Raw genomic sequence first — 70,899 nt, 5'->3', positions numbered from 1 at the left:
AGCCCCCGAAGCAGTTTGTGCAGGTTCCAATAGCTTATAAATAAAAAAAAAAATCTTTTTTTATGGGAAGCTTTCGAATACTTATTGCGGGTATTGTGGTTTTCAGAAAGGTTCGTAGCCTGCAGACCTACTGTAGTTGAATTGTTACTTAAACAGGGACGTTCGGTTGATGAGTGATGAATGACACTTGATCAACCACTGATACTTCACGATTAACATTCATGGGGCTTCATTGCCGAAGATTGATAGGACCTGTGTTTGCATGTTAAAATAATGATGACCTGGAAGTGCAACCAAGCACGCAACAAAACAGGGTGTGGCAAACCCACGTGAAGATTGAGTACAGTTAAGGTTAGATGTGTCTAGAACATTCCCGAGTCACTGTTGAGTCATACTTCTGAGAATGTGTTGTCTTTCTTTGTGCACAAATGTTAAAAAACGAGCCTTTTTTTTTTTGTTCAGCTTTCTCACGACTTCTCGGTAAAACTCCTACCGCAGAGTATAGCTTATGTTGGGCGCTAGTATATGTTGACTTAACAATTAATGCGCAACTGGTCAAAGTTCAACAAAGTGTTGCCACTGCATTCTTTTCTAATTTTGTTTATTAAACATATTATACACCAGAATTTTAAGTGTTCATCTATATACAGTAAATAAGTGATTGCATCAAATGGTGTAAAGCGATGCCACTCCAAAAACCTCAACACTACAGAACCTCAAAACCTTGAGAGGCCTGCCTATAAAAAGCGGATTATAAATGTTGTGATTTAATTTTATCCTTGTTTTAATTCTTTTTCCTTTATTTTAACCTTCGTTATCATACATAGCTATATGCAATAGAGATATGAATAGAATTTAAACCAATGATAAAATTGAACCACAACATAAACATTCCGGCAGATTCTGGAACACTGGGCATTTCTTGTCTACAGACAAAAATTGGTTAACAAGAATAATCTCTCTTGAGGTAAAAATTTGGCTAAAATAGAAAGAGGCTGCTGATTGCAAGACTAGGACAGAAAATTAAGTTTGAACAAAAAGGCAGACTGTAATATTCCAAATTCAGCGCATATACAAAATAAGAACTTTTTGGTCAGAAGGAATACGGTTTGTTTAGATTTTTTGGAGATTTTGAAATTTCTTTCTAAAAAATTTGCTCAGCCGTTGAAATAGCTGTAATATGTCGCCATATTCAGATGACACTGATTGCACTATTTCGGCCGCTAAGTGATCGCCTTTTCCGTTTCTTCCTCTGCTTCTTCAACAGGGTGTTTCTTCCAGAAGTCTTCAACTTTAAGAAAAATGTCGACAGCTTCCTACAATCCCAGAATCATAAAAGGCAGTTTCAATAGAGCAGTAATCGTAATTATTTTAGGACTGGGAACAAAAAAACTAAATCAGTAGATAGTAAACATAGAAATAATAAGAAAACCTGATTTTCAAGAAAGTCATGTAGAAGGAGAACTAAAAACTCATGGGAGGCGTTTGAACTGTGATCTAAATTCATCAAGAGTACTGGTAGTTTATATTAGTTTTACTGGTAGTTTACATTAGTTTTTATTTGTAGTTTTAGCTTCTATTATCACCTTGTATTTTTTTAGTGTTTTAGAGTTGGCGTAATGTCGCTAGTGGATGTTGCCGACAAACCATATTTAGATTTAGATTTAGAAGAGATATGGCGACTGTATGATATCTAGCGGTAAGCTGTTCTAACGCACTGGGCTCTGCTACCGTAAAATGTGCACTTCATTTACAATCATCAGTACAAAGATGTGGAAAGGCAAGCGTACAATCGTGTTCTCACATATCTAGAATATCATACATCATAACTGCTGTAGTAGCTAGGTGTTGGTGGACGAGTTTCACGCAGTACTACTTCTGCAATTTTATGAAGCGCGTGACACGATCCTTCAAATTTTGAAGAAAGTGCCGTCAGACCCAGTCCATACGAGTCCCGCGTTGTTGAAACCGTAGTTTTTTCGTACCCACATTCGCCTGGACCGAGCCTTAAACCACCGAGGTTTAAAAAAGATGCTTTTTTGGTCAGCGGGTTCACGTTAGAAGGCCGATTCGTGTAAAAAAAAATGTTATAGGTTTCAAAGGTGGATGGGCCACTCAGGGAAAAATCCCCAGGGAGAAATCGGCAAACCAGGCATGAAAGAACGCGATGGACGTGATTTTCCCTTTCACCCTCCCTTTCCAACACCTGTCACGACGGCTAGGGCGTGTAAAAATATAAACAGATACACTTACATTTCTCATTTCTCTCTGGTATTCCCTTAATTCTTGAACTTCAGGCTGTTTGCGAACCTGTTATCAAAATGAGGACATTTTGATCCGGTTTGGGTACATAGAATGTATTTTAAAGGGCCTGACATGGAGATGGGGTAACTCAGGTAGGAGCGAAGGGAGACCCTCCTGTTTATGTATAATCTTTCAATTGATTTCAAACACGTTAACGTGATAGTTGAGGCAACACACTGGGGCAGGTTGCCCACTCTGCTGGGACAGGGTCTGGGACAGGGTAATTAACCCTCCCAGCCGGGAGCTAGTTATGTTTCAGTTGCTGTAACCCGAATTTAAAGTTTGCCGTTTGCCATAAATTTGAGTGTCCCAAAATTATCTGGATGTACGTAGGAGGTCTGGACCTCTACGACTTCACCCTGGACCTGTCACTAGTGCTAGAGTATGTTTTCGCATCTGTAATCAACAAGAGACCTTTTCACTAAAATATGAAGTTAAAAATTCTCCATGGGGGAAGAAAAGACATTTACTGGCACAAAAGAAATCCAACTTGAATTAACTTTAATTTGTTAAGCTGCTAGTTATTCACATACCAGATAGCCTCTGTAAAATGACTGAATGATGATAGCCGCTTCTTCATCGCTGAGTAACAATGAGAGTGGCAGTGGGGGACGAGGACTAAGACAGGAAAAAATAAACATATACACTAAGGATCAATTTTAACAAAGATATTTTTCGTTCAGGTGTAAGTACAATTTTTTATAATTACAACATGAACCTCCACTAAATGGCGAACCTCCCATAACAGCCTGTTCTTCCCCAGCAGAATTTCCACACATTTCCTCTTATATTAACCTTTCCTTAGTACACTTATGTTCAGATGCAAGAAAACTCGGAATATCAAATCAGACATAAATATTTCATATTTCTATGACTTGCGTTTAAGTGAGGATAAGGGCTAGGGATACTTAGTGATGTCTATTTATACAGGGCATTAACTTGCCATCCTGGCCCCAGTTATTTAAAAGCTGGATAGCGCCAGAAATCACTACCTAGTAAATAAGTATTAGGGAAAGCCAATTGCACTATCTGTACAGATTTATTTTGCGGATAGCACTACCCACTTTTTGAACAACTGGGGCCAGATCGGCCTTAGAGGCCACATCTCGAAAATGATCATTTAACAGGAAATGATGTAGAAACTGGTGCACAAGATCTCTGCACATATTACTATCTTGGAGCCTGGAACAGGCTGTTCTTGCTAGTACCACTTGGTGTCTGTTTTACTGACACATTTTGATTGTGTTGCACATTAATACCAGCTATCATAAGCATCTTTTTCTTTAAGTATTTTACCCTTTCCCACCCCTTCCCACCCCTCTGCAATAGCATCCACTTACCCCTCTCCCCAAAGTGGCCGTTATAAAGAGTTTTCATATTAGAATATTTTCCCAGTTTATTTGAAATAAGCATGAATAAACCAATTATTGAAATCAAGTGTACCATAATTTCTGGGCATAAGTACTTACAGTCACTTCAGAGAACTTACTTTTCTGCAAGTATTGCTCGCACAAAAGGAATGTCTTCAAGCACCACATTTGTTCTATCCTTGTATCTGGGGTTATTTCTGAGAAGAGAATAATGTAAACCAATATGTTCCATAGATTAGAGCTGTTTGATGATTTGTCATCTAATATGGCAAATTAAGGAGAAATGAGAATTTCAACACCTACATAAATTAAAATCATGCATTTTACCAAAACAATTTCCCTTGTCTTGTTACAAGATTTCACAATGATGGTGTTCAAAAACTCTAAAAGTGATAACAAACCTGAATAAGTACTCTGTAAGGAAGTCACATGCATTGAATTTTGTTCTTCTTCTCTATAGTGGAAAAACAGGTGGATAAATTATTAAAATGCATGTATATGCATTTCATGACAAAGTGTGAGGTACAGATGGCTGGAATGACTAAGAAGAGGTCAAAGAGAATTCCAAAAAGATGGGACTCTCAGAACTGTAAATAATATTATATTTAAGTGCTTTCAGTGTAAAACTATCTTTCAATCAAAATAATGCAATGCAGTCCACTGTGGACTGGCAATTCTACAATTTGATTGGAAAAGTTAAAAACTACTGACTTAACAGCGTGCAAAGAAAGTCATGTCCGATAGCCCAGGGCTAGTGGATTTTGCAATCAGTTGGGTTAACATTTCAAAATGGGTAACTTTGCTCCCAAATTTCTCCTCTAATACAGTTTGAGTCCTACTAAGGTGGCAACTTCAGGTGAATCAATCCCCATTCTATCTATTTGCTCTGACATCAAAGGGATCTGCTAGCACTCAATTAAATTTAACTCAGTTGGTAAAACCAAATTAAGCTTTCTTTTGCTCTACCGCCACTGCAGGGCCACAGCTCTTAAATCCTCAGCACAAATTCTGTTGGGCATCATGGATAGATCTACTGTGCAAAGTAAGAGCAGGTGAAAAAGCCAAAAGATCTCCTACCACCTAATTGAATAATAATGCTAACTCTCCTTTTTTAAATGGATTTACCCCAATTATTATAAATAGTTGAGTGCAGAAGATTGTGGCACCCAGTTCCCTTACTACAAACTAAACAAATGGTAATTTGTCTGTTATTGTATTTCCCTTTTATGTGGGTTCACAAATAAAAGTGTGCTGCATTTTCAGCTGATATTGGCTCTTCTATGCTTTGTGCAAGTGCACACTGGGACAAGTCACATGATTTACTCTCTGACTGCTTTGACATGAGCCGGCCTTAACAGTAACAGTACATGTAATTCTAGTGTAACAGACAAACCTCAAAGACTTTGTTTTCTTTAGCAGCCTTCAGCATTTGCTCAATTGCTGGTAAAAGAACTGGAAACAGGTAAGCCTCAAGATATTCTCTTGGGCTACCTGTTATCAAAAGAAAACGAAACAAAAATGTTAATAAAAATACATTACGAATTCTTTATACTTTTGATACTTGTTGACAGAGCAGAAAGCACAATCTTACAATTTGCTTTTCTTGCTCACTAATTTATAATTTCTGTTTTAAAATAATTAAAATAAGCAGGATAAGTAAAATATTAAAATATACGAGCCAGGGAAACTCTTTCAAGCTGTCCAGCAATTACATGTATGTCCATGAAACACTTTTGGTGTACTATCAGCCTGCAAGCAAGCTCCATCTCTCTTTCAAGTCACAAGAGTCAAAAGTCATGCTCACGTGAGCAACAAAAGATCAGTGCAAATGAAAAAGGAAAGCTTGCAACCATCAATGAAGGATTTTCATTGCACTGTTTTGACTGAAAAAAGGGTGAAAAATAATTTACATCCAGGTTATAAGCAATTCTTAGAAGTAACTGTCAAACAAATAGTAGGTCGAACATTCCCTTGAAAAGTAAAATTTCTGGAAATTTTAAAACCAGAGTAAATGGAACAGAAATTTCCTAGGAAACGCTTCCTAAAAATCCAAGAACTGGAAAAACTCTAAAAGCAAAACAGTCAAGAGAAAAGTCAGGTAAACAGAATCAAATGGAACAGAAATTATTGGAGGAACGTTAAGGGTCTACCTTGAATAATACTGTTCACAGTATTATTCGAATGTTAAACCAGAATGTACGATTTTCTGTATTTGGAAAACAACTGGCTTCCATGTAGACCTTGTCATGGTTTTCGACGCCATCTTGACGAGTAGGCAAACCCGTGAAGAAATTACAGTGTTTGTATGAGAATCTAATGTCGAATAATTTCCGTAAAACGGCTGTTTTAAAATTAATATATATGAACTGTAAAGTAAAGCTTCACTCTTAAGGATTCTACTGAAAAAATTTGAGGGCGTTACATGCGCTAGAAAACCTAAAACCTTTTTTCAAAATTTTCTATACATTTGTCTGTAAAAATTTCCCAGGAAAAATTGCAGACAAATATATGGAAAATCTAAAGCAAGCTTGTGGAGCAATTTAAGCACAGTGACGGTTGCCAAAATTTGTTGGTAAAATCCTTTGCTGTGTAGCTTTAATTTACAGTTCATATTTTTTTTCCAAAACAGCCGTTTTACGGAAATTATTCGACATTGGATTCTCATACAAACACTGTAATTTCTCACGCGTTTGCCTACTCGTCAAGATTGCGTCGAAAACCGTGACAAGGTCTATTCAACCTGTTTTCTGTTATTTTTAGCACCGATAAGTTTAAACACGACATTCATCCGTTATTATTGTTTTGATCTAAGATCCGTTCGCTTAAGGCTTTTTCACAATCTTCCTCTTGTAGCTATTAGACAGCCTCTCCACAGTGACCGCAAGATTTTAGGAAATAGGAATCATGCATGTCAGAAGGTGCCAATAGAGAAAGGAGTAAAGGACTGTGAAATGAAACGAATCGAATAAGTGGATATTTGTCCATGTTCGGCTCCTGCTTCTATTGTACCTGGTGGCGATGAATAAATGACGTCGAACACCTATGTTATAAAAGATTTTAGCTTTGTTGTCTTACTCTCTCTCGGGTCAGGTAAAGGAGGCGATTCTTGCTTTGGTGGAACCGGTTTCCTGTCCAGTAAAACATAACCAAAGGCCGCTGGATGGCTAAAAGAAGGATCGAACTCTGGAAACATGGAAGATCTCGTTGATGCACCATCATCCCCTTCACGAATTTCAGCGACAGATTCGGAGAGTTTATGCCCATAACGGCCAAAAAACACGGGCGAACTCTTCGCAGCATCGTAACTTCCTATTGACAACTGTTCCTCTTCCGAATAGTCCCTTTTGCTGCTAACTCTCGTTGCATTTAGTTCGAGCATCTCGCTAAAGATGGAGGAAGACGGACTACAGGGTGCCGCATACATTTTAGCGAAGAAAACTTGATTATTTTATAATTGACAAAATTTGAGTTTATCTTTCGTCCGCCATTTTGTCTAGGTTGCCAATGGTAACTCCCGCTGGCCAAAGTTGCAGTAGCCTGTGTACAGACCCCCTCCCCGCAGGAAAAATCGGAGGGGGAGTCTGTACACAGGCGAAGGTCAGGATGAAAAGGCAATATATTTGGGTTATACCAAGACAAATATCTAAATAAAAACATGAAATGCCGAAGGAGTATGCTCTACTTTGATGCCTCCCGGGCATTAGCATTTTTTTGTTGTTGTTTCCTCAGATGGGGACAGGAGCTCCTGATGGGGACACTTGAGCTGCCAAATGCCCCCCGTGGAGACGAAAAAGGGGCAAATGCCCCGTCCTCAATCAGCACTGCAGCTCTTTCTCCATAATCTCAGAGTTGAGTAATGCCACTTCAAACGTTTTAATCTGCGATTTTTTGCTTCCCTCGACGTTTGCCTTTGTATTAGTGTTAACTTTGGACATGGACAAGTTGGAGGAAATCCGTAGATACCACTCAAAAGAGCGCCTTAAAATTAGTAGCGTTTCTAAATTTGAACGCAGGGGGGGGGGGGGGGGGTTACGCTGGATTTTATCACACGGATGATCGAATGGGGGTAAAAATCAAAACCCCAAAAAATCCCTAAACCAAAAATTTAACCCCCCCAAAATCCCAATGATTAAATGATATAACACAAAAAATAGAAACATTCTAAATTATGGCCGGTTTTTGTTATTTATTCATCACACCATCTGGAGTAACAACCTTTTTCGCATCTGGTGGTCATGTTAACAATGCTCGAAACACCCAAGAACATATTAACACAGAAGAAAAACAAGTTTGCTTTTAATTTATTCCAGCGAACCTACAAAGCCAGAATACGTGGGAACTATCACCAATCTTCAGATAATTTTGAAGACCCAAACAAATCCCTACTTAAATCAAGCTCCCAAAACCCCAAAATGAAACATTTAAACCCCACACAACCGCAAAAAAAATAATAAAGCTTTAAATTGAATTTAAAATTTTCTAGAAAATAATTACTGAAACTCTTGTAATTTCGAAACTCCAATAAAGATCCCTTACGATGACCCAACAGATAAAAATTTCAGCCCTGATTTCTCCATCTTCAATTCTAAAAAAAACAGTGACTAAACTAACCTGAAATCAATTCCTAATTATTTCAACCTAGTCTAGTCTTAGTCCCCTGGGCGCTCCCCCTGGGCGGGTCTAGTCTTAGTCCCCTGGGCGCTCCCCCTGGGCGGGTCTAGTCTTAGTCCCCTGGGCGCTCCCCCTGGGCGGGTCTAGTCTTAGTCCCCTGGGCGCTCCCCCTGGGCGGGTCTAGTCTTAGTCCCCTGGGCGCTCCCCCTGGGCGGGTCTAGTCTTAGTCCCCTGGGCGCTCCCCCTGGGCGGGTCTAGTCTTAGTCCCCTGGGCGCTCCCCCTGGGCGGGTCTAGTCTTAGTCCCCTGGGCGCTCCCCCTGGGCGGGTCTAGTCTTAGTCCCCTGGGCGCTCCCCCTGGGCGGGTCTAGTCTTAGTCCCCTGGGCGCTCCCCCTGGGCGGGTCTAGTCTTAGTCCCCTGGGCGCTCCCCCTGGGCGGGTCTAGTCTTAGTCCCCTGGGCGCTCCCCCTGGGCGGGTCTAGTCTTAGTCCCCTGGGCGCTCCCCCTGGGCGGGTCTAGTCTTAGTCCCCTGGGCGCTCCCCCTGGGCGGGTCTAGTCTTAGTCCCCTGGGCGCTCCCCCTGGGCGGGTCTAGTCTTAGTCCCCTGGGCGCTCCCCCTGGGCGGGTCTAGTCTTAGTCCCCTGGGCGCTCCCCCTGGGCGGGTCTAGTCTTAGTCCCCTGGGCGCTCCCCCTGGGCGGGTCTAGTCTTAGTCCCCTGGGCGCTCCCCCTGGGCGGGTCTAGTCTTAGTCCCCTGGGCGCTCCCCCTGGGCGGGTCTAGTCTTAGTCCCCTGGGCGCTCCCCCTGGGCGGGTCTAGTCTTAGTCCCCTGGGCGCTCCCCCTGGGCGGGTCTAGTCTTAGTCCCCTGGGCGCTCCCCCTGGGCGGGTCTAGTCTTAGTCCCCTGGGCGCTCCCCCTGGGCGGGTCTAGTCTTAGTCCCCTGGGCGCTCCCCCTGGGCGGGTCTAGTCTTAGTCCCCTGGGCGCTCCCCCTGGGCGGGTCTAGTCTTAGTCCCCTGGGCGCTCCCCCTGGGCGGGTCTAGTCTTAGTCCCCTGGGCGCTCCCCCTGGGCGGGTCTAGTCTTAGTCCCCTGGGCGCTCCCCCTGGGCGGGTCTAGTCTTAGTCCCCTGGGCGCTCCCCCTGGGCGGGTCTAGTCTTAGTCCCCTGGGCGCTCCCCCTGGGCGGGTCTAGTCTTAGTCCCCTGGGCGCTCCCCCTGGGCGGGTCTAGTCTTAGTCCCCTGGGCGCTCCCCCTGGGCGGGTCTAGTCTTAGTCCCCTGGGCGCTCCCCCTGGGCGGGTCTAGTCTTAGTCCCCTGGGCGCTCCCCCTGGGCGGGTCTAGTCTTAGTCCCCTGGGCTTAATAGTTTTAGTAATATAAAAAGACACTTACCTTGTTTAAACTTACCTTGTTTAAACTTACCTTGTTTAAACTTACCTTGTTTAAACTTACCTTTTTTTACTTACCTTACTCGTTTGCTGTCTTCTTCTTGGTTTTTTTTTTTGGAATGTTTTAGGGGTATCTTTATGTAGGATATTTTTTCTAAAGTGTAGATCTTTTGTTTGTTGTTCGCATTTATGAATTTATTTTACGTATTAATTTTCAACGTGAATTTTGACCTAGCGCGCATACAACTTTCCATTGTATAAGCTAAATTTATAAATGCGAACCACGAACAATGTACGGAAATAGTCAATGACATGCACACACTAGTGAGTTGGCTGCATATCCTTTTTAAGGAAGATCGCAGTTCATTTTATTATAATATTCAAAGCTTTCCTTCTTGGCGAATTGTTCTGCTCTTCACTATTGGGATACCTGTCCAAAAAATAGAAAGTTTTATTTGTCGTTGTAATTACTAGCATTAATTCCTGCAGTTTTAAGAAATGGTTTCTCGCTACCATGTTTTTCACACCTATCCTACTGCCCCTCTGTTGACTAATTTTCTTTTCTGAACCGTCCCGAAGCAGTGTTAATTCTCCTCTGGTGCAAGCCAAGCCCTTTACGCTCTTTCCGCTAAGCAAGACACACTGCAAAATCTAAAGTACGTGGAAAGTCTTATCTAGAGTTTTTGAACATGTTGTCGAATTAATCTTTCTCGCGAATCACATTTATAAAACGAAATTTCTTGTGAATTAAACTAAAAATTACTTTTAGGAGACCACAAGAGATGTAGAAAGACTATATTAAAAGCAAACATTAACAGTGAACATGGACCGGGGATAAAACTGAAATAAAACAAACCTACTTCAGGCAACAACCAAAGATATATGCCTATACATGTTGTCCTAGTTTTGGTAGATTTTAGGTACCATGACGATTCCCAATCGAACTGAAACTTAGTGAAATCAGACAAGTATTAAATACATTCGCAAATCGGATCAGCACTTTTCTTATCGCCTGGGAGTCGTTTATTGGCATCGCATGCCATCAAAGGATAATTTATACTGAAACCGGATGCATGTATCTTATACGCGTTTAGTCCGTACAAAGGAACACTTCTTTTAAAGATTAAACTTGTAGACATTAACAAAAAAGGCCGACCCTAATCATCGCAACCGGAGTTTATCTTGTTGATGACACGTATAAAAGTTACAGTTTGTCGTTCCTGTTCAACATCCATCGAAGGAACATAGCAAAAGGACAGAAAATCAGTCGTCTTGATTTAATAAAAGAATAATTTCTTTCATCAACAAAAATTAACCAATGAGAATCGTTAAAGAAATTGCTGCTCTTAGCACCTTTTCGTCTACTTGATTTATTTTCAGCAGTTAACGTACAAGACAGCATAACGAACAAAACGCGAGACAACGGTTGAACTACGAACAAACCTGGCATTTTCGAGGAGGCAGAAGTGAATCTTGACTATCATTCCAGACCAGAGATCATCTAGCTGAGTTTGGTCTTCACTGCACCAGGGTAAGGAGGTTTCTTGCTTTACACAATTAAATCAAGAAGAAATTGTCACTCCTTTTATACACTCGCTAGATTAAAATTCAAACCAGCATGAGAAATGTTTTTGATAACTCTTTTCTTGGAGCTGTATGTGAGAAAAGCACGTACTCTTTGTTCAACGATGGTTAATCAACGAATAGATTGGTCACATTCAAAGAGTATGGTTCCTGGCGAAAATAAGGATACACATGGGATTTCGGGAAGATGTAATTTTAAATTCGATGTAAACTGCAAAAAGCATAAGCGTTGATTAGGCAGCCTGATTAGGCTTCACAAAGCATTGAGAAAAGCACGCACTCTGTTCATCAATGAAAAAATAACGCTTGAGTCGGACTCATCAGTGACTCATTCAGAGGGAAAGTTAGCCGACTCGAAGGAAATTTGACAAATTGATGACAAAACTAGCTTCGGAATGAATAGACTTCAAACTTGATGACTACCGTATTTTCACCAGCCCTGAGTAAATGAAAAAGTACTACGAAAGTAAAAGTAAGCATATAAACTTTCAAAACTTCCTGACAAAAATTGCTTGTCGAGAAAATCAAAGTCACTTTTATAATTTATCGCTGACCGCAAAAAAATTATTTTGACTCTCAACATTTGATTGCTCAGGGATAATTACCAATTTACAATCGATACAAACATCTTTTGAAAATCACTGCCGGAACAGAAACCAATCAGCAGTGGTAACGAAAACCGCCACCGATAAAACGCCTCTTGAACTCATTATCAGTATTTATCGCCAAATAAACAAACATCACAAAGGCACCTTACTGACATCACACACTCAAAATATGCCCCTATCATGCTAAATTCTCCATTATAATTAACATAAAACTGCACCTTTGGCCTTCCTTTGGCATAAGGACGTGATTGTGACGTAGAACTGGAACTTCTGTAACCAGGCGTGGTTGCAGAATGTGATCGTCGGGCTGGTTTGTGTCACATCCTTCGGGTTCGGCAAAGTTTTTATAAAACACAAAAAGTTATAGAAATCAGTTATACTATTATTTCCAATAGCCCCGCATTTTCTTTAACGGTATCAGATCGTTCGCCCAGACTAAGTAAATATTAGTCAGGGGCACCCAACGACTGTTTTCTGTAAAATATCTGTTCAGAGAAGCAATTTTGTATTACTCGAGGTCGGCTAAAAATTTCTGGATGACCGTTTCATTCATGTACAATTTTCGAAGCTTCTCTTATAAATTCCCTCCGATTTTCTTAAGTTTAATTTCAGTGTTCTCTGTTCTGAATGGTTTAATAATGTGAAATAGAAATGACATTGCAGCCTACAGACTGATCGTTCCACATTTTCAGCGTAAAACTCGATGTAAAGCACGCTTTGTGGCTTTTTGACCTAAAGAACGAGGTATACACATGAGTAAAGCTCTTGTTTCTACTCGTGGCCGTTAAAGACTCTTAACTAAAAAGTTTTAAATAGATCGTGGAACGATCTGACTATCAAGTGGAACGTTCTGGCTTGGAACGATCTGACTATGGAACGAAGGGACCGGATACCCCTTTAAAGTGTCAAATAAAGCCTTGCTTGAACAAGATCTCCGTTTGGAGGAAGGACCGCTAAGAAAACGCGAGGAGACGGTGAGAGGAAGACATGAAAAGAGGAAAATGGGGGAACGGGGGCCCGCTGCCTTTTCGCCCTCCTTAGTGCCTTGTTCGGATCGCCTCGCTCGCCGAGGTTTTTCTGTTCAGCTCAACTAGGGATACCAAGTACACTGAGAAAAAATAAATAAAAATAGAAAATTATTTGGTTAAGTGTATTTGCCCAATATTTCGGTTGGCAACACAAACCTTCAACGGGGGCTTAAAGAAAACATGAATGTAGATACCAGATGAGAGTTCCTAATTTAGCAAAAAGAAAATGATAAATTCATTTTTCATTTTTTTTTTTTAGCCCCCTTTGAAGGTCTGTGTTGCAAACCGAAATGTCAGGGCAAAAATAATTCACCGTTTTAGTTTTGCTTTCCTTCTTTCTTTTTCTATCACTCTTCCTGCCGTAAGAATCAGTTTACTGTTTTAAATTTAAAATTTGGCACTGAAGATGTTACTGATCCTGGTGCCCGTTTCTCGAAAGTCCCGACAACTTTTCGGGCCCGAAAAGCTGTTTAGTGTTTACAATGTTTGCATTCAAGATCAAAGTTTCCATAATTTTGAAAATGATACAATGAAATTATTAATTAACAAATCAAAACTGACCTGTTTGTGAGCTAGGAACTGTGTTACTATTCAACAGGTTTTGATTTCAGTAAAGATTTACTTCGGGCCCGAAAAGTTATCGAGACTTTTGAGAAACGGGCCCCAGGTCTACTAAAGATCCGACTGACCGTCACTGATTTGTCGCTGTGGTTTTGCCTTCACAAGCTTTTCTGATAGAAAATGATAAGCTAGTGAAAAAATGTCATTAATAAATTTAATCACATCTATTTATACCATGAGGTTCCAGTGTCATTGCTTTCTTAATAGACAGGCTGATTTAGAAACAGAATTGGAACGTCATTTGATGACTGGAAAGCCTGCGGATAGGGCTAAACTCAACTTCCGGTGCCCAGTTTGTCGCTCTTAGTCAAGCCAGTTGTTTGATTTGCGCGCGCCGTCGTCAACTGACGTTCCCGTTCGTCGCGCGCAACCTAGTCCCGAGGTCTTTACTTAAAGCCCTCGGGACGAGGTGCCTCTCGCGCCTTTCTAAGAGAGCCACGGTTTCCAAGGTTTTGTTCTAAAAGAAAACGGGGAACGTCGTTGATGGAATAATCGAGTTGGCTAAAATGTTCTGAAAGGTTAGATGCTCATACTATTGAACCTAGAGCGGCGGCGTTCACCAAAGCATCCATATTATGAGTTTCTTTTTAGTAGGAACACTTTCAATAACAATTCAAAAGTTTTCTGAGTGTTCTAAAAATAACATCCCTTAGTCACAATGAGGAAAATTGCGTTTAAGCCCCACCTACAAGGCGCCCAGTAGCTCTCGAAAAAATTCGGCTGCTTTGAATCAAACTGACGATAACTTCTTCTTTCACTAATTGTTTTATTCATGTCACAGCATGGAAATCAGATCAAATGAATTCGACAATAACAAATATTATAGTACCATAAACAGACCGTTGTAACGGCAAGAACAAGTAGTACGAGGGTAGGGTTACAATAATATGAATTGGGCAAAAACCTTCTTAAAGAGCAAAGTGTGACCATTTCTTATCAAATAAATAGAAAAATACGTTTCACTTCCTTTTGTACAAGAATCGCGCGTAATGATTTTCGAATTACAAGGTGAAATAAGTCTACCTAGTTGATAAGCATCCATGAACCATTCCAAATAAGAAAAAATAAGGCTATATACAAGCGGATACAATCGTTACATTAGTATGTACATAACAGATTAGATCACTACCACAGAGTCTCAAACTCATTAATAATTCACAAAGAGAAAACAAAGGGACGGTGGTTTAGGTATCGGATCTTATCTTTGCATCTCTCCCAAAATTATTGTTCATTTGAGAGCTATATCAAAAGTTCCCCTCAATGTCTTAAGGGGACATAAAATTCTCTTGCGTGTCGTTTTGAAGCAACTCTCACAGTCGGTGTCTGAAAATTGTACGAAACACTGTGTGTTTAGTTTGATTTATTACTTTCAATAGTAAAAAAATGCTATGTGCCTGCTACTGTGAGCATATGATTGCCATATTTCTTGACCTGTCTTTTACCACTGTTCTCGGCGAAGCATTTCCTACGATATTTTCGGGAAAACTGCACAAAAGAAAGTCGTGCAACTAATTGATGCCGTTAACGGAAAGAGCTCAACTATTAATATTTGTTGATTCTGAAGCAACAATAATTTGAAGCTCAAAGTTGCATTAAAGACGTCGCCCTAAAGCTAAAGCTAACCTGGACAAAATAATACTGAATTTAAGTCTATTTCCTAGGCTCAAGCCACCGTCTCGAGCTAGAGTTGGAATACTTTTGTAAATACTATATTCAGTTGATATTTTGAGTACGAACCAAAATGGGGCCTATCGCTTAACGTCCCCCTTTTTATTTTTGTTTTCCACCGTAGCTGTCATTCGCGGGCTGAAGAAAAAGTCTTTAATAAAATTCGATTGCTAAATATGTAATCTGGTTCATAAAGACCCAGGGGCAGTCAGTCGGGTCGAGAGAAACGGCACCACTGTCCGAGGATGTGAGCTGTTAAGAGGAATCTAACTCTGGAGTCTGTGGAAGAGAACATAATCGTGTAGTAGTGTTTCTTTTGCGATAGAAGGTTGTTTGCCAGTGAGTCATGATCACTGGATGAAAGTTTAAAGGCTGGCCATACAAATGACAGCTACTGGGCAGTACTTTTCTGTGGTACGGATGATTATACTGTACACGGTGGTTCTGACTTTCCGGTCTGTGGACAATAACCTATCCTAGGGTAGTGTTTATCGTGCTGTACAAGGTTGTTGTGATGTTTGCCAGTGAGTCTGTGGATGAAAGCTCAAAGTCTGGCCATTCAAGTGAGCTACTGAGTAGTACTCTCCAGTGGTACTTTCTATTATGCTGTACAAGGTTGTTCTGACTTTAGTATGACTTTGAGTCTGTGGATGAAATTTTAAAGTGTAACCATTCAAACAAAAGTTACTGAGCCGAAATACAACAAACTGTTTCCAACGTATTCCAAGTATGGTTTTATAATGGTGTTTGTTATGGCTAAATAATATTCTAGACGCAAACGTTTTTTCATTATTTAGCAAATCGAACTTTCTTCACTTTTAAATGAACGAATTTTGTTCAAGGCATACAGTAACACGAGAAATTACTGTCGTAACAGTCTACAAAGCTAAAACTGACCAAATATTTCAGCTTCTGGTGACTTCTAAACACTGAAACTCGGTTTCTTATGAAATCGCTTGCAAGGATCAGCTAGTCGAGGGAGCCCGCCCTTTCCAGCTTTCTCTTAACTTTGCAGTTATTTCCTCGATCTGAGAAGAAGTTATCAAATTAAAGTCGTGCAGATTCACCAGATGAAGCAAAAAATTCCTTTCCAGATTTTTTTCCTTGAGTCTCTGGCTGTAGTTATCGATAAATGAACGGCATGCCTCTATAACTTGGAAGTCTGCAATGTAACTGAAAAAGAAAATGAACGTATGTTAAGACTTTATACGTACGAAGTTAGCACATAAACATTGACCATTTGAGCTCAAGCATTTACACGGGAGATAACAAGCGCAGCGGCCAATGGCGTAAAATTTCGCCGCTAATAATAAACAATTATTGGATGAGGTTTTTGTGATATCCGGAATAATCAAGGTCGAGGTAAGTGTTATCAGCCTCAGCCTTCGGCTTCGGCTGATAACACTTACCTCGACCTTGATTATTCCGGATATCACAAAAACCGAATCTAATAATTGTTTTCTTATAATTTATCTTCAAGTAATTTCTCAATTTCTTGCTGGGTCGATGAAGCGAATCGAGAAGCCATTCTTACTTCGCTGTCCGCGAACTTGACATTGTTCTTGGAAATCATGCATTGCGCGCGCAACCTACAGATTATTCACTAATCTGTGGGTACAGATAAATGAATAATCTGTAGGTTGTGCTGTTTCCCAGAATTAACTGTAGGTTTTTAGCCAATGAGAAGACAGATGGTGACTACAATGTATAATAATGTTGGTTATCATTTCAAATTTGAATTCAACATGTCGGGAAAGGAGGTGAATGTACTTATGCTTGCGTTTTCCTAGTTTACGTACGAACTTTACGCTTTTGTTTGCTATTTTAATATAATTACAGTTGAACCCCATTAAGCAGCCACCCTCAAGTAAGCGGCCAGTAATCAAAGACCCGAAATAATTGAAGACTGAAAGAATGGGCCTCTATTTAGCGGCCACCTCAATTAAGCGGGCGGCCGCAGCCACCTTTTCACCGTGCCAACGAGAGTTCTCCAATTGTAGTCATCTCTGTTAAGCGGCCATCAAACATTTTATACAGTTAGTTTGGTATCATTTAAGATTACAATGAAGGAAAATAAAGTCCGAGATAGGTGACGACCGATTGTGGACCAGTAATGCTCCCCCCGTCGCGTGTTTGAGTGAAAACAAAGCGATGTTTCCGCCAAAGATTATGCTGATGTATGACGAACCTCTATTGAGCGGCCACTTTCCGGTACCTCAAGGTTGAACGCCTAATGGAGATTCAACTGTATTATTGATAAAGAACATTTTTCCAACCTGTTTTTCATCATATGAAGATTCCAAAGTTTCATCAGCTCTTTCTCTCCGTCGTTGACGTCTGTAAATTCATCTATCAACTGAAGTTAACAAATCAAATCTTAACAAGAAACTTAGAAAAAAAAATCATTGTCAAGATTTTGTTGGTTAAGCAGTGAAATAAACAAACAAAGATACGATCATTTACTACAAATACGACAACATTCAGAGAAATAATTTTAAGACTATATGTCGCAAGAGGGTACGTTTTATTTGCTCCAAATGAAGCGGTTTCCGGATGACTCACGAAAATAATTTCACTATAGCTTAACTTGCATTGTATCTCTCTGTGATTGGCTAAAAGAATCTCGCGCTATTTTGTCTGCCAATGAGAAAGAAAACCAAAACAAATCATCAAAATGCGCGATCACATTTTCCCGCCCTTTGAGTGGGCGACTTAAACCGTATACAGGATGGTTAGTGCTCGTCTGCCGCGTTGTGAGCAGTTACTAGAATCTTTTAGGGCGCTTTCCATTTTTCAGAACTGACTGGCTAAACCATTCCCGCTGTAACAAGGATCTCGCTTTTAATCATAACTATCGCAAAATTCTCAAACCTGATTGGCTATCAACTGTCCTGATTTCAGCACTACTAGGACAGTGTAATAGGACAGTACGCGCCATCGTTCACGCGCACTTAATGGCTTTTTGGGGGCCCCTTTTTTAACTGTTGGGAAAAAACTCTCAGAATTTCTTGTGTTTTAATTTTAAAAAAGCCTAAAATATCACAAATTTTGTTATAGGTATGATTAATTAGTAACAGAACTTCGTGTTGTCCAATTTGGTCTATAATCATACTCGTAATTAAACAAATCGGATTTGGTAATAATCACTCGTATGATTACAGACCGAACTGGACTCCACTTAGTCCTATCAGTACCATTATTAATCAAAACTATCCAGCCAGAAAAAAAGCCTATTTCATTTTCAAAACGACTGGTCCGGCCATAGTCCGGCTGGCCAGTTCTGACCTTAAGAATGCGCCCTTAGATTCGAGGAGGACTACGATGACCAGAATTAACTAAAACTTTGTTCGCGTATTCTCAAAAAATATACACCCCGGAAAGCTTTATCGTACTTTTTCACCAGAAGGGTTAGCAAGGTTATTTTTATAAAACGAGGTTAGCCCTCTTCCAATCACAAAATGATAAAACGTCTGACATTCGATGACTTCTTTCCACCACTACGATATTCTTGCTAAATCCCGTAGTAGAATAACGACGACTGTCACGTTTACCCGCCAAATTACGCTGGTTCACGCGCGCGCACTACTTCTAAACACTCACCCTCGTGGTTGTCCTCGCCTTAGAATCTAAAGGTATCTACTGTGGTTTTGGCTAAAAAACGCTCATTGATATCGATCTTACAAGGTAAATGAAATCACATAAACACCTGAATAGTCTTGACTCTCATCCATTCAGGAATTGTTTCGTCTTCGCTATCATTTTCTTTCTCTGCAGTTCTAATGGGAAGGGTTGTCTCTGAATGAAAGTACATTCTACAGAAAAAATACACAATTGTCAATACACGAATAAGATGAATGTAATTAAGTATCAAGAAAACCGCAAACACACCTCATGGGAACATGCAATTAAGTTAAGAGCGGTTATACTCAAGCCTGTTTCCCGCCGTACTTACCGCGTGTGGATCATTATCACGCGGGAAATTAAAAAACAGCCCACTGATTGGTTGTCTCTTTGCAGGACTTTAATGAAGCCCAGACAAACATCTCCTGAACTTTTTGTCGTTTCCATTTATACAGTGGAACCTCTCCAAAACGGCCTTATTGGGGACAGAAGAAACTGGCCGTTGTGGAGAGGTGGCCGCTATGGGGAAAAAAGGGTGTAATATGACAATTTTTTTTTAGGGGAGTACTGTAACCCATAATGATAATCCAATCATTTAAATGATATACATGCAGTTGGGGACGCGCTGCAGTGGCCGTTGCCGTTGTAGAGAGGTTTAAATAAGAGCTAATGTATGGACTGTCTACCGGGACAAAAATAGTGACCGTTGTGGAGAGGTGGCCGTTAGTGGAGGTTCGACTGTATGCTGCACACAGGAACCCATAGAGCTACTGTCCCACGGTAATACTGCTACGGTAAGAAGCGGTCACGAAGTAAAAAGCCTTTTGCCGCAGGAAAACGGTCGGATAAAAGTAACCGCAATTTAAAATATTTCTATCACTAGTCTGCATGACAAGCGTTTAAAGAGGAAAGGAAAAAGGGATTTAATAAGACGCGCGCGAGTACATAAAAAGTGTGAGTGGGAGGCCGTTCCATTTCCTCTTTCCTCGTACGGCAACGTTTTCGCTCGCATTAATTATTCCCCTATGCCTTTCCCGCCACGCACGCTAGGCTGTGACGAGCAGTGAGTAAAACGTACCTATGATGTCCATTGTAGAATGGTCTACTGCCATCTAACTCGCCGTCGTCTGGCTCTAGGAATTCTGAAAGACTTTCTCTTCGACGTGGGGGTCTAATAAGGTACATAAACAGAAAAACAGTTTGGTATCAAAAGGGAAAACTATATCAAATTAGTAGAAACCAAATAGCACACTATAACATGCGGAGGGAAGAGAGAACAATCATTTTCACGCACGCATTTCAGCAAAGGAGCTAGAGCTTTTTAAATCTAGTGTGCATGACCAAAACACAAATTAACGTTTTGAGTTACCTCCAAACCATCACGTGAGTAGTTGGTAATCTCCTGGACGGTCCTTCACGACTAAGAGCGTAGCCCAGCAGGTCGTTCATGTCCTCGGGTTTACCATCATAGGATCCATCGTAATTCTCATTGACGCTAACATCTATTCTCTCACCCTTACTGTGAGGCTAGAACATAAACAGACCAGACATAAGCTGATAAAATCTTACTGCAGATTGCCCATTTCGAGGTTACGTCGGTGAGTCGGTGTCATGACGAACTGCATTATGGGACTATCTTGAGGAAGCGTTGCCATGGTTATTACGATGTTGCGCGGGAAACTGGGTGTAAATTCATCCCCCAAAGTAAAGATCCAGTCTCATTCGCAAAACAATTAAAAAACAGTTCTGATGTTCATGTTTACATACTAACAGAAAAGAAAAAGCGCTTCAACTTAAAGTTTGAACAGCCATTTATTTAAACTGCTGAGATATCAGTACCACATTCAAAAATTAACCGAACGGCTACCAGACTTAATTTGACGTAAACCACCCTTTTTTTCTTGGCAAGAGTTTTGTTCCTTGATTTCACCCGAGGAATAAAACTGCAAGCAGTCTCCTATTTTAGCGAAGCAAACGAAACGATTAGGGGCGCGGGAAATCGCGGTGTTTGAAAGGAAACGCTTTCTCTAGACCTGGCGATTCGTGTCTTTTCGTGGGAAACGCCATTGAACGCGCTTGCGTATTTCGTTCACTTCGCCATCCTTAAGCAAAATAAAAGGCTACTCGCAGACTAATCTCCGTACTTACAGCGTAAGTGAAGATGAAGCGCCTGTGACAAAGCTTCAAATGTTTGAGTAAACTGTATAGCTTACGACAGTCAATAGAACACCAAGGACAGTAAAGATCTTCTCTGGCCTCAGTTTGTTGACGCGTGTTGTTATTATAAATGAACTGGTAAAATATTCGCTGTTTCTTTCGATTTTCTTTGTTCCCGTCGGCCTCCTCAGCGGGAGATCGAGCGTCGTTTGTGGAAGAAGCGTTTTGCGTGGTCAGCGATGAACGCAGCGGAAGTGACGAGGGACGCCTTGGAGGCCTGGCTACTGGAGTACCTGACCATGAGAGCTTGAACTTTAGGGTGGGGCCGTAAGCAAATACTTCAAAAGGACCCATCTACAAGAAAAAAGAAAACAACTGTTCCATTAAAACAGGCAAGCCAACAAGAACATGGCGAGCGAGGAGAAAAGAATGAAAGATTAGCTAATTTAGTACTGCCTTCTAAATTAGCCAAAGTCAATCAGATCAATTTTATGACGTCACGATAACCCTCGATCTAAAACTTTCTTAGTTATGCTCCACTGCACAATAATCTGGTACTGAATGACAGACGTTCACACCAAGAAAATACAATTGAAATGATCAAACTACTCCTTAAAATAAGACTACGAACTGGAGTCTCTCTCTTTTCTAGGTCAGTCGTGCGAAACGTGCGAGACACGAAAATGATCACGCACGTGACTGATGGCGCCAGACGGGGGAGGGGGGAAAAAGAGCAATGTCTCTTTTTTCTTCTGGTGCTGCCGCCCTCGCTTCTCGCGTCTCGTGGCTTCGCCGCTCGAGGCTCGCACGCGGTGCACTCATCTCACTTAACCCGAAGAAAAAGAAAGACTGCACTATTAATCCTCAAATTTGTCATGACAGAGAAGTGTGTGTGTGTTTTTTTAATAAACGAAGCGATAATTAGTCTCGCTTGATTTAGCAGCAAGACTCTAAAATGCAAGCGTTTCTTTTTTTTTCATGTGTGTGCGCGCCAAAAGGGAATTATGGTCCCAAGCGTTCCTAGCGAACGCCGTGGAAACTGGGGATAAGAATCGTGTCAGAACGCATAAAAGATCTCAGAAAGCTTAAGAAAGATTAATGCGAAAAAGCTTTTCCGGAACTGGTCGGTCCACAAATTCTATCGCTTGAAAGCGTTTATTACTTTGGAACAAGTGAATATTTCAGGTGGTAAAAAAAAGAATTTTCGATGGGCAGGCTATTAATCTAGTCGGTTGATGAGCATGCAGTTTATTTTCGGCGATGATTGAAATGATGAGCCATGTTCATCACGTTTTTGCTTTCTGGCAATGACGTAATTTCTCTCGAATGGAGGCCCTTGATTTTCGTGTATTTGTACGCGCGTACTCAATCAATTCAGAAACAAATCGTCAAATACGATATAAAAAGTAAATATCCTGAAAAATACTCGACCGTCGATAAAGTAGGACGTGAAAGACTCTTAGAGAGGAAACCCTGTTTCGTGTCGAGTTAATCGTCTACTCATTCCTTGTCTAATCTCCAAGAAAGCGTGACTTACGCTTTTAAGAGCGTTCTTGTATAATTTAACATTACGATCAGTCTTTTGTTTAATTACCTGTCCTTCAAAAACGTTCTCCCAAGACGTTCTGTTTGACAAAATACCCTTCTTTCTTCCCGGTTTTTTGTTCTTTTCGTTCAGTGCCAGTTCGTAATCGCCGTCAGTGAGCAGACAATGCTTGTTATTATCAAACACAATCAGCTCAGCGGTGTAAACCTTGTGCTCTGTCTCGTACGTGTTGGAGTTTTCCGAGGCACTGCCTTCGTCCCAGTCCATGTCGGCCGAGCAGCCGCGAGCTACTCGGCGCCGTTTTATAGGAGGTTCTTCTGAAGTAGCTGCGTCGGTAACACCTGAAGGGTAGCAATTTAGTTATAATTTGCGTGGTAACCAAGATTTTACTATCACGCTCATTCAGTTCTTAAACTTTAATTTCACAGCCTTTGTTGCCTCCAAACAGCTTTGGTCACCTCTTGCAAGAGTTAGCCGAGTTAAAGCCGTGCTCGGGATTAAAAAAAGCGACATATAATTTACATGTGAGTGCAGAAATATGCTGAACCATCGAACTGACAGCTCAGTTGGAAGAGCTGGTCTGGACAGAGGAAAAAGGGCGGGATCGACCCCCGGCCAGATCAATACTCAGAGTCTTAAAATAAATGAAGACGGAGATAGCGGGTTTATAGAGCGTTTTCACTCACGTGGCCATTATTGGAACAAAAAAAGCGCTTACATAAGAAAAGAGTTCAACTCCCAGAGGATTGGTTTGGAACACCAACAAAGTCGCTGTGACGTCATTTGAAAACACTCTATATCACCAATTAGAAATGGTGTGTGATCCTCAATAAGCACTTCGAACATTGACGCTTAGAAGAAGGCTTTTTTTACTCATTTACCAAAGCTTAACTTTCAGAAACACTGTTCTGTAGAATACTATCAAATTAAGAGTGAATACCATTCTCTTCCTCTGGGACATCTGATTGCGAGTCTCCTGCCTTCTTCTTTAACTTTTTCTTAGTGCCTTTACCATTAATACGATATGGAACGCTGACCTGCAGGCTCAGAATACACGTTCGACTCGTCTTACCGCTCTTGAATGTACCACTGGGAACAGAGACACTGGCCGAGGGGGAAACTGGTAACACTTGAGTGCGAGGATTAAAAGGAGCGGAGCCTTGGCCGAGTGGCACTGTTACCACTTGTGGGTCAGTTTCCTACAAGAAAAAAAAAATCAGCAGGCCATTTCCTAGTTACCCTAGGCCTCTGTCAAGCGAGGCAAAGAGCGAAGCTATTGATATGAAATTGATTTTTTATTCTCATGCAAATAAAACTCATTTTCTCAAGAGAGGTTTTCTAATTGGCCTCGTTTTAAAAGTGAGAGTATTTGGAACTCAGAAATAGCTTATTACATGTTTGCATGGGATGACAGCATTGCACAAAATTTACGAGGAAGGTGATTTTAGCGAATTCCCAGGATTTTCCATCATTTGTCGTAAAAACTAACTCCCACGAAAAAAGGAACCAACAAAATTTAATCCCTGTTCACAAATTCAATTTAACTGACTGCGGACAATACTATGACCTTTGCTAATACAACTGTAACAGATCCACTGAGAGTCTTGAGGTTAAAGTAAAATGTACTATACAAGGGTGAGACGGTACATCATGCCGAAGAACAAAAATTCATCCATCTCTTATTGTTTTCATTGAGCGCCCTACGGAATATCATAAGCAATATCCACGAAATTTTTTTTCCCAACAAAAACGTCTGAAATCAAAATTCGCGAAAAACTGTTCCCGCGAAACTTTCTTGACGTTTTTACGTAGCGAGACAAAAAGAACTTGGCTAAAATCCAGCTATCTTGAGCCAGTCACGCTTAGTCAGTAACGCATATCACTAACATATTATAAAAACGAAATTCACAATCAAAATGTTTTATTTACATGTACGTAACGAGACGTAATATTAGTGTTACTAAAATATTAATTCTTGGCAACTGGCCTTTAAACGAGGTTGTATAGTGTTGCTGAAATTCGCAAATTGTGAACAAATACTTAACACCTAATAATGCTCAAGAAAACAGGCTCTAATTTTTAAGAAAAAACTTGCCAGAACGCCGCGAATCGAACTGCGACTTACCTTCCTTCGCTTATGACATATTTTCACAAGAACTACATCAACTTTGATGAAATCTTCAACCAGTAATGTGCTCTTCTTGCTGTTAGCCAGATCACCGTTTACTAAAAGGTGAAATGAACACGTACAATTAAAACAACCAAATAAATCTAAAAAATCTTCATTCATTCATTCATTTATTCATTCGCTCCCAACTCCGTTCATGCAAACTATGGTATGGGCAAAAATCCAATCACGTACCTGGACCAGATCCATGAAAAAATCCAGTGAATGTAAGATTCATATATCCACTGTTTTCACTGTAGAGAAAAGATAAGAAAATTTAGTAATCAGGGTATACAACTTCTCTAGATCCTAACAGACTATCTTTCCTGCCTCCTTCTTTTCTTTTCTCCTCAACTTAGTAAATTTCCTTTGTATTTTTTTCTTCCTTGGAATTCGCTCTGAATGTAGAACTATTTTTATTTTGAAGAAAAAACTAACCTTGTTTGCCCATTGAATCTCTGCCTAATAAACTGCTTCATGTCCATTTCATTCTTTTATGAAAATTGACTTTTTACTGAGCACTTAAACCAGGAAAGGGCAGTAATATTTGCAAAAGAACTACAAATGGATTTGTAGAGGAAATAAAGACTTTCATGTACTAATTGAAAAGACATGGATCTAAATATGACAAATGATATGTAAAAAGTTATTTTTGACTTTATTGGTGTGATTTTAATGCATCTGTTTTCTAGCTAAAAAAGAGATGTAACTACCAAGCATATTTTAAATATATAAACATTCTAGTATAAAAGAATTTACTAACAGTGGGTCTGTTGAGTCCAATCTGTTGTTCTCACTCTGAATTTTTTCCAACATGTTGTCCACTTTGAAGTCTCCACTGCAAAGAAAATAAAAACATAACAAACTATTACATTTTAAAAATGAAAATAGCACTCGAAGGTAATGTAAAAGTAAAAATTAAAATGTCATTCCTTAAACTATTAACAGTTGGCACTTAAAGAGCTCAGAGTTGATGAATTCAAGAGGCAGCTTGCTAGAGTTATACATGCTGTCAACATAGGTTTTTGATTCACTCAAGAGTAGGCGTCAGCACCTAAATCATGTTCCTAAATATCCAGCTGGTTTGTATCCTGCTAGCTGGGGTTTTTAATTTCACTGTGCCACTATCAGCCATTTTATAGCTTGTATGTTATTGATGCTGATAAAGAGTAAATAAAGAAATTTCCTGTCTGTGCTCCAAGTAACTGGATGTACTGAAATTTTTCAACATAAAGCAGCTATGGTTTTGCTCCTGTTGTCTTCTCCACAGTCATTATTCTCAGTTGAACAATAATCATGATCATGTGATAGACTAAGGGGGATCCAGAAACCCGTTAATTTAGTGCAACGACAGTGCATGCTAAACAAGGGCAAGTTAGCCATGTTACAAGATGACCTTAAAGAGCAACATAACAGATAACATTGTACTTGTTGGGACCTCTACCTATAAGTTAATGGCATTAACATGTAACATTGAAACTGTTAAATTCTACATAGGGAGACCATTTCACATTTCTCACGAGCCAGTTTTTTATTGTGTGTAACTGTGGTACCAGTGCATACACGTCCACCTAGAATATCTTCCCTAATTGTGGGTAATATAGTCCTATATTATTTACAAATTGAATAAACTGTTGTTTTTGTTGTTGTTAATACTGAAGGGATCTACCATGCAAATGCAGTGAATCTTCCCTTATAAAGTTGGAAAAAATAATGCTTCATTTACCGCCACACTATTGAGATAACAACAGATGAAAGCTAAGTCCCACAGGGAAAAGCTTCTTCTGATTAGCTTTGACTAGTTACAGAGGCATGTCACAAGCAAACACAGAGAAATGCCTCAATCCTGTTAAGTGTATGTTTAGAGCTTCCTGGTAAGAAGGGAACAGAACTTGATTAAGGATCAGTGGCAGATCCAGATCTTCAGAGAAGGGGGAGGGGGCTGGTCATCCAGACCCTGAGATAAGGAGGGGGGGGCCTGGCCTCAAAAAAAATTTTTTGAATTCCAGTACATTCTTTATACAAGCATCTCTCATGTTTTGCTTGCCCAGAGCAATTACTTGCTTAGCTTGGCTAACGATTTAGCTGGTGGATTACTTGCCTGGACTTTTGCCCATTGGACAAGTGGGCTTTAAAAGTAACTTGCTCAGCAAGAAAAACTACTCATCCCAGAGAAACAGACGGGACTGTTTTTGAGCCCTGGGTGATGCTTGGATGGAGAATGAAATGCAAAAATTTGATAACTGAGTTGATCAACAGCACTGGCCATCAGAAACACATTCAAAAGCTCATGTCCCTCTTACAGATGATAGTACACAGCTACAAGTTATCTGCCTCTCTGAGGGCTGGAAAAGACACTCAAAAATATTGTCTCTGTACGCTATGTGGTATTAGAGTATATGAAACTGTTTAAACATTAACACTTCAAAAGATAAAGTGTAAACGTCAGAAAATTATTCACTTCAGATAGATTGTGACAACAAACTGCCAAGCTGCTGTGGTTATAATCAATTAATTGATCTGTATTGATTAGTTATTTTAAATCTTGATAGGCCAAGGTAAACCTTAATAACATCTCATTCTTCCCCACATTTCAGTGATTAAGTAACCTATAGCCTGCTGTAGCCTGTAGCCTTACCTCAGTATTAGGGATTGGATAACAACAGCCATAGCAAAAACACTAGAATTTTCACGGATGTTTTACTAAAATTGAACCAATGACACAGGAGAAAAGGTGACCTAGAACTATGTGTTACTCAGAAGAAATTTGCAATAGAAACTAAGGAAATCCATTCAATTGATGTTTTCAAAGAGTGGACCTTAAAAGAGAATTCAATAACAACAGCCCTTTCGATTTGTTATTTTAGGTGCACAGAGTTTGATAATATTTTACTGGGGATTAAGAAAAGGGCTTAAGTGTTGAGGGGTGTGTATACATAGCTTATCAACTTGGTTTTTTAATTTTGTTTTTTAGTTTTACAATGTTCTTTTTTTTTACATGACCCCAGAGAATGCAGAGCTTTAATTTTGTATTGTGCTAAAATAAAGGCTGTTTGTCTGTCTATCTGTCAGAATGAAAAACCCTGCATCAAATGTTTTAACTGCAAAATGCACAAGAAAAAACACACTGCTTGGGTGTGATCTTTACACATGTCGGTGTCAAAAGTGCACCATAACTGGGGCTGACAAAATTTTACAAGGTTTCCTTGGCTGATGGCTTGTCCCCAGGTGGTAAGGAACAAAGAAGTGTGAAAATTTTATCCAAGAGAAGAGCACAGTGGTAATGTTAAAGATTTTACTCCCAAACTTCCACTATAGGCAACGTCTTACAGAGGTATGCCAAGGTGGCGAGAGAAAAGGGAAAACCGCAGTAAAGGGCTTGGCTATATTATAACTAACCGCACCTAAAAATTCAATGCGTTCAAGAAGAGTAACACGGCCGGGTGATTGCGAAGACAGCTTCTTTTCCTAAAGCTGTGGTTGGAAGATCTCCTTTTCTGAGAGAATTTCAACTGGAGTATAACAGAAACACGTGTGAACGGTCAACACGTGTTGAAAGTCTTTGTTTAAATCTATTAGAAATTCAGCAAAATTAAAATTCTAAACAAACCAGTCTGCGAGTTACTAGTCTAACATGCAGAAGGATTTCTTTAACTTTGTTTAAATAAACGTTTATGAAGAAGAAATGAAAATATGTGATGATAAATCTCACAGTACGCAAGCTAAGCACTTACCGTTTTTTTGTCGATCTGCAGGTTCGTCGGTGCTTCATGTACGACAGGGTGCGATGAAGAAATACAGGCTGTAGAAACAGTCAATTGTTATATACTTGTATAGTACGACAATCTACTTCATGGCTGTTGGAAGGTTAATCCTAATACTTTTCATACTATCCAAGGTATACGATTCTATTCAACGCCTACGCATGGGACAACTTTCACGTCTCGATTGATCGAATACATAACAAGCTACTGTAAGATCGAACTCCGCGGCACTTTCACAATTAATCAATTAAAGGACAAAGAATTCAACTCACCGCGACAGCATTTCTAGTGCGAAGAAATCGGTAGATTTGAGTTGGCTCTGAAAACGGAAAAATCGTTGGTTTAAACGCCGGACTGAGAATGTACATTTCAGCGAGTCGGCACGAAATACATGACATCTGAGACAGAACTTACTTTCAAAAGCCTGAAGAAATAATTCATGGTCTGCGCGAAGTTGTTCAAATTTTGTCTTCTTGGAAGTCGGATAAATTACTTCTGTTTTTTCACTTGTCATTTTCAGTGGATTTTCGACGGAGCAGTGGTCAGAAATCGCGAAAAATTCTCTCGATCGGTCGCCCTTTCACTTCCTGGCGTTTGAGAACCGCGCGAAATGCACGCGACAGCGACGGAAAGGTACTGTGGGTATTTTTGTGCCGCATATGCCGGCCCCCTTACAAACGCTTGCGTGCGCCTCAAGCCCAAGCCGAGCCACTGGAAAGCATTGGGCCCATCAGCCAGCTCCTCGATCTTTTTGACATCTATGAGGTTTCAATGCTGTGTTTCTCTCCTACGCAACCGTTGTTGTTTGTGTCCTTACGGCGAAGAGCATTGCGTGACCAAACGATAAAGAGAACTGCTGCGTAACGGACCAGTGGACACCTTAAGACAAATCTACTTCTTCGACGAGAACTCAACACAAAAGGAGACAATGAAGTACTTTATAGTTTATAGAAGGGAGAGACTAGAAAATAGAGCTGCGCGTGATTACAGTCAGCGAACAGCGTATTAGGGCTTCATATCGGAATACAGGTTTTTGGGTCAAGCACTAATTAACACGTAAAGAAAACCAACCAGCTGATCCTTATGACTTGTAAGAAGATTGAGAGAAAAATTATATAAAGAAAAATCAAATTAATTGTGAATTCCTATAAGTGGACTATTTTTTTCCAGATCTGCACAAATTACGGCTGTCCTCACTTGTTTGTGGGTTTTGTCATTCTCATTTTTTTTTTTAGTTTTGTCACCTCTAGCCTGCGAAAGGCAGACGCATTTCCGGTCTCGCTTCTCTCTCTCCGAAAAATTTTTCGGAGGGAGAGAAGCGACGACCGAAAATGCGTCTGCTGTTCGCAGGCTATGTCACCCCGTACAAGGGAATAGGTTTGATAGATATTGTGCTCGCATGCGCAAAAGTAACATAATATGTTACTAGCAGTGCTCGTATGTTTGTAAAATTATGCCAATATACCGTTGTAATTATGTTAATTTTTGTAAACTATGCTCATTTTAGCAAAAAATGCAGAACTTATGCTGTTACTTTTTACTTTAAATTTGGTAAAACACCTCAAAAACAATGCAACAAATAAGTAAATGGCGAACATATTTACCCTATTTACATCTAGAAACTTTAAGAGTGTATAATTTATTGGCCGACGACTATAAAAACACAATCAGCACGCAGACGCCGTCTTATCAGGGGCACCCAACAGCAATTTTCGGAAAATATCTGTTCGGAAGACGATTTGAGATCTATAATTTTCGGAACATTTGTTGTAAAATTTCTTGCTTGCCTGCCTCTCCTAGGATTTTCGAACATTTACAAAATGTTATAATTACCCATTTTTAACGAATTTTTACCCTAAAAAAGGCCACCTAGAATTTTCGGGAGCCTTTTCCCGGCTGAAATTATCGAAAAGGTAAGTTTTGATCCCTATAATTTTCGGATCACTAGACTTTCAGCTAGGAAATCCGAACAGATGAAAAGATTGTAGGGGATAAAAATATGCCTATGTCTACCGTTTAAATACTAAAACACGTTCAACAATGCTATGTTAAGTGGTTTTGAACTATATCCTCGTTGGGTGCCCCTGTCTTATGCCAGACCGGCGTTGAGTCCTGTGGAAAGAGGTCTCTTTCTGTGGGACCCAGGTCCCATGAGTGTGACTATAGACAGACAAAAGGTACAGAAAACAGTTTTCGGCGGAAAATTCTCAAGCGAAACTTGCAAGTTTAAGAGGAAGGGGAGGGGAGAAGGGGGATGACGGCGGGAGCCCAAAACCCACAGTCCGGGGTTAATTTATTTATATAGTCATAAAATGCGTCTTGAAAGAGCGCTTTATAGAGCGCCCGGGGTCTAATGCTTTTTAAAAGCGTGGCTTACCCTATGTATTCGATTAGTACCTCGATCTTGGCGCCGAGCCTCAAATTAGCGCCCACCTTGCATAATCACCCACCCTATAGCCAGGAAAGTTAAAAGCGCCTTACCTCGAATAAGCGCCAACCTTCGTGTTACTCAACCAAAATAAAATATGACCTTACTGGCAATGAGATCGAAATACTGACTAAGTTATACTGGGCGGTACCCCTAAAGATCGAGTTTTCTTATATTTTTAGGAAAAGTACCTGAACAGTTAAAAATCATTGTCATCGTTACGTTTTGTTGCAAAATAAAATTATTACAGTATTGTTGAAAATTGAAAAAGTTTAATAAGCGTCCTGCCTCAAAAAAGCGCCCTCCTCGATTAGAGTTTACCCTCAAAGTCCAAAAATAAAATAAGCGCCCAGGTGCTTAATAATTGAATAAATTAGTAGTTGGAAGCGTTTTTTAAGGCATAAAAAGTTACCAAGAAGTTACCTTTTTTGAAGGACTGGTGAGGCAAAATTGTTTTTTGAGCAATAGCTTAATGAAATGCATTATTACACTATACTTTGTTGCAAGAAATTGTTTCTACCACGTGACAAGGCGGTATTACTAGAGGACAACATAATAAAAATTGCGTGGAGAAGCCATGAATTTGGTTCCCACCAACGAACTTCGTCCTTATCATGACTTTTCCCTTAAAAAATGGGAGGCACCCTACCATTTTCAAAGGACTGGGGATGAGCTTTGTTCTCATCCGGGGGAAACAATTTTGTTTTTGTCCACCAGCATGGCCATTGTGGAGATGAAAATCGGTAATACCTTTGGTTTGTTATTTTGAGAAATTTAATGGAAGACTACTCTTTGGAGTGGTTTATATATAGCCCCTCTTATAGTACGTCGAGGGTTTGTTGGGTTGTTTGCGTGTAGACTACCCCTTTTACCTAACCATGATGTTCACGTCCGCGTGGTACTGAAAAGTATAAGCGCTATATAAATATTTTATCCTTGATTATGATGGTTAAACTTACTCCTGTGCATAGTCCAGTTCTGGCCCATCTTTTAGTGTGACCAATTGCCGGACAGAGGAAAAGAACTGGACTATGGAGTGCATGGACTCAGGACTGGATACACTGACAGTGTTTCGTTACTGTGACCAGTCTCTCAGTCGTTCGTTGGAGTTCATTGGCTCCTAATGGAAAGCGTCTCTAAAGACTGGACGCAGATCAATAAAAAATTAATTGGCAATAAAGCCAAACCCTCCGGCCACTTAAAATTATGGCTAAAAAACGGCGGCTTTAGATGCTTAAGGATGAGTCTTAGAGGAAAGAAAAAGAAAAATTTGAAAGAAAAGTATCACGTAAAATCTAGGGCTAGGGGCACAAACATTTCCGTCCATTTTGTGAGTAATGCTGTGGACAGCCTCGTTCCCGGGATCTGCTCGTTTTGATTACGTGTTCTGCTGTGTCCCAGGATCTTCTTTATGGCGCCGCCATATTGAAAAACGAGAAACCCTGGAGACGACGTTGTGTTGTCGAAGACTTTCGATTCCTGCATAAGCTTTTTGACGTGGTAATCAGTAAACTTGCTGCCAGTGGGCTATCATGATAGTGTACATGTTATTCCGAAAGATTTCCAAGTAATGAGTGCCCACAACCCTAGCTGAATTTCCCAGGAGAGGCGAATGTCAATAAATCAAACAAACCAAAATTATGCAAAGGAATAATTTATTTTAAAACATGTCGTAGGCGCCGAAATACTAGCTTTAGAAAAAAATTACAAATAAATACTCTTCTTCGTATAGTTCATATTTATAGCAAATGGTACAACAAATCTTTGCTTATTAACGACTTTGTACTACGAACCAAGTTAAGTTACTTACAAAACTAACTTACACAAAGATTTATAGCACATAAAGAACATGTCATAGACGTTCACATAATTTACCCCATTCTTGGCACAAAATTGTTCCTTTTTATTGTCATTGTCAAGCCTGGTTTTGCGGTGGCCAAAAATTAAAAAACTATAATTAACTGTCTTTCTTTTAGAAAGTTTTGGAAAGGAAGAAGACAGGAAATAAGGTTTACTTCAGCTTTTCTCGATAAGAAACAGGAATAGCTAACTGAATAACGTGATTTAATTTTTAGAACATTCAAGGTTAAACTATAGCAAAGCCCTTCAAACGAAAGATCTTTAAACCTTTATCGTTTATTGTTTTATATGCTTTGATTTAGCAAAAATGTACAAAATTATCATTAGTTCCTTTTTTTTTTTTAATTTTTCCTTCAACTATTTTTGGGTAGTAGAGATGGTAAAAAAAATAAGAGCCATTAATTTCATCAATCAAAAACAAACACAAGTCCGATATCACCTCGCATCTATTTCAAAAAATTTAAAGAAAACATTTTGTCCTCCGAAAAGCTATTTTGAGCCATGTTTGCCGACAGAGGTTAGATTGTTGCTTGTTTAAAAACTGAGCAGTGAGGTTCTATGTTAAAGAAGTACTTCTCAATAACACTTAACAGAATTCGCCCTCTTGAGAGAAGGATGCCTTTTTTCCGTGCTTGAAACCTGTTGTGCGTTTTTGTTTGAGTTATGATTGGCTACTGTTTATCGTTCTCAGCTGTGATTGATCAAACTTTACAAGGTGACTACGGCTTTAGAACGATCATTTCATCATAAATTCATACTACATCGACCATAAGATCTCGTTGGCGTGTGCAAATTTCACAAAAATGGATAGAAAAGGATTTGTTCAAAGGGTGAACATTTATCGTTTCAAATGAGATCGGTACTAGAAATAGTACTGACTAGACTGACCTCTAAGTAATAAATTGTTTCGTCTTCTTGCGCTTGCTAAATTTTGTAACTGGGTACAAAAATCTGACCAATAAAAGTTAGCGTGATTTTTTAACCAGTCAGAAGCGAGACCTACGTCATTCGGGTTAGGGTAAGCGCAACTTTTCCCGCGCTTTGGTTGCTTTGGAGACAAAAATTTCACTACCTGTATAAAGAAAGCTACTTATCTTAGAACACCTAATTAATCAGTTTCTTTAATTATTCGTACTCTAGGATTTTCTTGTGATAAAACAGTAGATATCTGAAATGGAACGGTAGTAAAAAATAATATTAGAAAATAAACAACAACAACAAAAAAACAGGCTCTTGGTGCTTACGGTTTCCTCAAGAGAGTAGTTTTAAGCTTTAAAGCTGACAGCATGCAGTCTCCACTTCCATACTGTTATCATTTTTTGCAACCACAAAAGTGACTTGTACTAAAAAGTATAACCTTGTCTTGTTCGTTGTACTAGAGTGATCAATTCTACTTAACAATTCCATACCCCGGTGTCAAATGAGATTGATCACGTGACCAGCAAACCGCATCAGCAACTAACAAACACAACGAAGTGGACAGATGGTTTGAATTGTGCAAAATGACCTAAAACCAGCACCTATAACAAAAAAATCGATTGTTTTTCCCTATGCAGCTAAAACAATGTGCAACAAGAAAAGAACTTGCCGTACAGGTCTCCGGGGCATTTAATACAGACTTGTTAAAATCAAATTTCCTTTCTCGAAACTATCCTTTCCTTGATGACTTCTCATATCCATCATATTTTAAGATCGCTGTCAAAACTCACCCTTCACTTTGAAGAACGTCATCCAAGGTTGCTTTAGTTATCCAAGCATCATCGCATTTGAACCACTGAGGAACGCAATGCACAAAAATGTTTAGAAAATCAGTGTGGAGTTGACAGTTATTTTGGAATTTGAAATGAAATCGAAATACAAAAATACAAAATTGGACAGATGATCTCGGAAGCGTACGACAAAGGACATATATTTGAGATCTAATGAAATATAAACCCAAGATATACCTCAATACTGATTGAGTGCTGTAACTACAACGACATTCACGACAATTTTTTGTATGTTTTTCGCCTAGCTCCTATACGGCTTTCCAGGCCCGCACATTTGTTATTTTTTGGAGAAGTATTGAACCGAGACAAAGGGCCACTTCTTCCCCTCAGCACGAGACCAATCCGAAACGCACTGACGGTGGGGCTTAAATTTTGAGGTCTTGGGACTAAGAAAGGTAAAATACAGCATTTATTAGGTTTATAAGTGACGGTGTCTTGCATGCTGCAGCTGAGACAAGCAGTGGTTACTGAATACACGCTGTGTAGCGATGAAGAGTGAAAGATGGTAGATGGTAAACTTGGTAAAAAAATGAGAATGGCGTTATCGAAATCGTTAGACAAATTAAAAAAACTGAGTCCCAAACAGAATTTGAACCCAAAACCTTTCAGATACTAGTTGGTCGCTCTACCCACTTCCGGTACGAAGGAACTCATTAGTTTCAAACCTGCTGTTGTTGGCGAATGAAGCATGTGTAATGACCGACTTCCAGTGTACCACTGTGATTTACTACCGCGAATAATGTGTATCTGGAAGAACAAACAAAAACACCAATCCATTGATAAGAAAGGTACCTCTGTTGTGATTTTCAGTGATTTTTACAGAAAAAAAATATTTTGAGAAAATTTTGAGCGGTAAACATGATGTATTACGACATTGTGAAAATGGTGCATTGCACGTGAGAATGAGTCAGTGTTGTGTCAACTGGCACCATGGGAATGTTTTGGGTCTCTATCGCTCCTAATATTGGCTAATGCGAGGTTGCACAGGAAACTGGTTCAAAATGTCTCACAGTTTAACTCAACATATCACCGACTCTGTCTCACGTGGAACCTCTAATTGGCCATTACAGACGGCATACCGTCAGTTCCGACGGCTATGTTTGTCTAGGCAGATAGTCGACCTTAAAAAAAACTATTTAAGACCTGGGACAACAACTTACTTGGAATCACATGATAGCGTAGACTGACTGTGATCATTAGCACCATTACCGTTCAACCTAAAAATGAAAAAAACAAAAAACAAAAAACAAAAAACAAAAGATTATTCATGGTAATAGAAAAGCCACTGGTGTTATGGCATTGTTTGTCGTAATCATTTGTTTGACGTACTCCGAAAAAGAAACTATTGCCTTCTTATAGCGACTTTGTTAATTAGGGGCGTTTTTGACAAAGGTGACTCATGTATATAAATGACAGTCATGATTAGTGAACTGCATGGAGACATTGCAGAAATATGGGACAACGCATGATCCCTTTTCCTGCCTTCGCTGGCTGTGAAATTGATTGAAGCTTCTCAAGGCGCTCCACTCACGCCGTAAAACAGTACAGAATTGATACAGAATGCTTCGTCATATCATCGACTTCAAGAGGTCACACTATACCGGATAGCTCTTGCTTTGGCTCGAAAACCATACCGGATAGGGCTTCTGTTCACATATAAGAACGATGATTTCGGCGCGATTTCTGTAACGGAGCGAAGCTGCCCCGCGTTATCTCTAAACTGGAGAGTCAAATATGGGATAAGTGTTCACACTATACCGGATAGATTTTGCGCAGGCACAAAAACCATACTGGATAGGGCTTCTGTTCACACATAAAAACGGTGATTTTGACGCGATTTCTGCAGGGAGCGAAGCTGCCCCGCGTTATCTCTAAACTGGAGAGTCAAATATGGGATAAGTGTTCACACTATACAGGATAGATTTTGCGCAGGCACAAAAACCATACCGTATAGGGCTTCTGTTCACACATAAAAACGGTGATTTTGACGCGATTTCTGCAAGGGAGCGAAGCTGCCCCGCGTTATCTCTAAACCGGAGAGTCACATCTGGGATAAGTGTTCACACTATACCGGATAGATTTTGCGCAGGCACAAAAACCATACTGGATAGGGCTTCTGTTCACACATAAAAACGGTGAGTTCGGCGCGATTTCTGTAACGGAGCGAAGCTACGCCGCACCGATCTCTATAGTGGAGAGTTGCATATCGGATAGGTGTGCATACTATACCGGACAGCTTTTCGTGTCCGCACGGAAATCATACCGTATAGGGCTTCTGTTCATACATAAGAACGGTGATTTCGGCGCTGTCTCTGTAACGGGGCGAAGCTGCCCTGCGCATCGCGCCGATCTCGAAAAAGGAGCGTCACTTATCGGATAGGTTCGTGGTCTCACTTTGGTCAGTACAATGTAAAGAGGTATTCGGACCGTACGGGAAGTGGATAAATAAGAGCAAAGACTGGAATCCACTGAGGGGGAAGTAAATATTCAAGAGTGAGGTCTGGGATTTAGTTCGCCAAACACTCTCTTAAAACCGCTCCGAAACGATGTTCGATGTATGTGAACGACTTTTTCCATTCCTGTTCCTTATGCGGTCGTGTGAACATAGCCTTTGTCAGAGGAAACGTAAAACATCTCATTTACATAATTTTCGCTCTGAACACAAAAACTCTGGAGGAATAACATACCTTGACGCGGTAAAAGGTGCCATATCTAATTGTTGGGGAAAGGGAATGTACGTAGATATTTTCTTAGATTTCTTCGAGTGTTCAAAACGCTGAAAGATAAAACACCCAGAACGATTGAAATTGTTATTTAGCTCACATTTACCTCCAATCAGGCGTTATTCTATGCGAGGAGGAAAGCTGGCGGATCTTTCGGAGGGTGTAGAAACAGGGAAACTCTAAACTAAACAAATCCCCTATAATGGGGGTTCATTGAGCTGCCAGCTGCGCGATGCAGTGGTATAATATACGGCCCAAAAGCTGAAGCTTAAATTTGTACTTATAGTCACATTACTTTTTAATTTTATTTTTTTGTGGCCACTGAAGCCGAACTACGAATGACTTTGAAGTTTAGATAGGACAAATAAATAAATATAAGTTAATGCCAGAATTTTGTTTGCGTTCTAAGTCTATTTGTTTGTATCTGAAATGACAACCCCCCTACCCTTGAAAATCAAATGATCGTCCCCATCGCAGGGGGACGGGACACGCAACGCCTTCTTTGTCATGAGGCCACCATTTTGTCCTTTTTCGACATACACAATTCTTAGAACTTAATTAAGTACTGTCACAGGCTGCCCAAAAATAAATCCGACATGAGAAATACGGGTACGGCTTACCTTAAAATGAAAACATACTACAATAGGTAACTTTTTCATAGTTAATTGCTTGGTAGATTCCTACAAACAAGAAACGACACTTAGAATCCCGTTCAACAAGATCCCTCTTTTTTCTACAAAATCATAAACTAATATTGCATAAGATGGTTTGAACAATATATTGGCCCATGTTGGATTTTGTTGGACAATGTTGGACCAACATGTCAGAACGTTGTGAGACCTTGTTGAGCCATATATCAATGGCAACAATTGTTCCTTATTAAATCGTGAGAGCGTCCATTTTCTCGAAGCTATGTGTGTTAAATTACTTCAAAATGTAATACCACTATCTAAGATCAAACCTAAACAGCACTCATTGAAAATCTGTTCATACCGCACTGATAAAAATGTAACAATTTCAACGCAAATTTAATAAAAAACGGCTCTTACCTGATATGTCTGACATTGACTACATTTTATCTTTGCTTCGCTTCCTAGTCTCTCGGGCCTTGTAAATCTAATAAAAACATCAAAGTGTGCAATGTATCTATGTATTTCTATTTATGACAACAATGCAGTGGTGATGCAAAGGGGCAGCTAACTTAACCTGGCGGAGCTTTCTGAAAAGAGCTTGTCATTAAAATGTCCATGACACTGCAATAAGGCAGTAAAAATCCACTGTATGAAAAAACAGCTCTTACAAAATAATCGTTTGCATCCACAATGCCAAGTTTCATTTCTTTAATTATTTTAATTCTTTCCTTATTTTATTTTCCAAAGATTTTTCAGCGGGTTTTCGCAAGAGCTACTGTATACACATTGGGAAAATCAAAAATAAAATTAGCTTTAAAAACAAGATGAAGAAACAAAACATTAAAGATTATTTTTCTACCTTCTTAAACAATCTACAAGTGACTTGGGAACGAAGCTTTCATCATGGTGGCTACTGTCTTCTGTAAGCTGAGACTGACCAATTTCCTCTGCACAACGAGAAAGAAAAAAAAACAGTCAATTAACAAACACATATTTCTATTTTTTATTTTAGCTTCAATGGAAGAAAAATAAAACGCACAACAGTCCGAGAGTATAGTCACGCCTACAGTGTGGAACCCAGACTACGAGCAGTCTCTCTTTTTTCTTAGGTCCGTCAAGCGAAACACAGAGACATGAAATGACCACACGCGTGCTGAAGGCACAAGACGGGAGAGGCCGGACTCGCGCGCGCGTGCAGTTTCCCACTAAATCTTAACAAAGAAAGATACTGCTTGCAGTGTATGTGAAACCCAGGATGTTTAACATTATTGGTTAGGAATGTCCACCTAGACCAGTCTGTTCGAAAAAGCCTATTTCCAGCTCGACCAGTCTGTTCGAAAAAGCCTGTTTCCAGCTCGACCAATCTGTTCGAAAAAGCCTATTTCCAGCTCGACCAGTCTGTTCGAAAAAGCCTATTTCACTCGAAAAATAGGCACCTTTGCCGTTAGTCATTAAAGTGGAACAAAACCAATATACTGGAGAGCACTGGGAGACGACAAACAACTGAAATAAATAACTTCAGTTTAACATTCTAAATCTGCGTTAGTATATTGTTAATCCTCATACTTGTTGCCTATTGAGCAGCTCTTTACCTGGTATCGTTGGCTCAGGAGTAGAAGCAGCTGAGGCTCCTGAACTGCTTTTGCCATTTCCATTACTATGATCAACATTACCAAGATCCAAAGAGATATCCCAGAAAGGATCAATAGTCGTAGACACACTCCTATAAAAGAATCGCATGCCATTTTAAGACTTCCTAATTCTCACGTTCCTCTTACAGTAGGACCTTTAAGAAGCCACGACAGAAACGAAAAACTCAAAAAGACAATAGGCTTAAAGAAAAACAGCAACTGCTTGCTTTTACCCACATGTGGGCATTTGTAAGACCTTGAAGAACGAGTTCACAGTGCCTTTCGAAATATTGCCAATAATAACTAATGAGTTCCTGCACTGTTAACTCAGCCTTGCAATTTTTGCTCATTAATATCCTCCATTTGGATGCGTTACTTCTGTTTTGTCACGTTGGTCCTTGTTTACACAATTTACAATTTTTGAAAAGCATCAACTCTGCCTTTACTCACACTTTTTGCTACATTTCTTCACCGTCCCAGTACAACTATACAACGAGAAATTCCATAATTTCACGAATTAGCCTTTCTCCGTTTTAAACTTGAATACACACCCTAAGAATCTCGTTCTGACAAACCAAGCGGATTGAAATAATCATGATGAAATTTGCATGAACACCAAGTCACATTACTGGCGATGTTTTAGCTACTGACACCGTCATTGTATCTTGAACAGAGTCCAAACGTATCGTTTTTCATTAAAAACGAATATTTTTCTATCTCTTCCAAAAAACTATCGTCATCACGTTTCAGTTACGGTAATTTTTCTAGATTGAGCATAGATCATTTCGTTTTCATGAAAAACTTACGGAATTACTCTCTGGCTCGAGAGCGTTTATAAAAGGTTAGCTGAGGTTTTCGGTGAGTGTTCTCATCGGTTATGTGTAGACGGGATAAAAAATCATTTTTTCCAATAAAAACGACAGTTGTGGACGGGGGCCAACTGCCTATTAGGAAGCTTTAGCAACGACTGCGGCGACGGCAACGAGAACGGCAAAAAAGCAATAGGTTATTGCAATAGGTATAGATCAGTGAAAAAAAAAACACAACTTTGAACGTGAAGCACGCCCTTTTGGTACCTCTTTTGCGACTACGACGTGAAATGTCCTAATTCCACGTTTTATGAAGGACGTGAACATCACAAATGACCGAAATTTTCTTTTTCTGAACTTAGAATGGCTTTTGGAATTCAACTCGAGAAAAATTCGCTAACATTTGACAAATTGAACGAGATCATCATCGGAGAGTCGAGACACTGGGGCAGATGGTGGGGGTGAAGGAAAGTCTAAGCGGGCGGAAAAAAATGGCGCAAATAAAAGTAAAGAACGGGGTGAAGAGCCCAGTTTTCATTATTTTTTTGTTTTTTGAGTTTTGTGTGCATCTTTTGAAAAGAAAACTGTTGCTACCGTTCCAAAGCATCTCCTGTGTAGTTTTAATCTGTTACGTGCCGACGTCATCCTTGGTTCAAACCTTTTGGATGTGGACAGGAAACAGAGCAGCTGACTTTCAAGTTAAAACAGGCGGAGAAGTTGGAAAATTCTGGACTTATGAGGTACGATTAGACTCTATCTATTCATTAAATATGGACTTGTATTAGTCGACTAAGGCACGTAGGGCCAGCTGTTGTACCACATTTTAAAACGTGCGGAAAGAGAACGTCTAAAACAAGGTTTCATCCATTGTTAACCGTTATGTTTTCTGCTTTCTCATCGCGCGCTTTGTCGGGTTATTTATTATATGAAGTGTCCTCCGGACCGGGTAAGCTTTCCCTTTTCGGCGCTGACTCTCTTTCCAGGTCTGTTCACTGCGCCCCTGATGAGAATGGCAGACTTCTGAGCAGATTATAACTTTTAAATTACCATCAGTCTATGTTCCCGTTTACATTAGCGAGCTCACTAGAACTTAATAACAGAGTACCATAGCTATTTCTCAATTTCTTGTATCGTCGTTAAATGAGTATCATCACATTTAGTTTGTTAAGAAAACTCTAACGTATTTGTGGCTATTTTTCCCGCAGCTACATGCAGTTTACGCTCAATGAACTAATGTGTGGTCATTGAACTACTGGTTTGATTATTGAACTGTTGCGTAGTTATTGAACTAACGAAAAACCTGCCCGTTCTTTACTTTTCTTCGCGCTATTTCCCCCCGCCCGTTTAGACTTTCCCTCGCCCTTCCACCCCCCCCCCCCCCCCCCCCCACACACACACTCCCCATCTGCCCCTGGGTCTCCGAGGATGGAACAAGATGGAATGTAAGAGCGAAGAAGTTTGACGCAGCGCGAATTCCCTTTTTGTTTGATGTTTATGCTGCCGTCACCGTCGTACATGTAGATAGTTAAACTCCTGAACAACATGGGAAAGGAATGGAAAAAAAACCCTTACTACCTGCATGTTTGACAAGTAACATCTGATTGAAGACCTCCAGTGAATATTCTATCAATTATACAGTTACATCTGTTGGGATTATTAGGAACCAAAATCTCCTTGTTTGGGGCATCCTCTAAAGAGAATCAGAACATAAAACAAGATTTGGCGAAAATTGTCTAGAGGATAACATTATTAGCAGAACCATAACGAAACTGTGGTGAAGGAGTAAGACAAAAACTTTTGAGTTTATCACAACTGACTTGTATTGGCCACAATAAAGATCCAGTTCCAAAGACGGTGTTTCAAGCGACCGGTCACTTAGCTCAGTGTTGGCTAAACCTCAAAACGCCTTCACCTTCTTTAAGTCACTTTGCTGTGGTCAATATACCTGATAAAGTATAGTTGATTTTTCCTTTTTTTAATCACCCTGAAGTTGTAAACGTTTTTAAAAAGTTTTCCAATTTCAGAATTATCCAACTTCTCTGTCTCCACTCATTAAAATTTTTAAAACTCATCAATACAGAGGTTCCTGTAATTGACAAATATTGACATAATTTATTTTATCAACGCACCTTTGCAATACTGATGAAGTACATCAAGGGCAGCAATAAAGAACTCATGTGCATCTTGCTGTTCATAACCAGCTAAATGGCGGGCATGTGTCCAAACAAGATGAAGCAGTTTAAAAGGTGTATGTGGATTCTTTTGACCCGAATAGAACTGAAAGACGAAAACATTTATGCAAGGTATGTTGTAGTCTGCTAACACAAAACTGCAACTGATTTGATGTTTTCTATGACTATCTAAATCATGCAAAGATTTAGATCACTGCAGCGGTATCACAGGGGTCAAGGGTTAGAATCCCATCGAGCCTGAATTTTCTCATGCCTTCTTTTTGCTGTGATGATATTCTCTTCAATTACTTCTCGATTCCACGGTTCAGATTAGAAATGAAATTCATATGTTCATTGTTTAATATAGTCTAGAGTATCTGATAACAACATACATGCAATTTTTTGGTAAACTGAGCACTACAGGTTAATAATAGTGTAAATGCAATGCTACAATTCAACCAACACTGAAGAGGATATGATAGTGGTCAGACTTAAGAAGGAGAATTTCAAGTTACCACTACACATAAACTACATGAGGGATATACAGGGAGAGGGGGGGGACTGATACCACAGCTTCATACAAAAAAACTAAAATCTTGACTTTCTAATAATCATACTATTAATTTTATTCACCTCCTGGAAGACGGACCCGACTTCACAAACAATACACTGATCTCTTTCTCCAGTACAGACATGCTGATCAGACAAGAAATAGTCTCTCAGTAATGGAGTGTGAGTCAAAGCCTGGACTATACAGTTCATGAAACATGTATTCCCAAGGTTAGTAAGTCCTCTTAAACCTGCAATAAAGTAAAAAATGGACATCACTCAAAAGACAAGAGTAAATTGAACTATTACAAGTACAGTGTATTTTAGAGTTTCTTGCAAATAGTCTCTGAGATAGGGTAGGAATTCTTTGTGTGTAGTCTAGATTCAGCTGAATCTGGTCTGTTGTAAGCTATTAGGGTTTCAGAATCCCAGTGACACATGTCTGCACAAATTTCACAAAACAATACAGAGGCCCTTTAACGAGAGGGCATGTGTATTTTCTAGTGTGAATTTCAAAACCCCTTGTTTTGCATACTGAAAAGAGAAAAAATTGACCTGTGCAAATTTTTTTAGACAAGACTAATTTTATGCACACATGTAGATATTTTATCAGTTAATATACATGCATGCCTATTGGCAGAGCGCTCAATGCAAGGACTAAAGCATTATCGAGGTGATCTGATCCGACTTGGCATTTTATTACTATTTAGTTTTGTACCGCACAACATATGTGGCCCTCAGATAAAATTACTAAATGAAAAGTTTGTTACAGCACACTCTGATACTACACATGCGCGCACAGAATTTCTGGAATTTGAATCAGAAACTATTGTGTGACAACTGTAGCAGATATAAAGCCAATGAGGAGAAATTTGTGCGCATGCCTGTAAGAAGGTAACAAGTTCATTTTACTTGTTCTAGCTCCCAAGATCGGGTCTAGTTGCAAATGATAAAATATTTTTCCCAGAGGCAGTTTGAAGAGGGATTGAAAGGCACTGCTTGCTTTAAAATCTACCAAGTTACATTAAATTCTTTCTTAGTGTCTTTCAAATGCCAGATATACTTGCAAAGTTCTGTTCTGAGTCTCTTGTTTGGGTCTCTGAAAGAATTATGGTTCGTGTATCTGGTCTTGAAAGATTTCTTAGTAAGACCTACATAGGTCTCGGCTGGCCTTTTGACCTCCATTGTCAATGTGGCTTGGTAGACCACGAATGATCTTAAGCATTATTACCATCCATAAGGCAATGAGCTGGTTGACGGCAGTTACATGCTTTAGCTGGTGTCTGTAATACTGACAAACATTTTTTTACTCACCTATAAAAGAATTCTTCTCCACCTTGATTCTCTTTTTGTTCTCTTTGAGAAGTTGAACCTCTGATTTGTTTGGTTCCCAAGGAATGTACTTAACACGGCCTTTTCCTGTGTACGTACAAGAAGTATTATTTATACAAACTATGATGTGAAATTCTTCCTGAGAAGTAGGGCATTTCCAAGTTCAAAATCCCTTACGTTCAAAATGCCGGGAGCCAAATACTGGTACAAGATCTTCCCAGGGAGGGAAGAGGGTTATTGGGACAATTTTGGCTATGATGCGGCTGGCCTCTCTTGACCCCTACCCCAGTTCTGTGGCGAAATTACAGACCCCCATCTATCACCTCTGGGCAAAATGTAACTTTTGGGACCCCAACTTAGTCACTTTCTGTCACTTTTTTAAATGTAAATCTTTCCATTTTTAAATCTCTACTCACCAGAATTTTCCTACCCCTAAAGTCCCAAATATGTGTGACCCCATTCTTTATGGAAATGCAACCCCATTATTTTCAATACAGTTGTTACCCCCCGCCCCCTCCCTCAGGAAAATTGTCCATGTGAAAATTACATGTAGTTTTATTTGAATAAGAACAGAACATAGTCTTCAGAACAGAGACTTCACACTCATCCCCAATGGAAGTACCAATTCGTTGGTTTATATCGACATTGTAGCCATAGAGAAGTATCCTAATTAATACGCACATACATGTAAGTGCCCAACTACTAACTAAATATGAGCAGCCAATGGAGTGTTTGATGTCTGCACATAAAGTAACAGTGAAGACAGAAAAAGTGCATGTAAAAGATTTTATTTAAGTTTACAACTCATTTTACGAGTCACTGGTGTTTTAAAAATAATGGATTGGTCACTGGTGGCTTTAACAACAAAATTACAAAATTAGTACAAGAGGAGACTTAATTTGCTTAAAAGTAAAACCTTGTATTTTGCAGAGAGATTTAACAGTAAATGCATACAGTTTAATAAACTGGTGAAAATTTTGTTAATCAAGTACAGTAATCAAATCAATCACCTTCTTGTAATTTATTTATCTGTAAAAGCTGACACTATGCCTGGGTTTGAAGGCTAGTTTAAGTCACACAAGTGTCTTGGTTATCACTTGTCAGATCTACTATTTTAAGCAGAAAATGCAGATTAAAATCTGTTTTAAAAATATTGTTGGAAAAAATGTCTCTTGGAGGACAACATGGAAAACTTATGGTTAAAAGAAAATCACCATACAGCAGGTTTGACTAGCTGGGGTGCTTACCATTTACGCAAACCAACCGGGTAGAAATCTTGTGTATAATATAAAACCACAAAATCTGACATGGTGGGAGAAAGCTAGAACCCATACAAAGTATATCCAGCTGAGCAGACTAAAAATAGCTGAAAAATTGCATCGCCTCAAATCACAGCCCTTATTTTTAGAAGCTTCCCAAATGGAATGGCACAAACCATTTGATTTTCCAACTGGAAATTTCCAGTTTTCACCTGTAAATGGTACCCCAGTACCCCAGGTGTTTTAATCGCCCAAGGCTGTGCTCTAAGGAAAATTGAAGGGAGCCCAGTGCTCTGAAACTGTAAAATCTAGGGTGCCCAGCATATGATTTGTATGAAAAATCTGAGATTTTCTAGTCGCCCGAGGGCAAAAGTTAGGCGCCAGGGGCCACCGGGCTCTGCTAGAGCACAGCCCTGTAAATCTATCACTAGAATCAGTCTTGGGTAAAAATTTAGTGATGAGTGTTTATTTTTATTTTTTAAAATTTGTACAACTAAATTTTTTTAAATAATGTAGTAGGAAAACAACATTTGAAACTTGTGGTTATCCTGCCTAAACCAAGTGTGGACTGTTACCAGAATGCACTGGGATATAAGTTGGGTTTTTTTATGGATTTAATATTCACAGAGAATGTGATCAAAAACGTTTTTAAGAATAATGTTGTGGGAAAACATGAGTCGAGAAGAACAAAATTTAAAACTGAAGAGTTCCTCCTTCTTTTCTACAATATTATTGTTTTGGAACTTTGAATACTGGTTGCTTAATAGAGGGTGCTTGCTTAAAAGGTGGCCGCTTAATGGAGGCTCAACTTTAGAGACAATTGGGATCAAATTTCGTGGGAATGATAGTGCCTGTTTAAGCCTGGATGGTGCTTTGTAAAATTTTACCCATGAAGTTAGCTTATCCGGAAGAAATGACTCTTTGCTACGAGTTTCATCCCAGTGATGACCTATTCTCTGGTCTCTTAAAGTCATCAAAGAAAAAGCGATATCTAATTTGTTACAGGAGGGACCCAACTAAAGCAGGGTAATATTTAAAGAAACTGTTAATTTTCCGCATGGAAAAAGGGTCACTCCTTTTTGTAGAATCTCCCAATTTTTTTTTGTGGGTCTCCAGATCTTCCTTTATCAGAGGTTGGCAGGTCTGATGATCCTTGGTGAGGAAGAAAGGCTACTAACTGGATGGAAAAAATCTGCGAGCGAAGAGAGCTGAACAAGGGACTGGGGAGGAGGAAAGAGCAGTGTCCCTTTTCCTCGTTATCCCTTGGTTGGTTTGCCTCTTTCTTTGCACTCACCCTTTTTCCCCAACAAGATGCCTGGTCCCAGATCCAAAAATTTCTACAGCTACACCCCTGGGGAAGGGAGGTTGAAAAAAGGAGAGCTTTTTCAAAAGAAAAGCCACAGAAAACTCAATTTGTCAAATTGATTTGTATTTTAGTTAAGAAAAGAATTTATTCAAACCTAGTGGTGACAATTATATTTACTTTTTCCTCCTTCTTATCAAAAGTCAGCATATTATTGTCGGAGAATTCGTTAATTTGTTCAGGATTTATGTCTGGGCAGGTCATCAGAGCTTTATCAATATTAAAACGGCCACTCTGTTATTAAAGAGAGAGATAAGATTAAAATCATTTGGTTAAAATTAGAACACTTTGCAGAAATGGTAGCCACTAGCTTAACAATCTGGACGTAAGCAGATGACAAGTCAAACAGCTTGTCCAACAACGTTGATATAACAATCGGATTAAATACCGGTTCTAGGAAACGAAAAAAGAACGATGAGTACATGTACATGTAGGCTAGGAGCAAAAAATGATGAACCACTATTACCCTTCTAACATTAGATGTAGCAAGTAAACAATTACCAAAGATAAAAGATGATGTGTACGTTATAACCTAAACAGTATAATTGTACAATTAACTTATTTCCTTTATTTGCGTGCAACAGCATAATGTGACACAAAATAAACTGCTTGAAACTATTTAATATTTACAATGCGCGTAAACGCCTCATGATTTGCCTTATGCATTATATTAATAGTTTAACTATTAAACTTTTTCTCTGCACTGATCAACACTGTATGATCCTACCTAACGTCTTCCAGGCCCTGACGCTCTGTTCGACGCAAATTTTCTCCAAATCCAGATCGTATACATTGTCTTTGCACACGAAACAGTAGACTGCACCATGCGTCAAATCCAAAGCTAAAAAATCGGAGTAAAACAAAATTATTGTGAAACGGAAATTTCATAGATGATCAAGGGAGACACAGAAGTATAAACGAAAGTAGATGGTTTCCGTACCTAGAGAATGGCCTGTTGATTGCGCGTGAAGGTGAATGTGCCGGTTTCCGGTGTAGCAACCGAAATAAACGCACAAAAGGCAAGAGTGAAGACGGCTGGAGTAGGTTCCACACTCGTGACAATGGCACAAGCTGGCCTTTAGTCAAGAAAAATATAAAAACAACATCATCATAAGGCTAGCAGTGTTTCAGACCACTGGACCTCCATCAAGGAAATCTACAACTGGTGTTGTACCTTTCGCTTCCTTGCTTCACGCGAACCGCAACAGACGAAATGCGCGTGAATTTTGCGAAAGACTCTCAACCCATCGGCTTTTTTAAAGTCTTTCAGGTGTGGGCAGGAACACATCCTGCGTCTTCCGGCCGAACGACGCCGAAGATCAATCATAGACGCGAAGAAAAATAGCCAAAACTCAAATCAACGGCATTTCAGATACAAAGAAACATGTGCGAGATATATCTGCGCAGAAAACAAACCAACAGCGCACGAGAAGCCGGACTGGATATAGCCTTATGTGATTGGACAACTTAGACAATCGATTGCCAAATTTGGAAGATATATTGACCGCGAATTTTGAACCGATTAGGCGCGAATTTTTTCTTGTTTGTGTTGTTTTCTTTGTTGCAATGACATTCCTAATTTGCAAAGCAGTCGTGTACTGGTAAAAAAGAGGACCAATCCCCCAAAGCGTTGCGGATCCAGCAACAAACGTGATCTACTTTGCGAAATGCGATCAATCGCTCAAGCTTATAGAGGGAATCTAGGGAAAGTTGTAACATTCTACTGCTCCAGGTCAAATATCTGCTGTCAGAAATAGTAGAAGCAGGACTGGATGTGGGATCTGTGCCGACCATTCCTAGCCTCTCACGCGGGTGTTTTTAGAGGAGCTCGTTTTCCATCCCTCCCCACCAACGCCTGCTCAACGAAAAACAATATCCTTTCCCATTGTTTGTGGGGAGGGATGAAAAACGAGCTCCCCTATAAACGCCTGCGTGGGGGGCTAGACCACCCCTGCCTGAAAAATGCTTTTTTAAGAGGAGAGGTCACCGTCGGCGGTTTTTCGGTTTTCATTGATTTTATGTTGCGGTTTCGCGGTTGCTTTTCTTTAGTAATATCTGCTCTCTCAGCTCGGCTTTCTTTATGGTATTTCGGCAAAAAAAAAATTAAATTAAATTTCCGGTATTTACCCTCGGCAGTATTTATGGCACTAATGCTAGTGGGGCCAAGCAAATGCCTGAAACAAATAATTTAAATCAAATATAATAGGGTTTTAAAAAATCCCAACTGGCCGGAAGACTTTCGAGAACAAATCCAGCTAGCGGTCAAGGCGGGTCTTGAACTCGAGGCCTCCGAATTGCAAGTCCAGCGCTCTATAAAAATGAAAGCCCTCCTAGTCCGAGCGTTGCATGCTTTCCCGTTCTTTCGACGTCCAAAGGAAATCTCCTTAACTACATATAGGTTATGTCGAGGTTACTTCCACGTGAGTGTCAAGGTCTAGTTATATGGGCGAATGGGGGAACGCGCATAGTCAACCATCCAACTTGAGTTGGTTATCCACTCGAGCTCTGACTGAAAATCAGCTTCTTAAGTCCAAACCCAGAGACCAACTGTTAACATTGAGAAAGTTGTCCCGGACATCCGGTGAAAGTAGGGTTGTCAAGGAAGTAGGGACTTAAAGATTCAACGACGCCACGGCAACGAGAACTTAAAAAAAAAACAATAGGTTTTATAAGCAAAACAATATCACGCTTTTTTGTACATTTCTTTGCCCGTTTTTGCACGACTACTACGTGAAAATGCCTAATTTCGCGTTTTATGGAGGACGTAAACAAGCAACGACAAAATTTTATTTCTCCTTCTGGACTTGGATATGGTCCCAAATAATTCAACTCAAAGAGGGTTCGCCTACATTTGACAAAGTTAGTGGGTAGGAATAATTGCGAAAGAGACTGAAAGAACACAAATTCACTTTTTAAGCCACGTTCTCATTGCTGTCGCGTTGTTGAATCTTAAAGTCCCTAGTGCCAGCAAACAACTCTGCACGTGCGTCACACTATGTGGTATGGTTTTCAAAAGCTACGGTTCGAAATGGGACATTTTATTTAATAAAAGAGGGTGAACAGTAATGAATATCTTAATGCAGCTTTAATTCTTCCTAGATTTGTCCATCATTCTTTTCTACTGTTGCATGTTAGAGAGGCAACAGCAATTCATGCTTTCGTGTACACTATTAACATAATAGACCGGAACACTTAACACGCAAAACCAGAAACGGGAGTCTTGTTTTGCGCCTCCTTTACGCGGTTCTTCCAACGCTACCTATGCTTTCTTTTTGATAATGCATTTACAGTCAAGGTAATATTGAATTCTTAAATGTTAAATTGTACATCTGAGAAATTTTTCAGTGCAATTTAACTGCCTAAGGCGATTGCAGTTTACTTAAAATCTAAAACACGTAAAGCGTTTTACTAAAAACACTCTACTGATTCTGATTTGCCTGTGAGGGGAGATCGTTTTTCTCGGGAGTTGAACTTAAACAAGAAAGAGAGACTTGAATTGACAGGATAGGTTTTGGCCAATTACATCCGTTTGTTTCGTAAGATTGCGCTGGGAAAATAGAGAAATAATTAAATTACTTCCCCTCGACAAAATTCTGATCTAAATCCAAAATGTTGGGTATAACTCGGTGTAAGGAACTGTGAACTTTTCTTTGTTTTGCACCTTTTGTTTTTCTAGGTTCTATTGCGACGACTTCTTTGCGGATTTCTTGGTTTCACATCACCCGCGAGTACTCTGAGGATGTGTCGAAATTTTGTATCTATTGGAAAATTGTTCATCCCTCTACCGCCAAACCAAACATGCCGCATTATGAATGACGCTATAATCCAACAAAGGATACCGTTTCAAAGGAAAGCAGCAGATTTATACATGAACTGCTCATTCAGGACCCTACGTTTTTTTATTTTCCTAGATATTTAGAGCCAAATTTCCACGAAAGTAATTACGAATCACGGCGCATTGTAAGAAAAACGTTTAGGAGACATCAGTTACCAGGAATGAGCTGGTCGATCGATCGGTTTTTATCTACCAGAAGCAGAAAAAAACTCTCCTCTCCGTTGTAACTGTTCTCTCATAACGTCTCGTCCATAGGCAAAGTTTCAAGGAGCCAAACCGCAGTGTTTGTTCCTTCGAAGAACGATATGAAGGTGTGTTTCTCTTCAGTCAGTCAACTAAAATAATCAGTGCAAGTCAGACATCTTCAATTTCATTGCAGGGTCTGCTTGGTGAGGCGGCATACGACCGAGGGTATCTAAAATGTCACGATGTCTTTCACAAATGCATTACAATCCGAACATTTCATCATCGGCTGTGTCCATCTGCATCTGTCTTTGCCTGGGCCGGTTGGCGCCTGCTTTTACACTTCCTGTCCGCTGACCACCTGCTGCCGCTCGTTCAGCAAGAAACTTGTCGAACTCTGAAACGACAATTACAAAAGCAGTTTTCAGAAAACTCTAAACTAGAAAATACGTTGTCGCAAAAATCTGGAGAAGCTGTAGAGGGTCAGCAGTAAAAATAAAGGGAAACAAGGCAAAGGGAAAAACTATGATTAAAAAACAAAACCTAGAAAAAGCAAAATAAATTGTGTAACAAAGAAAAAGAATCGTATTTCAACGGGTCTCACACCACGGGAATCGAACCAGCATCGTGACCACCACCACCATTATCATCATCATCGTCTCAGCCCTCAACCACTTAGACCACGCTGCCACTTACTAAATAACTGGGTAAAATTATTATACTTAAAGCATTTTCTCTCTCAAACATGCTGTTTGAAGCTGGTGGAGCTGTATTTATCATGAATTTAACGATGCGTTTGAGGAACATTAGCTTAACCACGTATTTCAAAGCTATTTTGCATTATTTCGGTCTAAATTCACTCTAGGGTTCAACGGTCGATCGATGTACGGAGCTGAAACCAGTCTCTATCGGTCGCACCGATCGGCGGGGAGGAGACCGTTAGAACCAATTTATTGCGGTTTACCTCGGTGTAACATAAATTCAACTGTACAGGTTTCAGGGAAAAGCAAGGTTTTGACGGTAAAAAGCCGAACTGAAACGCACTTCCGACAAACAAACATATCAGGCGACCTACTGTATTAAGCCGTAAAATCGTCAGTAAAGTGAGAAGCACCAACCAGGCTCCTCCTCCTCCTAGAAGTATGCATGATTCTAGTACATCACTGATCTTAAGAATTCTTTGAAAGCAGACTATATTTGATTGATTGTTGTTGTTGCCGTTGCTGTCCCGGAAATTAGGCGTTAGTTAGGACCGCACCGACAACCTCAACAATATAGCTCCACCCTTCCCTGTTCACGACTTTACTTTGATGTTAAACAAACCTGAACTACTTAAGGTTTCTCCTTCGGTACTTTGTTGAGCTGCTGCAGCTTCTGCTTTGGCCTGTTAGAAAAAAGGAATTCCGTTGAGTTAACACTTACGTATGGCAATAAAATGAAATCCGAAAAAAAAAAAAAGAAGAAGAGAAAACACCAGTAAGACACTGCCTAGTACCGACAACGTGAGAGGAACGTTGAGAAGAAGATTTTGGGAGTTAATGACGTTGCGTCCGCTGAATATGGCGAGTTGATAGAATACATAAGGCAGTGATCATCATCATCATAACCAAGTTTTTTAATATTGAGTGAAATTAAGTTAATACATTTTACCCAATATTCAAGCATAAGGCTAACGATGTTACCAACATTGCACGCAATAGATGAAAGTGGATGTAATCCTTACAGTTAAATGAGATAACTAAACAGTCGAAAAATATTTAGTCAAAGAACCAGAAAAAATTAAGGGCGCCATGATAATTACAGGTTCCAAATATTTTCACCGCTTTAGTCATTCACTTAACTTCCAAGATCATATCTACTCATTTTAACTGTTCCATTCGAAATCAAAATAAATGATCTATTTCAGTTACATATTATAAGTTATTTCAACATCGCAATACTTACTACATCATGCTCTGTTACATTCAGCCAAGACTCGATATCATCTATGTGACTTTAAGAAACAAAAAAAGAAAGAAAGAAAGAAAGAAAGGCAACCACTTTAAGACTAATACGACAAGGATTTGATTGGCGACTAGCGCAACATTTTAACAGTTCACTTTGTCACCATTTGCGATAAGTATACACTCTGCGGACTCTGCAGACTCTGCAGTAGCTAGTTGTTTTATTTTACCTATATCTCGTGATATTGGCAAGGTAGAATGTTTACCGAAAAAAGGTAAACAGTGACGCCATCCAGCGCGCAAAGAAAGTCGTGTCCGATAGCCCGGGGCTAGTGGATTTGCTATCGGGCTAGTGAGTTTTGTTCTTCACTTGCCCGACGGGCAAGTGCTGTTTTGGGGAGAACTTTAAATTACAGAAGGATTGTTTAATTAATCCTGCTAATCAAAAAGGGTTTTGGGGTTAGTTGAAATGACTTGTGGGCTAGTACATGCTAGCTACAGCTTGCCCGAATGCACCCTACCATCAAGGAGGCTACAAGCAAAGGGCGAGATGTCTACCCTTCAGACGGGCAACCTCTTACATTCTGTATGTGCAGAATTGCATGAGAGCTCAATCTCTTGTCTTTCACACCACTACAACGTTTCTTGCAGTCAGTTGAAAGAATAATAAAGAATGAAGGAAATACTAACAAAAAGACACAAAAGGACAATATAATCCGACAAATTTATCAGTCATTCGGATTTAATGATACTAATGCTTCCACGAAATAAAAATAATAATATTTTCCCCCTAATTTAGCTGTGCGCACGGGCGTTTGTGGGTATATGGACGGTACGCTCCTGGTCTGTAGTTTACTTTGCGGTACGTTTGTGTTCTTTTGAGGCCGATTCACTTAAACCACTCGCCAGAGAGATTTAACAGTTATCTTACTGACTGTAAGTTACGAATACTCCGTTGTTGCGCGTTTAGCAAGAAAGCCGACATGAAAATACCGGGGTGCGTGGTTAGCAAGAGGAGCTTAGTGTAACAACTTAAAATTCTTTCCCTAAATTTTTTGTTATCCAGTTTGCTTATAAATTGTTTCTAACAACAGTATAATTTGGATGATAAGGTAACAGATTTTTTCTCACCTTGTTTCTTCTGCCTGTTAAGTTAAGGAAACAAAATAATCCAGCCATAAGTAAACTGTTACAAACTGAACGGCAATAACTGTTCAGTAACACGAATGTATGTAAGTTGGGCTGATACCTAGTTGATAACATATTGGGTTACGAGTAGGCCTTTCCAGATTCTGCTCCGAAAAAGCTAAAAAGTTGCTAAGAAATATGCCAAAAAGTTGCTCAAAAGTTGCTCAAAAATTTTCTTAAGTTGCTCGAATATTTTTAAGACAGCATGTCTAATTTTATTTGTTATGTATTTATTTTTTTGAATTTAAAATTTTCAATGATGTACTTAGTGAGCAGCACACTTACACTTCCAGTGAACATTTTCACTTGGAAGAAGGAGAAACTATGCTCGCCCGGGGAAACGAAATATTTTTTTTAAATAAAAAAAATAATAAATAATAATAATAAAATAGTTTTACTAGAAAGATGTTTAGAGTTTTAACCAAGAGAATTTTAACTTGTTTATTTAAAAAAATGGGGTTATTCAGCATTTTGGTTCAAAATAGCCCAAAAGTTACCAAAAAAGTGCTAGTTTTACCGACAAGTTGCTAGAAGTTGCTCTCTGACAAAAAAGTTGCTCAAAATCCTAAAAGTTGCTAAAAAGTTGCCGAGTAGAATCTGGAAAGGCCTAGTTACGAGTTTTAAAGGGTGGTTCTCGATTGTTTCCTTCCTTTGATCTTCGCCATCAAGTTTAACCCACTTTTTCTAAGAACTCGTTTTTTTCCACAGCTATTTCTTTTTCTTCATACCTTTTCTTTGAGCAACATTCAAGTAGCCGAGTAACGACAACTAAATTGCAAATATTTGCATACATATACGCTCAAATCCTACAGGCGTGTGTCATAAAAGGAACAATAACAATACACAAATTTTAAAAAGAAAATAAAACGATATAGAAAACAATTCCATATAATTTGCGTTGTAACATGAAACTAAGCTTTAATAATGTTGTACTCTTTGATCCAGAGAATTTATATTCCGTACCTTTGGTTCTGTCTTGTTAACAGCCATGGAGGTTGCAATTGAGCGATCAAATGGCTGAAGATTATCAGAGTATGTCGATCCGCTAAAAAAGTCAGAAAACAAGAGGACAAATAAAACACATGCAGTACGAAGGATCTTGAGAAGCTATCCCTTCTAAAACTCGCGCATTTGCACATAACACTAAGCGCTCAAATCCATATAATATATAATCCTCCAGGTGAATAAGGTCTCTTGACCGACTCTTTGACAATGGAAGATGCGTGACAGTCATCATCAGGCTTGTTTAAATAGCAAATTAGTCATTAACGAAACGATGTTACTGGCCACCAGTTTGTTAAGGTTTAAAGCGTGTTAACATTAGCTGAAATAGATTCTAAAAAGAACATGTAAGTGCAGAGCACTTCGACCTGCCTTTTGTCAAATTTTTAACGTATCAGGGTACTAACTGGTGTTGGCCATTTTTGTCACTTTTGTTCAGTTAGTCTTTTGAATGTTCTGCTGAGTGGCATGTTCCAGGCACTCCGATTGTAAGGACGACAGAAAGAGATCTGGGAAGGAAAACAGCGAGGGGGTGGGGTGGGGAATGAGAGCGAAGGAACCCCCCTCCCTTCCCCACCCTCACTTTCTCCTTATTTTTTCCCGCCGCACTCCACTATCTGAACGCCGGCAATAATTAGGTTGTGTGTAAAGTACCCTTAACTGCTGTCTTTTTTATGGATAATATCTGGTAACTTACATGCCCAGTGGTTTAATGCCGCATGTTTTTAACTCACCTTTGTCTGACCTCATCAAATGTGCTTTTTCTTGACTGAGCGAACATGTCAAATTCATCATCTTGATCAGCTGCTCTTTGATCAGGGGTGGCGGCAACATCTAAAAATAATATAAAACATCTTTTCAAAAAAACCTACATCACGGAATCAAAACACCTCAGACTTTTAACTTTTTCAAAAGAATGACAAGTAGTGGACTTCTCCCAGTCCATCCAGTTCTTATGCAAAACAAAAACCCTCTTTCCTTGCGGATCGGATTTATGCGTTACGCGTGCTACATGTACCCCAGTAACTTTGAAAAAATAAAAAATAAATGCAAGAGACTGCTGACAGTCTAGGCAAGTCGCCAAGTAAGGCAGGGGTACAGTTATGTATATGAGTTTCAGTAAGCGGTAAAGGACTGATGAACATACAGCTGTAACAGAGGCTCAAGTGACAAGAGTCTAATAAGAAGTCTTACTATTCATTCATAAGTTGGATGCAACAATGAACACACAAGTTTCACTGCAGATGGCAAACGTGAATATGTACCACGTGACCAAGTTTCCCCCCTTGTCATTTACTGTCTATTACTTCTACTTAATAGTAAGTAGTTTCACGCCAGTTTTATAAATAAGAATTGTTCTGGACAGTTTTTACCTGCTAATTTTCTATTCTGAGAAATTCTTAACTTGAATCTGACGTTTGCTGTTTGCCGTAAACGTGACTCTTAATCTCTCTAATAAGCTTTCTTGTGTTCAATTCTTGATGAAAACACCAAGTGTGATGATGTGAAGCACCCAAAGTTAATAACTTACTCAAAGCTTGCATCTTGGATGTCACAGTATCGACTGAGGGGGCCTGGGAAGGAGCCACTGCTTCATCGTCAAAACTGATCAGAGATTCTCTAAGCAATTGAAACAAAATTTAATGCATTAAAATGATGAAAAGTAACGGTGGTTTAATTGTCAATGTGTGTATTGCAAGTGTAATCGTGACTGTTTACTAAGGTTAACTAAAAACTGATTTACTATTTAAATCTGTAGAATGGTGTACGACGCTAAATTAAACCATTTGCCCCCATAACCGCCCATGCAGATCTTATCCCTTCAACCGCCTGTGATGCCATCAGTTTTAATGGTCAAGGGCAGCTTTTTCTGCTAACTTATGTAGGGTGAAGAGATCTTTGAAACCATACCAGAATGAACACGATTCAGTCAAGGAGGCCGGAGGAAAAGGCAAAAATATATGTAACGCTGGCTCTCAAACAATTCCCATGAAAATCTTGTTCCACTACCCACCTACCTTTCATCTAATCCTAAGATCCTAAAAGCTTTCCTAAAAACGTTTCCCAGCAAAAGCAAAAAAATGAGGCAAGAAAAGCCAAAGAAGATGAGAGGAGAGAGAGCGAAATTTTGCTTTCTGTGCATGTCCAAAGTTCGCAAGCTAATATTTTGCATCCGGATCAGAAGGCCGTGAAGTAAACGGTTTTGTGGTAAGTTCTAGCTCTTTCTCGCCAGACAGTGAAGAGAAAATTGCTCAACTATCCTCAAACATATTTTTCAGTAAAATTTCCAGGAGATGAATAGGTTCAGCAAAGTACCAAGTTTTCCGAGAAAATCCACTTTTGAGCATGGAACAACCAGATCTGGCCATTAAATGCCAAATTGGGTTAAAAACTCAGCAAAAGACAATTTTTTGTTTTTTTGATTATCCCATTTGCTCCTGAACCAGCCGTAATCACCTGTACAGATCCTACCCTCTGTGAGGTCATCAGTTGTAAAGGTCAAGGACAACTTTGTCAGCTAACTAAAAAACATGCCATCTTACTACTGTAAGAGTTAAAAATGGTCTCAACTTTACCCATTTGCTGTTGCTGGGGCTACTGGAGCAGGTGCTGGTTGAACTGCAGGGGCAGCAACTGGCATCTAAATCAACACATACTCAAGTTAAAATTGCACAAAATAAACATTTCAGGGTAGAGTGAAGTAATCAGCAGAAGAGATCAACTTTATTATCCTGTAAGTTCCTATAAATGGTAAAAGTGGGGTTGGAAGGGTTGGTGGGCTAACTGTTGAAGTGGGTACAGGTATCAGAGCAAACTAAAGCAGGGGGTGTTTGATGGCCATTTTGGTAAGCATTTTATTGATATTCAAGGAAAAATAAAGGGACATTTCCTGCCAGAACTTTTGCCAGGTACCATTTGGTATTTTAGGTTATTTTGTCTTTTCCTTGAATTGAAATGTCATGAATTACTGTGATTTAGGAAAAATAGTTTTAACTCAATTTGATTGCATAAGCAAAAATTACCCTGAAAATAGTGAACTAAACTGTTCCACTGCATAAAGAATTTGAAATCCCAACTTTACAAGGCATATTTTTCAAGATATTGAAATTTGCGTTCCACTGCATAAAGAATTTGACATCCCAACTTTACAAGGCATATTTTTCAAGATATTGAAATTTGCGTTTTTTCCAAAGTTGCAAACAGGTCACTTTGCATAAAATTCAGTTGTCTTATAAGTGAACTAAGAATCCTCGAAAAATCATAGGACTGCAAATTTTCAACGCTATTATATTTCATCTCTTTTTAAAGCTTAGGAAGTCTACTTTTCAGGGGAAAAAAGATTTATGGTGTGCCAATGAAGCCTGCCGAATTATTTTGCTTCAAAGACACAATAAATTTTGTGGCGTTATTATCCCAGCAGTAGAAACAGGCGGTGTATTTGGGTAAAAGATTTTGAACTCAATTTGATTGCATGACCAAAAATTACCTTGAAAATGGTGAACTAAACTGTTCTATTGCATAAAGAATTTGAAATGCTGATTTTACATAACATATTTTTCTTATATTCTCTGTTTTACATTATGTCATAAACGTTACCTTACACTGCCTTACGTTACATCACTTGAGATGCATTCTGCCTTAGAACTTTTACCCATGGCTTTATTATACTGCCACCTCACAGCCTCACGTCTTCGCAAGGCTGCTCATTGGCAACGACAATTCCTTTATTTGCCCTCGGCAGTATTTATAGCAGTTATGCTAGTGGGGCCAAGATAATGACTGAAACAAATAATTCAAATCAAACATAACAGGGGGTAAGAATCCCAACTGGCCAAAGGCAAACCAGCTAGCTATTTACAAGTGTGGTCAAGGATTTGAACTTGGGACTACCGTGAACAAATCCAGCTAGCGGTCAGTGCAGGACTTGAACTCAGGGCCTCCAAATTGCAAGTCCAGCGCTCTAACCGCTCAGCCACATTACTTGCCTGTGTATAGACGCCCCCCTCCCCTCCGAAAAAATCGGGGGGGGGGGGAGGGGGCATCTGTACACAGGCTACCACGTTGCCTCCTATAGTAATACAGTTATACATTAACAAACCCTGGTTGAATTTTCTGGCCAGGCTGTTGTAATTCGTCCAGTGTCTGCTGGTAATGGTTCCACAGCAGCAGGGCGTGGTGGCTGCACAGGTGCAGGTGTGGGTGCCGGTGCAGGTGGTTCAGCTGATTGGGTTGTGTTCTGTCTGAATCTTTCATATCGGTCGTATCGAATAAACACGTTATTAAGATCATCATTTACACTTAAAAGCAAACCTAAGGCGATCAAAGAAAGAACACGTTAGACTTAAAATAGACCTACTTAGGAAGATGATCCTCCTTTTTATAATGAGATTTACCATGGTTTTATTGTGATAGCTTGGTTTTATAATATTTATTTGTCTCAACATCAATGTTCATTTCAACATCGATCGCAATGTACAGTGTATTGACTGCCTACTGATGATATTGAAGTTTCTTCATAAAGTAGATTCTCTTGCTCTATGCCAGACAACATGCTGCAGCAGGAACATATGCATACATGCTACTTTCTGATTGAATTCTTTCTCTTAAACATGACTCTATGGTGTGGCAAGTGAAAATTAAGTTTATTAACCTCCAACAGCAATATTAAATTGGCCTTAGGATATTGAAAGTGAATCATCCTAATCTAACATCACTGTCATCTAACTTTCAGTTTTTGATGTTTCCGAAAATGTTTCTCAATTTTTCGTCTTCTAAAAAATTTAATTAACCAGCTCTTCCTAGAGCTTTAGCCTTTAGATGGCTTTGGGTTCAGAAAAGTTGCAATGATATTTTAACATGATTTCGAATTTTAACCATTTCGTCTAAAAGACATAAATTAACAATATTAAGAATGCATGATCAATACTAACCTATTACTTCCTCATTGGCTACTCTTTGAATTAACTCTAAAACTCGCTGCTGCATGGCTCTACATGTTCTGTTTAATTCCTAGAGAAAGAAATGTAATTGTAAGGAAGCACATTCTTCAGCAAATTAACCACTTGTTTATACGTAGATAGACCTCTAACCTCTACTATCTGTTAGCTAAAATCTTTTCTCAGGCAAATTTGGCCAAGACACAGTTGTGTACCTGGGGGGTAAGGGATAGGTCATGCAACAATGTAGTAATAAAATAAAAAACTAATTTTGATTACTGGGGGGAGTGGGGGGAGGGGGGCGTAGTGATTTTGAAAAAAATAGTTATGGTGAGTCCTGGGACTCATCTTGTGAAAATCATGAGTCCCACTCCAAAGCCAATGAGTCCCAGTTAAAAAAAAGACAAGTCCAAAATTGAAAATGCTTAGGCCTTTATGTAACCTGACAGTCTGTAGACAGACTCCAAAACTCTGTATTACCGTTCACCGAAATTAAAATATAGTCCTTATATTTTAAAGCACAACAAAGGCTCAACAAAATATGCATCATTCAACAACAGTCATAATAACTGCCACAGAAATTACACAAATGGGTTCAGATCAATCGATCGATCTTTGCGTCCTACAGGTCGGATGCCATGAATTATTTTGTGTCTTTGGGGATTTTTATGCATCAGGGAAGCAGGATGCAGAGGGAATAAAATCACTGGGGTGGTGGGGATATATGTCATGCAACAATGTACTAATAACATAAAAACGGGTTGCCCGCCTGATATATTGGGGGCATTAAAATAATTATTCATTTATTATACAACAGCAATGCTTGACAATCAACTGAGTTGACTGAGGAACACAAGGTACATGTACGTTAATTTCACCTGTAGTAACTGCAAATCTCCTGGTTCCTCTTGCCCAGGTGTCATTTCTGTTAACATTTCAGACATGACGCTGATATTGCCATGCACAATGTCAAGTTCTGAACGTATCTTTCCAAGCTGCTCAGGAGTGGGTACCACAGGACCACCAGGAGCTTGCACTGCATGACCAGGTTGGGTTGCTTGTGGAGGAACAACTGTGGGCTGTAAAGGAACAACTCGACTGTCAGTAAATGTAGTGCTAAATGCCTTCGGTTAGTGCGCTGCAGTGGCAGATCAGGGCAGGAGGAGGGTCTAGAAACTCCTTACCCCTGAACACATCCATCACACCATAGGTCATCCCTACTATGAAACTGAAATTAATATCAGTGAAGAGTTGCATTCAGTATTCTTCTGGAAGCCTAAAAATCATTTTCTTGCAATCTACCTTTCAAACATGGAATTGCAAAAGGAATTACACATATCTTATTTGATTTCATTGAAGGCTTCTCAAATTAATAAAGTTCTGAATTATTCATATTCTAGTTTTGACTGCTCTTTTCTATGCAAGTGAGAACAAAACATACATCAATAATATTACCTGGGTGGGTGGGGGTCTTGATGGTCTTGTAGGAGGTCGCTCTGGCTGCGTCTATTATGGAACACAACAGCTGTGAGCTGGCTGAATTTAATCAGCCATACTGATTTGTTGCTCACTGGGTAATAACTATGGCAAAATATAATTGCTTGGAAAAATAATGGATCAGAATTACTATTTAGCCCAATATTAGCTATAATTACCTAGTTTTGGTTCAAAGCTTTCCTTTCCAAGACCAAGTTATGGTGGTAAGATTAATTTGTCAATCTATTTTTTAAATAGATGAATGAAATCCTGTGCGGTGTTACCATTTAAATGAAACCTCTTTGGCCTTGGTGCTATTTATTTCTGAGGATTTTACAAAAAGAAATTTAAACTTCTTGTGAATTTTTCACACTGCCCACTGTTACCAGAGCTGTCATTAAGGGCCATAACCCATAACACCTGTTTTCACTGAGCAAACTTGATGTTAAGGGTGATCAAAGTGGAAAGCTGAAGAGGGCACTATGAATTTGTGTGAGATGTTATGGGTGCATCTTCAGTTGCTAAGGCTGCTTAAGAACTTAATAACAGCCCTGATTACAGCTGTAGGAGTAGAAAAGTCAAGAAAAAATTTTTTGTTTCAGTCTGGTATTAAAAGATGATATCATCTTACCCTCTCTGGTGTGTAGATTGGTGATAATGTATCTAAGTTCTTAGCAGGAAATTCTAGACCTATATGTAATAGATGAAGAAGATATTTTACTATCATTCGAATGATAAGGAAATGCAGAGGTGGTTAACAACACTTCTTATCTATTCTTAAGGGTTGAAATCTGCTGGAGGTATTGTTTAAAACCTTTCAAATAAACTTACTGAAAAGGGCAATGTTTAATATTCCCATGTAAAATGCTAGCAACAATCACTTTTATTAAATAATCATAATATTTAACAATCATAATAACACAGTACATGCATTAAAAAAAAAGTATCAAACATGATAAAGAGGTAGAGTCCAAGGATAGAATATAAAGTTAACCTCACTCATGACCATAAATGTGTGTAATATTTCTAGCCCAGTTTTAGCTTAAAAATACATGTACAAATGCTGTATAACAGCCTCCAACAAATATAATATAGAATGCAGTATGATACAGGCTTTTGTTGCTTCAAATTTCAGGTCACTAGCGAGAAACATCAAAGTCACTGACCACTGTGGGACTTCTCTAAACTTCAGTTGTGATTTTTAACCCCTCACACATTCTTAAACCCTCCACACCCATGCTTAAGATATCCCCTTCCTCCAACCTTGTGCTCTGAGAGTCTCATATGTTTCCATTACGTATGACAGATCAGGAGAAGAACGGAATGCATCAGCCCAGTCTTGAATCAGAGAAAGAATTTTGTCCTGCACAACTTGAGGAGGATTATTCTGAAAGATGGAAAATATAAAAGTACTATTTGTCTTATTATGTTTAACAGTCTTATAATGTAGCTTAAAGTCACCAGATACCTTAAGTCTGGCAAAATTGTTTACAAAAGACAAGCAAGATTAGTTTTATTTCTACTAGAAGTACAGTGTACTGTATGTACTACACAGTTCACCTACCAACTTATTCTGAATGCAATGGCTCAAAAGGGACACTGGTACTCCCTATAATAGCTTATGTGGAGAGGATCTGCCCAAGGGGGGTACCTTTTTCAGGCTTAAGGTATATGAAAGGGTAGCAAAATCTGTCATTTTGGTCTGAAAGGCCTAAAAGTGCTAAAAGATGCATTCTGTGGTTATGAAAAGGTCGAGAAAACGTTCTGGTTTTGTGATTTATTCAAATTATAAAGGCAGTGCATTTTCAGCAGTTAAAAGGGATGTAAACTTCTACACTAGGTTGTCAATAGACGGTATAAGAAAGGGGTACACCTTTTCTTTCAAAACATGGTGTATAAAAGAGTAAGGGGTTGGACCTCCAGGCAAAGCCTCCCCATGTAAATCTTTGTTTAGTAACCCCCTGGGGAGATACCATAAATAATATTAACCTTCAACCAATGAGAAAACCAAGCAGTTGCCTCTGTAACAGACAAGAGCTCTAGGATTCAATGAAGTCTTCTTACTAGTAAGGGCAGCGAGATCAATCAAAGGTCAAAATGTTCTTGCTCCAATGCTGCGCTTTGTGTAAGTTTTATGTGACAGAAAGTCAAAATGCGAGTGATCGGTTATGAGTGATGGAAGGTCCAAATGTGTGTGATCAGATTGTACTTTTTGCATTCCATTCATTCTTAGTACAATTCCAAACAAATGCTGGCTACACATGCACAGGAGATAAGGATTGCTGACTTCTATTGTTTCCCGCAACAATCAATAACATTAATTTACACCATGTCTTTTCTTCTCATGGCTCGACTGGCAAACTCTTAGGTTGCCAATAATATTATTCGAAAACTTCTCAATTCATGATGAATAATATTAATAATATTATGCAATTGAGAAAACTTGGCATAGTCTAGGAATCAATATTACCAGTACTTCTTATAAGCACATCAATCAACAATATCATCAATTTTCATTGTTAAAGAAGTCTGTATTTCTCCAAGTTTTATTCTTTCATATCCATGTGTACAGGTAAAACGTTCGGTGTCACTAGTTGCAAACTTAACAGAATAAAATATTCCAGCTGGATAGACTTAAAATCACAGCAAGAACACAAAACTCAACTGATATTGTAAGCAATGAAAAGCTGTGTAGAGAACCATTAGAATGAATTCCTACCTTTGGACTCAATATTTTAACAATTTCATCAAGAAATTCCTTCTTAGCAAGAAGGACATGGAATCTGTGTCCACAATTTTTAACACAAGTCTCCAGCACCTACAAAAAATAACAAAGTACATGCTAAGTTTCTTTCATTTTAAAAAAACTGTACATAATATATGATACAAATAAAGGTTATTCAGGTAGATACAGGCCGAGTAGAAACGTCTACATTCAAAAATATATTCAAAGGACCCTCTCAAGGACCTTATTTTAGGAGAGGATTATTATAAGATGGAATACAGTACTAAAGTGTGACGTCCTAAAAATGAAATTTCTGAAATCATGGGATTTGTCAGGATATTCTGAAATAACAATGTCCAAGAGGCCTACTTGCCAAAAATGAGCATTTTGGGGCAAATTGTCTCTGAGATCATAGCCCAGTTATGCTTAGAAAACTCCATACAAACCCTTCTAAATTTTTTCGGGTCAACCCCCCCCCCCCCCCCCCAAAAAAAAAAAAAAAAATTTTAGAAACTTAATTTTTATGATGTCATCACTTTAGTACTCTATAGGCCTTTTGCAATAGTTGATCACATGATCAACTTTCTATATTAAACACAAAAACAATATTCAATATGGAAAAATGATTTTAGGAGAAATGGAAAGAGGATATAAAAATTAGCCAACCTGTAAATTTGTAGCCATGTATCTCAAAAAGCCATGGCAATGGAAGTCTAAATTTAGAATGATTTTCTTCTATGAGGAAAACAACATTTGCTACCCAGTCACAGTTGAGTGGCTTTTGCATATAAAACCTTTGTAAACTTTGAAATTTTAAAACTGTCATGTAATCTTTCTCTGATGCATTACAGGGCTCCAAGTCTATTACAAACAGAAGACAATTTGAGTTCTGTAATGCACTAGGAATATTTCCCTTCAATCATAATCACTTTTATACAAATTTACTGATGACTCATTCACATTTCACTTTCATAGAGCTGAAAGTAATACGTACTGTACCACAGAGTGATAAAAGGGAAGGAAACCGTGTTGCTGCGCATTGGAGGGAAGTGCAACAAAAACTTAGGTTTAATCAACTAAGTCGACAAAAAAATTAGTAGAATTGTCCACCTTACTCCAGTTCACAGTGTGACAAGCTAACAGGCTGCTGGTCAAATTAATTTATCAACTTAATTTGTTGATAAAAGCAATTTTTAGCACATTACGAGGGCATTCTACATACACTGTAAGTTATGAAAGATATTTGGCATGGATCTTTAAAGTAATTTAACTTCTTTTAGATCATGGCCTTTGTGGTTTATCATGTAACTGAATTCACCCAGTCCTTTCAATTTCCTAGCTTGATCGTAATAAGCTTAAATCAAAACATCTGTTAATTTGTTCAAGGTCTTGATCTAGAATAAATAACTTCCCATCAGCAACAAAAAATATTAATAAATAATGAAAGCAGGCTTTTAAAAAATACAAAAAACAACACATATATATAAGACACCTTCCCTAATTCGGAAAAAATACATGTGGATGAGAAGTGAAATAGAGCGTTATAAGCGCTTGATGTAATGTCTAAAACTTTATGAAAGGAGTCACGTACCGTCAAAGTCAAGAGAACGCTTTTATAATTCTTATTTCCGGAGAGTCTCTTCTTGATAGCTTTGGCCGCATCTTTGGGCCTGCATATAATAACATACCAACATTTAAAAGTACTTATACCACATTTTGATAATCACGGTTATGGAAATTGAAGTTCTGGAACGCAGATCGAATCATATATATGAACGGCACATAAGCTTAGTTACAAAGCTGAAACTTGGTTCAACAAGTACAAAATAAAACTCACCCTTCGTCGGTTTCGTTTATAATGTCGCAAATTTCAATGTTGGCGGCCCAGTCTTCCGATGGCAAATTCCCATCAGTAGCTTTCTCTAAAAAAATGACAGATCGATCACGGGAATTATCAAAATGACCTTGCAAAGAACTATTTCAACATGCCATGAGTGCGAGCCTAGGTTAAGAAGTCGTAAACAGCAAATTAAAACTTTACAAATAGATAGAGACACGGTTAAGAAGAGGTTAAAAAAGCAAATTATTATCAGAAAATACCTATTCTTTGCCCAACTGGTGAGGAGAAAGGGTTTGCTCCAAAAAGGGAAGCCATCTTGGAATAGCTTTCAAGAATGACGTCATCCTCCGTTTATAGCAAGCCTCGATTTGGATAACTTTTCCCAGTCTTTTCCCATCCAAATTTGGCGCGTTGTCCCAGTGGTACTCAAAATGGCGGACGAAATGAGGTAATATTTGGTCTTTGTTTTCTCTGGTCTGTATTTTCCTGGTAACGCTAGTATTGTGGATTTCTTTAGAATAGCTTGCCCTTTATAAGATGAATTTCATTTCCTTCCTTTACCGTTAGTGTTAGTTAAACCTGCCACGTGTACTGTTGTTTCAACAGTACCGTCTCATCTAACAAGATGCCATAAACTTTAGCTTAAATGAAGTTAATTTTTATATCCCGCACCCATAAAGTGAATTTGAAAGGGACGCGTACTGCTGAATGATGTATTTTGATCAACGTCAATTGCTATGCACTGCCAAATTATTCATGTATCTTAACAAAGTCTGAAATCTCACTCGTGTTCGATTAACGTCTGCTCCGAGGATTTGTACATGTACTTTGAACTGCCCCTGGCAATTAGTAGTATTGTACTGCTATTCTACAGAATTTTGTTCGAAAATGGGAATTCAGAGCTGCAAATAACTTCTCGTCCTTAACTGTTATTCTGTCTAAAAATGGTGACATTGTTGTTTGTGATAGAATTTTATTTTTGCTCAGTATTCAGTAAGATTTCCTTACAGCCTCATGCATATGCTATGGATGCAGCAATCTCACACAAATAGTTTTACATATTTTGAATATGGTTGAAAGATGATAAATGTACAGGGCTGATCGGATATCTTACCAACCTTTCTTGTTGTGTTATGTTTAGTTTGAATTATCATTGTATATGACAACACAGACAGTAGAATCCTTATATCTATCCAACACTTGGTTTCTTAACACTCTTTTAAAATATGTTTACTACAGAACAAAGTCATCTACACAAGCAGGGTGTTTAATATCTGTTGGTGAATCAACAGATAAATACTAAAAAACACTAAGGGTTTTTGCTTGACATGATAAAACATCAACCCAACTGTTCAGATCGTGTAACGTGGAAAAACATGTGTTCATTCATTATTATGCAGTATCTCCTAGCTGTCAATCACAAGCTTTTCCAAAAACTAGAAGTAGAGGCACCATTAACTATAATAGGAAGCAATTGACCAGTTACTGGCATGGTCAATTTCAGCATGTTTCTTTACATTAAATCATTGTGTAAATTTTCTATGTTTCACAACTTATTATTCTCTTTGTTTGGAAGCATATTTTAGTCCAGTTAGTTTCAAATTAGTATAATAAAATAAGCAACATTTTTTTTTTGTGAATGATGTGGAAAGTTAATTCAAAATGGCTTTTTTTCATAGTGAGGACTACTCAGAGGGTGAATGTGTTATCATCCATGAAATTTATGATTCTGAGGATGCACATGAACAGTTTGAAGCAGATTTGGAACGAGCATTGGAAAATCAATGCAAGATGATTGCCATTGAGCCAACGGCAATCGGAGAAGAGACAGCTAGGTGGATCCAAGTAGGAAATTGTTTACACAAGACCGCTGTTATTGCTGGACTTGGTTGTTTTGTTAGCCCATGGGTTTTGCCCAAAGCTCTTAAAGAACCCATGAGCTTGGTCTGTGGTGGAATTAGCTTCTTCTGTGCTGCTTTGTATGGAGTCTCATGGCAGTTTGATCCATGCTGCAAATATCAAGTTGAACATGACACTAAGAAGTTGGCAAAATTGCCACTTGGAAGCCTCACATCCTCATCGCCAATTGTTCTTGTCAGAAAAGATGATAAATATCGCAAAAGACTTCAGAACTTGGTAGCTGGCTCAGCTTTCATTTACTGCAGCTGGAAGGTTTATGTGTGGTATTTTGGTTGATGTGGCCTATTTCTCGTGTTCCTGTGTGCGAATCAAACATTGGAAACCTTGGATAAACACATAACAAACAGTGTTGCTAAGGTCAGGACATGTTACAGGAGCCAATCAGGCCATCACTATGGTTGAATGTGGGGATTTATTGAACCAAGATTATTTTATAAGGCAGTGTATCTCGAATTCAATAAGTTATTTAACATCTGTGTCATCCTTCAACAAGATAGAAACATTACATTTTTTGCTCACCTTTTCACTTCCAATCTAAGCCTTGATCTCTTTTGCCTAGTCGAAATAGTTTACAGCTGTGGCAAAGATAACCAGAGAAGCATGCAGCAGAGGACTAAACATGTGTGGATTTTATTTAATTTTATTATGCCCAAGTGTCAAGTAGGCAATTACTGGTCTGCACTTACACATAAAAGATCTGTTGTGGCTACTTACTGGTACATATGAAAGAAGACTGTACAATCCTAGCGCAAGGAGCATCTTAGAATCACCTTATTTAATATGTAAAAAGCCAGTTTCCAAGCCAAAGTTTAGAACCACAGTCAAACCATTTTTACTTCAATCTAATAGTGGCTGAAGTAGAAATTCACAAAAATTTCCAATTTTCTCCGTGTGAAAAGCCCAAGAAATGTAACTAAACTTTACTTTGCAAAAGTTTTTCCGAAAAAGTTTTGAGTGGATACACCATAGGATTTTACTCACAGATTCAAGTTAGAATGACAAATAATTTCACAAGAACTTGATCTAGGAGTGAAAGGGTTTATTAGAATCATTGCATTGTAATCATCTGTTAGCTTACATTTACTGGAGAAACAGAAATGACTCACTTTCATGTTTCAAGTACATATTGATGAGCCAGGACTGTTCATTAAGAATTTCAGGGAGAATATGTTTTAAAAACCAGGGTTGGTACAGAGTCTTGAATTCTTGAAAAAGTCTTGAAATTTGCCTAGACCTGGATAAATCTGGAAATTGAGAGATAAAGTCTGAAAAAAAAATTGTGATAAGTAGTGAGTTTTTCTTTCAAAGCTACAACAAGTGCTTTTTAAGGGAACTAATGTTCTTGTTTTTGTCAAATCTTATTCAATCTCGCCCACAGGTTTGCAGCAAACCATGAAAAAAAAGCTTTGTTCCTGTGTTGTTTTTAAGGTCTCTATTGATCACTGACCTATTTGATAACCTTGAGTCTGGAAAAAGGAATTATTGTTTGAAAAAAAGTCTGGAAAAAGTCTTGAATTCTGGATCCAAAAATCTGTGCAAACCCTGTAAAATCAATCACTTGTTTCACTCATCTAATTGAACAGTAATAAATTATTATGAGAATAAACTCAGTGGCGCAGTAAAATCAAAACGCACACACACACAAAAAAAACAACACTTTTTAAGAAGACGGATTTCAAATTCAGCAGTATCCATCATCAGTTCAAGGATGACTACAAAATAAATATAATCAAGATATAATTGCCACATTGCCACTATGTCTTTAGGGTTCTAGAACTGACGATGGATACTGTATCCAAAATATGTCTTCAAAATTTTGATGTTGTTTCATATACTTTCTTTGAGTCAAGATAAACACAGTAGAACCTCCATGTATGACCACTGCTCATACGCAATCACCTCCCATGTGACTGCCAATGATAAACCACCATAATTTTCTGGTCAATGTCCTATAGTTAGAACCTCCCGTACCACACAACCACCTCTCGTAAGCATGCAACCACAATCACTTTTTGGGATGACAGTTTTGTATTTTTCAGTGTTTTTAACCTCTTGTTAGCGACCATGGTCTGATCTGATATAATAGCTCATAATAACAATATTATTCTTTGCTACTCAGAGTCTTTGATTAACATTAATTTAGTTCCCACATGGAAACCACATACTGGTAATAATAACTTTAAAATTACTGACAACAACTTTTTAGCCTGGGCCACAGATGAAAGAAAACTATGGTTAAGGTTGTCTGTTAAACATTGCCAAAATCCTTGTTCTGGGCCCTTGACCTGTGTAGTAGGATTTGAATATGCACCATGATTGGCCTGTTAAAAAAGCCATTATCAAATTGCCAATCAGGATGAAAGGAAATTTGAAATGCACCTCTGGTAATTCGTTGAATCTGTCAGGGGCCCAGAACAAAGATCTTGGCTCTGCTTCGCAGACGTTACTATAAAGTACACATAGACGTATTCGAAACCTTTACTCAGAAATAACCCATGGTTTGATTCTCGTAAGTGACTGCCCTCCCCCCCACCACGCCCACAAGGGACCTCTAAACCTTTGTATTAAGGGTGGTCGCTTAAAGAGGTTTAGCTGTATATCAACATTATGCATGCTAGTCATTATTTATCAGAGTCACAGACTGAGGGCACTTAACAGAAGTTGGGACTGGCTAGTCGAACGGGGTGTTTTACTGGATTTATAAAGCCAGCAGAGTCAAGAGTTGGGCGGGACATGATCACCAATAGTTTTATTGTCCTTGGAAGTGGAAAGGTAAAGAAAGAAATTTAGTAAGATGAGAAAAACACTCTTCAAGATCAGCAGGATTCAGAAGAGGTACCCTTCCTCATCTTGAAAATTATGATGCCAATCAACAGAATCAAAAACTTACATAATATTT

General features: G+C 39.1%; 5 protein-coding genes across 6 annotated transcripts; 1 reads left to right on the top strand and 4 right to left on the bottom strand.

Moving 5' to 3' along the window:
• Positions 1-624: 624 nt before the first annotated feature.
• Positions 625-7,186, bottom strand: LOC140940947 (IQ domain-containing protein K-like). The gene is made up of 7 exons (XM_073389910.1): positions 6,750-7,186; positions 5,068-5,165; positions 4,076-4,128; positions 3,794-3,871; positions 2,838-2,922; positions 2,254-2,310; positions 625-1,316 (listed from the first exon to the last, which is right to left on the bottom strand). Exons 1-7 carry the CDS (start codon positions 7,096-7,098, stop codon positions 1,224-1,226), a joined length of 813 nt encoding a protein of 270 aa, XP_073246011.1. The 5' UTR covers positions 7,099-7,186; the 3' UTR covers positions 625-1,223.
• An 8,309-nt stretch (positions 7,187-15,495) lies between these two features.
• Positions 15,496-29,048, bottom strand: LOC140940914 (polycomb protein suz12-like). Its single transcript, XM_073389876.1, has 14 exons — positions 28,840-29,048; positions 28,698-28,744; positions 28,396-28,463; positions 25,425-25,499; positions 24,857-24,915; positions 24,620-24,720; positions 23,435-23,693; positions 22,543-22,835; positions 20,940-21,302; positions 20,161-20,318; positions 19,870-19,962; positions 18,877-18,982; positions 17,447-17,526; positions 15,496-16,343 (listed from the first exon to the last, which is right to left on the bottom strand). The coding sequence occupies exons 1-14, from the start codon at positions 28,937-28,939 to the stop codon at positions 16,136-16,138; spliced, it is 2,010 nt and encodes a 669-aa protein (XP_073245977.1). The 5' UTR covers positions 28,940-29,048; the 3' UTR covers positions 15,496-16,135.
• Positions 29,049-32,491: 3,443 nt separating this feature from the next.
• LOC140940974 (ubiquitin carboxyl-terminal hydrolase 22-like) lies at positions 32,492-48,532 on the bottom strand. The gene is made up of 16 exons (XM_073389932.1): positions 48,126-48,532; positions 47,892-48,027; positions 47,679-47,792; positions 44,312-44,416; positions 43,082-43,248; positions 42,407-42,554; positions 41,853-41,967; positions 39,430-39,560; positions 38,697-38,784; positions 38,255-38,321; positions 37,826-37,885; positions 37,170-37,258; positions 35,643-35,699; positions 35,148-35,229; positions 34,423-34,487; positions 32,492-33,881 (listed from the first exon to the last, which is right to left on the bottom strand). Exons 1-16 carry the CDS (start codon positions 48,276-48,278, stop codon positions 33,839-33,841), a joined length of 1,620 nt encoding a protein of 539 aa, XP_073246033.1. The 5' UTR covers positions 48,279-48,532; the 3' UTR covers positions 32,492-33,838.
• Positions 48,533-50,017: 1,485 nt separating this feature from the next.
• On the bottom strand, positions 50,018-66,440 carry LOC140942398 (TOM1-like protein 2). 2 transcript variants are annotated; one of them, XM_073391370.1, is made up of 18 exons: positions 66,341-66,439; positions 66,078-66,162; positions 65,832-65,910; positions 64,235-64,333; positions 62,779-62,902; positions 62,147-62,205; positions 61,495-61,545; positions 60,918-61,118; positions 60,034-60,112; positions 59,202-59,413; positions 57,679-57,743; positions 56,634-56,722; positions 55,837-55,936; positions 55,064-55,145; positions 54,044-54,057; positions 52,914-52,962; positions 52,293-52,353; positions 50,018-51,366 (listed from the first exon to the last, which is right to left on the bottom strand). In XM_073391370.1, exons 1-18 carry the CDS (start codon positions 66,393-66,395, stop codon positions 51,233-51,235), a joined length of 1,638 nt encoding a protein of 545 aa, XP_073247471.1. In that variant the 5' UTR covers positions 66,396-66,439; the 3' UTR covers positions 50,018-51,232. The 2 variants fall into 2 exon arrangements, 1 of the variants encoding a protein (XP_073247471.1); XR_012166540.1 differs by lacking the exon at positions 54,044-54,057 and having other exon boundaries at positions 51,286-51,366; positions 66,341-66,440.
• A 31-nt stretch (positions 66,441-66,471) lies between these two features.
• LOC140942399 (transmembrane protein 11-B, mitochondrial-like) lies at positions 66,472-68,958 on the top strand. Its single transcript, XM_073391371.1, has 2 exons — positions 66,472-66,528; positions 67,760-68,958. The coding sequence occupies exons 1-2, from the start codon at positions 66,512-66,514 to the stop codon at positions 68,274-68,276; spliced, it is 534 nt and encodes a 177-aa protein (XP_073247472.1). The 5' UTR covers positions 66,472-66,511; the 3' UTR covers positions 68,277-68,958.
• The last annotated feature ends 1,941 nt before the right edge of the window (positions 68,959-70,899 follow it).

Source organism: Porites lutea, chromosome 6 (assembly GCF_958299795.1).
Source record: "Porites lutea chromosome 6, jaPorLute2.1, whole genome shotgun sequence".
Taxonomy (NCBI): domain Eukaryota; kingdom Metazoa; phylum Cnidaria; class Anthozoa; order Scleractinia; family Poritidae; genus Porites; species Porites lutea.
Note: the sequence above shows the minus strand (reverse complement) of the source record. Positions and strands in the feature narration are given on the sequence as shown.

Coding starts and splice junctions, on each gene's coding strand:
- LOC140940947 (XM_073389910.1), bottom strand. CDS start 7,098: ATGTATGCGGCACCCTGTAGTCCGTCTTCCTCCATCTTTAGCGAGATG. Junction 5,166..6,749: donor TTTACCTGACCCGAGAGAGA/GTAAGACAACAA, acceptor TTTTGATAACAG/GTAGCCCAAGAGAATATCTT. Junction 4,129..5,067: donor AAGAAAACAAAGTCTTTGAG/GTTTGTCTGTTA, acceptor TTTCCACTATAG/AGAAGAAGAACAAAATTCAA.
- LOC140940914 (XM_073389876.1), bottom strand. CDS start 28,939: ATGACAAGTGAAAAAACAGAAGTAATTTATCCGACTTCCAAGAAGACA. Junction 25,500..28,395: donor TGCAGATCGACAAAAAAACG/GTAAGTGCTTAG, acceptor TTTTCTTTGCAG/TGGAGACTTCAAAGTGGACA. Junction 16,344..17,446: donor CTTCATATGATGAAAAACAG/GTTGGAAAAATG, acceptor TTTCTTTTTCAG/TTACATTGCAGACTTCCAAG.
- LOC140940974 (XM_073389932.1), bottom strand. CDS start 48,278: ATGATTGATCTTCGGCGTCGTTCGGCCGGAAGACGCAGGATGTGTTCC. Junction 42,555..43,081: donor TCGGGTCCGTCTTCCAGGAG/GTGAATAAAATT, acceptor TTCGTCTTTCAG/TTCTATTCGGGTCAAAAGAA. Junction 38,785..39,429: donor TCCTGAGCCAACGATACCAG/GTAAAGAGCTGC, acceptor CTCGTTGTGCAG/AGGAAATTGGTCAGTCTCAG.
- LOC140942398 (XM_073391370.1), bottom strand. CDS start 66,395: ATGGCTTCCCTTTTTGGAGCAAACCCTTTCTCCTCACCAGTTGGGCAA. Junction 62,903..64,234: donor TTAAAATATTGAGTCCAAAG/GTAGGAATTCAT, acceptor TCCATCTTTCAG/AATAATCCTCCTCAAGTTGT. Junction 61,546..62,146: donor CAATCTACACACCAGAGAGG/GTAAGATGATAT, acceptor GTTCCATAATAG/ACGCAGCCAGAGCGACCTCC.